This window comes from Numenius arquata, chromosome 16, assembly GCF_964106895.1.
Source record: "Numenius arquata chromosome 16, bNumArq3.hap1.1, whole genome shotgun sequence".
NCBI lineage: Eukaryota > Metazoa > Chordata > Aves > Charadriiformes > Scolopacidae > Numenius > Numenius arquata.
The window spans coordinates 405,223-475,691 of record NC_133591.1 but is presented as its reverse complement, the minus strand read 5'-3'; the positions used below and the strand labels follow the sequence as shown (position 1 = coordinate 475,691).

The following is a 70,469-nucleotide window of genomic DNA, read 5'->3' as shown; positions in this document are numbered from 1 at the left end:
AGCACACACAGGGTATTAGTGTGGCGGAGGGGGCCAGACCTGCGCCCTGGCTGCACAACCAATTGGAGCGGAAAGTGAAATCAGATGGTTTAAGTTTTCAGAGGGATTTTTTTCTTTTTTTTTTTTTTTTTTCTTCAGGGGGACTTTTTGAGTCATTGCATTGAGCGCTCCGTCGGCGTTAAGGTGGCTCCTGGGTGGTTCGGGGCAGGGAGGTGCCCTCGGGACGTGCCCCCCGGGCCCTGGACACTGGGGCTTGTGGCCCTGGGGAGAACTGGCCCCCCTGCCCTGCAGGCGAGGGGCCGAGAGGGTTGTGGGCACTGGGGTCTCTAATGAGGGGAGCGTGACCCCTGCCCCGGGGAAAGAGGTATTTGGGGGACCCCGAGATCAGCCCCAGGCGTGCTCCTTCCCCAGCCAAGGCAACTGCTGGACCTTTCTCTTGTCCCACTGCACATGCGGGATCAGCACTTCCAAGGTGATAGGATTTAGCCCTATTTTGCTCCTGAATTTAGTACCACATGTCTTCTTTTTTTTTTTTTTTTCCATCAGACAGCAGAGCACTGGTAAACACCATGCAGAAAAGCCGTATTGTGGGGTTACAAAGTCTGGGCTGTTTAAGGAGCTCTGTCATTCCTTTTAATGGAGCTCACTGACGCAGATCTGGCTTCTGCCAGCCGAGGAAATGTTGCTACTGAGAAAAGGGCTATTGAAACCCACAAACTAAATATTATAAGCAAGAATCAAATGGCAGGACGTTCTGAAGTGTAATCCCTCCTGATTTTGGGAGAAGGGGAAGGTATTGATAAGTGGCAGTGGGTGACAGAACCCCCAGGCTCGGTGGGTGAAAGGTGCTTGGGGAGGTGGTGTTTTCGAAGAGGATTATCAACCCTTCCTCTCTGGAGTCTCTCACACCTGGACAGGTTGACTCTTGCATGGAAGTAAGAATCCCCTTTTTCTCTGTACGGATTTGTACAAACTTGCTAGCTAGACTTAAGGAGCCAGGACTGGAATGCTAAGAATTTTCTCTCTCTCTTTAAAAAAAAAAAAAAAAAAAGAGAGAGAGAGAATTAAGGAATTAAGAAGGCAACACTTCCCAGTTTTAAAACAATGATAAAATTATTAAATAGGATGGAAAACTCTAAATCAACTCTCAGCCTACAGCTGTTTCCAAAGTGTTTGCTCTGACCTTTGGTAATAGTGTCAATTCCGCTGCAGAAAATATATTGTAGACTATATAATGTATTTAATTGCAAGATGGCTTTTAAATGGTCTCGTTTCCTCAGGCTAGCGAAATGGCTGTGGCCAGGGAAACAAGGCTGAACTGGAGCGTCATTGCCTTGCTGTGTTTCGTGGGCTTGCAACTGAGAGGAAAATTTAAAAAACCCGCTTGCCCAAAGTGGCGTCTTTAACCACAAGAGAAACAAACAAACAAACAAACAAACAGCCGGCAACAAAGGGCAGGGGAAACGGGAAACAGCTCCCCAGAGTAACCCAGGGGAGACAAGGTCTGATCTTGCAAGGAGCAGAGGCCCCCGAGCTCCAGAGCCAGCTCACGACTTTATTTATCCCAGAGCTTCATCCTGAGGGCACTTCAGTCTATTTGTCTACGACCATCAGAAAAGGGGGGCTTAAATGTACAGCAACGACTCAATACAGTAAGATATTCCCCCCCCACGCTGCCAGAAAAAAAAAAAAAAGGCAGGCTGCCATTATTGAGCAACATATAGTGTTATTTCCATACTAGCCTGGGTGACATTTCCATTGAGTTTCTATAACTGCGATTAAAGGCGCGAGAGGTTTCTAAACATATCTAGAGATGCTGAGCCTCCTGGTGTATAAATAGCCTGCATTTCGTAATCTCGTGTTTAAACGTTTATTTTAAAATAACCCCCATATACATTCCAGAGAGTCTCCCTGCTATAGGACACAGCGTGACCCAGGCTTTGCATTTGTTTGCAAACTGGGGGAATGTTACTGGAGATTGATTTAGTCTTTGTTTTTCTTGTCTTGTAAAAAAAAAAAAAAAAATAAAACCAAGAGGAAGGTGTAGGGAGTCCTGCACCAGTACACCACTTGGGGATAAGGACGTTTTTGAGACACATCTAGGCTCTCAGCAACTTAATTGCCTTTGCTCGGAATGTAACTTGTGGCTGACGTTTCTAATTACATCCCTCACCCTCTCCTGCCAGTTGTAGCTTCTGCAACTACTGAAATTCTTCAGTTGTGTGGAAATTGTCAAATCTTCCCCGCCCCCCCCCGCCATTGATGCATTAGTAGCATCACAGCCACTGGAGAAGTTAAATTGTGTGTATTAAGTGTAAGTCTTGTTTGAGATAACATCGAGGCTGAAGAGTGGAAAAGACATGGTAAACAATAAACAAACTAGAGACTGGACGGGAATAGATGGAAAGGTAAGGCCTCGCCCAGTTGCGTCTCTTTTATGTTCTCAGTCCAACTGGATCCTAGCTCGCAGGGGCTGTTGAGAAACAGAGTGGCAGGATTAAACCTGAGGTTTTGCCCAGGTAACGAGAATACAGAAGTTTGATAAAACTCATTCTGAGCCGTTTACAGCAATCTCTGTGACCATAGCCTTTTAATTAATGTGAGCAGAGGTTAATACAAATAAATAACGTGGAAGAAAGATCCCTGTTTGCTTCCAACAAGCATCACAAAGGATGGGGAGAGGGAGGAGTTGGGGGAGATTGGAGATTTTGTTTATCAGTCCATTAGAAAAACAAACAATTAATGCAGCTTCCCCTATTCCCTTTGGCACGTCCTTGGTTTTTCGGCTGCTTTGGGCAAGTCAGGCAACATCAAAGGGGACGCAGGGCTGCCTCACACCAGCGTGCCAAAGGCCAGGGATCTCTAATGGCAAAGACCTGATCAATGTGGCATGCGTAAATTAGCCAGGAATCCATGAATTAGGGGATTGTCTCTCCATCACACCCCTATTTAATCCACTGGAAAGCAGGCTGAGGAAAGAGAAGCTTAAAGTGTCAAAATCATGACCTGGTTTGGGATGGCCTGGGAATGAAGTTTCCTTCCTCTTGCGCTGGACTCGACTCTGTTGAGTGTTTCTACGTGACAGATGCACTGGGGCAGGTTCCCCGGGAGCCGGAGTGCAGAGGAAGAGTTGGCAGAGCAGCCCTGAAGCTGGAGGGGTCTCGGCCCCTCCCCAGGAATCGTTTCTGTGGCTGTTGGTGTGTTCAACACCAAGCCAGCCCCAGCTGAAGATGGTGCCCTCCAGCCTGGGACAGAAAGGATGCTGGGGAGGGGGGGAAGAGGAGAAGAAAAGCCAAACAAAACAAGCTAGGGCAAAACACGTGCGTGTCTCCAAACAGCTTAATCTGTGTGCATGAACGTGGAGTCAGTGCTGGAGAGCCAGCCCTGCAGATCCTGTTTCGCTTTCTGATTTTTGGTGTGTACTTAATCCTGTGATTTCCAACAAAGGGAGGGATATTTTAAAACACTGGGCTCTCCAAGTAGGACAGGCCTAGAAAGGAAGTTCTCTGAGGGCTTGATGCCTGTTACTGAGAGGTTCAAAATACAACTATCGAATAAATAGCACTTCCCAGCCTCTAACAGCTAGGCAGCTAATTGACTGAGGTTATTATTAATAAAGTAGCGAAATTTACACAGAAGAAGGTGAGAACTGGGGACAGAGGTATAGAAACCCAGATAAAACCCACACTGGAGGTCAGTCTGTCCTGGGAGGAAGGGGTAGCGCCCATGCACAGGGTCTGTGGGGTCCGAGGTTTGCTCCATTCCTGCACCCCCACCCTCCCGGGAGCACAGGGTGCTGCGATCCATAGGGCAGTGCACTCCTTTCTAACTTTGTACCCCTTCCCCGTTTGCAGGCGTGGAACGAAGCTCCCTCCAGTCACCTGCCGCAAGACACATTATCCAGCCTCCTAACCTTAAGGATGAGACCCTATCAATATTGCCTCTGCTTTTGTGATCAGGGTAGTAGTGCAATATTGCTTATAGGGTCTTTTCTTTTGAGGGTTATTCTTCACGGAGAGAAGAGAGCCACAGCAGGAAAAAATAATCCTATATGCCCATCGAGTTAAGGGAAAAGTTGTGAAATGCCAAGCGTTGTTAGATAGGCAAGTAATTGTGCAGAGATGTTATTTGTGACAAATAATCGTGCTATTGTGGTGACTCAGGTTGTGAGTAATGGGCATATTTTTGATGCTATCACACAGGATTCAAAACGGCCTCCTGTTTAAACCGCACAAGCAGTGATTGAAACCGGAGAAACCCATCATGGCTCGATTTTAAAATAGTATGAGTCCCGAGACGAGACGTTTGAAGGGTGCCTATTTTACATAACGATGTAAACACCCACCCAGGGATGGGAGGAGATACATAGCCATACTTGCCGTTCCTGTGACTGATCCCAGCCCGAAAAGCAGTGCGGTGCGAAGCAGAGCACAGCACAAAGAGGCCGAGGCTCTAATCCCAGTCACCCCCAAACAAAGCTCACGCCTCTGCCCAGCGATGCGGCCGCCAGCCACAGCGCGGGGTCGGCGGCCGGGCCCTGCCTCCGGCCCTACCGGGAGCCTTCACGGAGGTACGTGGGAACGGAGCGGGGATGGGGCGCTGGGTCTGCCCCCCGCTTTGTGCGGGATCAGCTGGGGGCTGACGGCAGCCGGGACGGCCGGGTGGGTGGCCCTGCCTTCCGTTTCAGGTGGTCCCCGCGGTCCCTTTCGGGACCTCAGGGGCCCAGGGAAAGGGACGGTGGGAGGGGACTGGGGGCCGGATCGGGGCGCGGCGGAGCAGCCGCTGCCGCGGGGGTTTCCGAGCGGTCCCCGGGCGGCGCGGAGCGGAGCGGGGCCGCCTCTCCCCGCCGCGGCCGGTCCGCGGAGGGCCCGGAGCCCTACGGCGGGGCCGTGCCCGCCGCCTGCCCGTTGTACGGTTGACCCTGCCGCTGCCCTCGGTTTAACCCCCTCCCCCCCCAGCATCATTCCGGGGGGAGGCGGCCGGCTCGGGGACAAAGCCAGGAGCCCCCTCCCCGCCCCGGGCTCTCCCTCCGTGCCCCCAGCCCGGCGGCCGGGGCGGCGCTGGGACCACCGGGCGGGCTGCCCCTCTTTCCCTGTTGCACTACTGTCACGGTCGCAGCGAGCAGTGCAATAATGAAAGGGCGTCAGTGCGCCGGGGAGCGGCGAGAGCCGGGGACGGCGTGTCCCGCCACCCCCCGGGGGCCACCTTACCGAGGTGGGGGGGGCCCTGGTTGTGCAACTTTCTTTGTGTAACACGCGGAGGGTGCGCGCAGGGCAGCGCAAGGTGAGCGGCTCCGCTCACCGCCCGCCCCGGGACCGCCGCGCCCCCCCGCCCCGGGCCGCCCCCCCGATGTACCCGGCCCACACCGAAGAAATAAAGTGACTCCCCACGGGCCCTGTCGCTGCCTTTTCTTCCCGGTGGGATTTCTTGCAGGTCAGCAGCCCCTCCCGCAGAGAAAAAGCCCCTCGCTGGGTTTTTTGGCAGTGGGGAAATCACCCCTTCGGTCTCTGTGGGGAGAGGTGGAAAACGCAAATAGGAAAACGAGCCAAACGAGCATCCTCCTCTTCCTCTGCCGAGCCCGAAAAATGGGCCAGAGCCATGCCCCGGTGCTGGGCTCAGCAAGGAGGGAGCACGGGCAGGGAAGGCAGGATGCAGGGCGGGAGGGGAAGGGTTTGCAATCATGGAGATGAGAAGAGCGCTCCGCATCTGGGAGCTGTGCTGGAAGGCCAGGAAACAGCCCTTTGATTATTAGTGGCCATGCTGAAATGGATACTTCTGTAAAAGAGGGCTGGGGAGGGGTATTTCCTTTAGCAAAGGACCTTTCCACCCTGGCCTTTTGAACCTGCGCTTCTCCCTGGCACTGTTTCTGCTTCATCATGACTTTTTGCAGAGGAAGGTGAGTACAGAAAGCAGGGTGGCTGTAGGAGAGGGGTGCAATCTCATCCTGATGAAAAGGCTTTTACAGCCTATGCTTCATTTCCTATTTCTTTTGGATTCTCTCTTTTTTCTGCCTCTCGTGTGCACAAGCAGATCTAGAAGCTGAATCCTTCCTTGCAGTCTCTCTCCCAGGGAAGAGTCACCCCCTCCCCAGCTTCACCCTCAGACTTTGCGTGCACAAAATGGCTGCAGCAGCCTGTGGGTGGGCATGGAGAGCTCAGGAAGCGGCTTTTCTTTTTCCCCACCCTGCCTGCCCAGGAAGCCCTTCTGCTTTTATTTTCCGTGGCATTTTGCTCTTGCATAGCTCTGTGCAAATCCAAGGGGGTCTCCTGTGTGTAAGCTATGCATGGAATGGGAGCTGGGGAGGGAAGTGGCCAGTTTGCATGAGAAGGGGACCTGTCGGGCCCCAGTGTTTATTTTTTTGCTGACCTTCTGGGGATATGGTCAGTGAGAGCTGTGACAGCTGCTGGAAGCGGCAGGGGCTTTGAAGATTGTGAAGGTTGTGACCTGGAGGCCCCCTTCCTCTCTCTGTCCCAGGAGCTGCTGAGTCAATCAGGGAAAAGGGGAGGTGAAATGGGGGCTGCTCTTTAGCCATTTTTCAATCGGTGAATGAAACAGGAAAGGACAAATGCAAGAAGAAAAAAAGAGCGATTACTTCCACTTTGGTGCATTACTGAGAAGGGGGAATCTCTCTTTGGCAAAAGATTATAACAATAATGGGAAAACACTGTGCTCCTAAGATCCAGCACCTTGAATAAAGGATTTAACTGGGCAAGGAGCCGATGGCAGATCAATAACAGTAAATTAGGGGGAAAGCCTAGAAACTCCTCTTGGTTCAAAAGCAAGAGGAAATCCACCTCTCATTTCAACCTGATACCAGCTGTAGATACAGCAGCAGGAACACATCCCCAGTTGGCCCACTAGCTCCCACCATCTCCTTGACCCTACACTGACACACCTTCATCTTTGCTGAGCTCAGCTGAACCCCGTTGCTGAGGCTGCAGAGGTCACCAAGAGCGGCTGCACCACACATGCCAAAATAAAGGGACAAAGTACGTTGCGCAGGGCTGTATCCCCCATGTGTGTGCCCTTCCAAATGGCACGAGCTCCCTTGGCAATCAACACCCCGGGCAGCCCACAAGAGGGCTCTCACTCGGCCCCAGAGCCCTCTCTAAGCCCACTGACTGGGGTTTAAGTCTTTTTCACTTTCTAGATAACATGATCCTATGGATCTTTCCTTTTAAAATAGTAATCAGAACAGCAAACACAGCGCCCGGCTTGGGTTGACCAATACACAACAGAGGCAAAGAAGGCAAACAGCAGGCTTTTCAGTTAGTTTACACAGGGGGCACTTAAATACTGTATTGGTTACATAATACCCTTTGGGGGTTGGGGTTTTACACGTTCTTCTACTAAATATATCTGTGAGATTTGTTTTAAAGTGATCAACATAAATCCAGCCACAGCTTTGAGGGGAAAACTCCAACGATTAGGCCTAATACCACTAGGTAGCTCACAGCGTATTTACTGAATCCCAAGGCACAATAGCATTTTTTCCCTCGAGCTGCTGGTCAGCACTGCGCTGGCTGCACCACAGCCGAGGGTGGACACTGCTTCTGGCAGGGCTGTCACAGACAGCCACTTCCCCGCAGGAAGCACAAGCTGCTGCTTTTTAGGACCATATCCTGCCACTGCTCCACATCCAGTCCTGGGGATTCATCCCAGCACAGACTGAAGACAGGATATGTTCTGGCAATTATGACAAACATAAATGCTAAGAAAAAGGGTGAGGCATATACAAAAAACCAGCAACCCCAAACCCTCTAGTCCTAACTGGGATTGATTAGGGAAAAAAGTATTCACTGTTAACTCCTCCCAAGAACCCCATTCACATGAGATACCTGAAAGTATATATTCCCTTCCTCACAAGCCCTCCAGTAAGCATCCTGTTCCCATCCAGAGGGAGTAGCAGGTGGCCAAACTGCTTCACTGGAGGCTTGACAATGGCATTATCCACCCAGCTTTTCAGCTGAAGCCTGGCTCAATCTGTACACAACTTCTGAGACTTCAGCTAAACCCTTCCCGGGAATGACAAGCTTCCCCAGGCAAGGCCTGGATCTGGCAGCCCCACATCCTTCCTAAGGATCCGTCCCTCTGCTCAGAAGTGAACAGATGGGAAGAAGAGTCTAAAAGCATCAGGGCTTTAAAACCGTGCTCTGCTCTTTAGTGTGTTGTCACCAGGAGCTCCGCATGCAGAGAACTCTGCCATAAGGAGCTAGCAGAACAGCGGGTGGGTGGCTAATTGAGAAGGGAAGTTCCTTGGGGCAAACCAAAACAGTCTTTGTGGCACGGCACAGAACTGGGTACACTGCCTGGGCTCAGCATCAAACACCAACTCGGGGAAAATCCTGCTTACTCACTCACCTGGGAGGTGGGTGAGCCCTTGTCTTGTAAACCTCCCCAGGTCTTGCAAACCTCCTTAGACACACACAATAATCAGGTGACAACGATAAGCTGAAGCTCACAGTGCAAACTCGAATGTATAATTTTGCATGGGTGTAATAAGTCAAATATTTTAAAGAGTCACCCTGCTACTACTACATCAAATGGCAGACCCCCGCCTCCCTCGGACACTGATGTGCTGAGGAGCAACACCTTTGCCAGGAGCTGCTACAACGACATGAGCAGTTTGCCCAATTAAAATCAATAGGGACTTAGATTGTGTACAAAAGCCACCATCACACAGAGCTAGAAGACGAACTGGTTTGTTCCTCCACCATGAATCCCCATCATATTTCAGAACAAGCTTAGGGTGTCAGCAATCCAGTTTTACACAGCACCAGCAGAAAATTGTTGCTTGGTTTTCCTTTTACAGTGGTTACACCTTTGACACACCTCTAAATTATTTTGAAAAATTCAAACAAAAGGGAGGCTGTGCTGCAAAAGAAGCAGAAAATGAAAGACTTCCCGATCTGAGGGAAAAGGGGATCACTCAACAGCCCTGGAGAAGTACAGAGGCCACCTTCACATGTAAGCTGTTACAGACACCAAGGACCAGCAAAGCTAAGGATTTCTTACTGCCCATCCCCAAACACCAGGTTAGGGTGTTTATAACAGCATTTGGAGCAAGTCAGAGGGTAATTCTGGAGTTCCCCTGTTGAATCTCTGGCCAAATTCTCTGATCAGAATCGATCCCTTCTTCCCCTCCTTTCCTTTTTCAAACACAGACATCCCTACCGAAAGGTGAATATTTACAAGAAAAAAACCAACCAACCAAACCAACAACCCCACAACAAACAAACCAATAACCCTACCAAAAAACATCTCTCTCTCTCTCACACACACACACACAAAAAAAAAAAAAAGGCAGGAAAGAATTTAAATAGGGGAGGGGGGAATCAGGATAATATTTAAGTCGGGAAAAGTGAAGCCGAACCGTTTGCCACCTGCACCCTGTGTAAGGCAGCCAGCGGGGTAAGGGCTCTTCTTTAAAGCCTGGACCAGCTGAACAGCTCTTGGCGCTAAGGCAGGAGACCCCTCCGCAGGTGGGTTAAAGCCACCGGCTTGCCTCCCCCTGCTCCCCCCCTCCGGCACAAGAAATCAGGCGGTGCCTCCCCGGAGGATGCTCTCCCGGAGCCCCGCTCTGCTCCCGGTGCCCCGACGGCACGGGCAGCTCCGAGCCGCGTCGCCAAGAAAGGGTTTCATCTCCAGGGCTCATCCTCGGTGCTCGGCGAGGGCCGCCGCACCGCAACCGGCCGAGCCCGACGGCTGCTGCCGAGTGAGACCGACCCCCGCCAGCGGATCGCACGGGGATTTCGGGGGGGGGTCTCCGGCTCGTGGCTCTGAAAGGGCCCCGCTGACAGCGCCCCCGCCGCCGTGTCCGAGCCCAGGAGCGTCCCTCGCCGGGCCAGGGGGATGCAGAGGGCGGGCCCCCTCCGTCGGGGAACGTGTGCTCCAAACCACCGCCTTCCCTCCGTGAGAGGCTGGCGCAAAAAATCACGTCCGCCAGCCCTGGCAGAGACGGAGACGGGGGGCTCAGGGCGGTGCAATGGGGGTATCGACTAAAGCCGCTTCTCCACCTAAACGTCTCGAAATATTTTTATTAACTTGGGGGCACACAATAAAAGAGATTGGGAGGGTGGGGTGGTGAGGGAAGAGACAGGCAGCGGGAGGGACTGTTCAGTAAGTGTCGCTCGAGCTATTCACACGCACATTTCCCATTATTTCTGCCTAAAATAGCCCTGAAATCCAAGCACATCCTTCGCTGGCTCTTCTCTATTGAACTATAAACCGCCGATACACACAGATACCCCGAGAGACCAGCCTGGAGGGAGCCCGCTGCTGCCCCGTCCGGGCACCCCGGGGGGCTCGGGGCCACGCCGCCGCCGCGCCGGGTTTCCCCGCGCTTCCCGCAAAGAAGCGAGCGCCGCGCGTCTCCCACCCGCAGCCGGTCGGTCCTGGGTGCGGGAAGGCGGAAAGCACCGGGCGGAGAACGGCTGCGAGGAGCGGAGAACCCCTGTCACCCCGCAGCGCCGAGCGGCGGCCAGCGCAGCCCCAGCGAGGCGCCGGCTCCCGGCAGCGCACCCGGCCTCCCCCCGGTCCCCTCCTGCGCCCGGGCCCCCGGAGCCCCCTGGGCAGCCCGGCAGGGCCACGCAGAAGCTGCTCCCCTCGAGGGACAGGGTGGCCGTCGCCATTTTAACCTGCTCGGAGCCAGGCCCACAGGAGAGAGGCAGCGGGTGATCGCCCGCCGCGGCGCGGGGCTGCGGGGGAAGGACAGCGGGGAGGACAGGGGCTCCTCCGGGCAGCCCAGGGCATGTCACCCGGGCTTCCTGCCGGCTTCCCGGACGCCAGCCCCGGCGCTCCCAGACAAGGCAAAGAAAGCCTGTCATTTTCTCTTCCAGGTGGGACGAAGAGGTACCGACACGTTGTTCGGGATCACTCAGCTCTGCAGCAAGTCATCGGTCCCAGCACCTTAAGCAGAGTCTCCTACCAAAAGATCCCTCGACTTCAGCTAGCACTTTATTAGGATGGATTTTTTTTTTTTCTAGGTTAAGCATTAAGCCATTCTTTCAATATGAACCATAGTGTCTCCGAGTGAACAACAGAAAATAATTTTCCTTGGGTTTCCTAAGGCACCAGATATAAGAAAACATGATCTACTGTCAAGGCGGTTTTCTGGCAAGAACGATCTAGACTGGGCAACTTCCCTGTGGAGAAAGGCGCAGAAGGCAGCCTGGAAAGAGGGGAGCCGTTCTGCATTCTTAGTTTCCCGTTAAAAGCACCTTTCATTGTAGCGTCCCCGCGGCACCAGCCTTCCCAGCGCCGCCCGGGCAGCATCCCTCCCCGGCGGGGCCGGCGCCGTGACAGGCAGCCGGGGAAGCTCCGCCGCCCGTACTCCGCCGCGGGGTCCCGGCCGGGGGCTGTCCCGGCGGGCGGGGGGCCGAGGATGCCTCGGCACCCTCCTGCGGCCAGCTCTCATGGCACGTCCCCGCCGGGCGCGCGCCCTGCCCCACGCAGCCCCCGCCCGCCCCCCGGTCCCGCCCGCCTCGGAAACCCTCCTTCTCCGCCACCGACACCTTGTCCTGGTGTTTTCTGCATCCGGGATCCCCCTCCCCACTGTCCCATCCCCGCAGAACACGGGCCGCCATCCCTCAGCGCTGCGGGGAAACACGGCCCAGGCGAGGCTCGCTCCCTGGCGCTGGGAGGGAACAATAAACGCTGCGTTATGAGATTTCCAGTCTCGGGAGGGTTCTCAAGGCTTTTCTCCACTACCCACCACGGCTCTCCCGGAGGGGGGTGTCCCTTTCACTCCGGCTGCCGCTTCCAAAGTCACAATTACCTCTTCCTTTTTGGGTAGGGAGGAAATTGTGCTCTCCCAGCTGACAATTCATACCCTAAGCAGCAAATGCATCTGTTCTGGCCGGTCTGGTCACACTCCCACCCCCCCTTGCCGAGCAGCATCCCTCCTGCCCCCCAGCGCCCAGCTTCAGCCCCAAGAAAGCAGCCCTCCTACGGGGCGACACCCCCAGAGCCGGGACCGGGGGGCTCCGAGACTTCTAAGCAAGGTTTCAGTTAATCACCCACACGAAACAGCCTCGCATCTCATGAGGGAAAACAGCGGCCATACAGGGGGACAGACAAAGATTTTAACATTTTAAGCTCTTTTGCCCCGGAGACTGGTCTCTAAAGCTCGGCGGAGACCCGCCTCACGCCGTCTGCCTGTACGGCTGAGGAAACGCAGCGTTTTGCCGCGCGGCTTTATAGAAAATCGCCTCCAGCTGGACAGTAATCGCCCCCACACCCGCACCCAGCGACGGCAGAGGGAATGCATTCAAAAGTATAATATTTGCAAGAGCGACAGCAGATGGTGCTCCCCTGGGTGCAATTCCAGGAGAAGCCTCGCGCTCTGCACTCACCCATGTCTGCTTTAGCCGCTCGGGTTTAATGCTACAACAGCCTTTTTTTTGGCGGAGCCACAATCACAGGCGACAAGCCCAGTATAGGATGTTCCTGGCACGAATCATGAGCCACCCGTTTTGAAGAAGCGGGGAGGACACAAGTGAAGTAGACGGTGATTAAACAAGTTCCTATACAATTATCACGCCACACTCCGTGTGCCCATCGAGGCCAGTTACCGAGCTAGATCAGTTTGTGGCAGGATGGGAACTGCTGGAGGTGCACTAAGGCGTGTTCCCTCACAGTGTCAGCAGCCGGACAGGGCTGAACACTCTCTCACAAGCCCTACAGCCACACAGTTAGTGCCTCCAGACGTCCTAGATGCGGGAGAAGCGCTCAGGGGGTCCGGGAGCGCCCCTCGGCTCCCTCTCCCGGGCAGGTATTGACGCGCTGCTGTGATTTCTCGGCACCAGGAGGCACCGCTCTCCTGTGATTCCGCAGCCCAACGCTTCTGCTTGTAGCCTTTCGCGCTCTTGAGCTACCGGACTTTAAACTCGCCCCCTGGTTAATGGGAGTCGGATAGGGATCCCCGCTCTCGGCTCAAGGCTGTGGGGCTGAACCTCGGGGTTCACCCTGCGGCAAAGCATCGCCGCGCCCCGCCGGGCAGGAGCTCTGCCGGGGGTGCCGTGTCCCCGGGGCTCCTGCCGGGACCCGGTGGCAGGCTGGCGTCGGCGCCGGCAGACGTGGCTCAGGGCTGCGCACACGAGGTGGGACCCCCCGCGCTCCCCTGCAGCCGGCGAGGCTGAATGCAGAGACGACGAGCCTGCCCGGCGGAGCAGGCAGGAAGCCGGGGAAGAGGAGAGGGACGAGGGGAAGGGGCAGCGTGCGGCTACGGGAGAGCCGGTTTGGAGGAAGCCTCCTGCCATCACCCGAGCATCGCCGTGGGCAGAGGCTGGCACGCAAATACCGGTACCCGGGACGGTAGAAGGCTCGTATTCAAGATCATCTTTCCGCTAGAGATGAAGGAATATCGGCAGGCGGCCGATGCCGAGAAACCAAAGTCGCACTCCCAGGAGGATCTGCAGAAAAATCTACGTCCGTTTGGCAAATGAACGAAGCCCTCGGCAATAGCTGCGCCGGCGGGGAGGGGAGCTGGGCCCGCCGGACCGCGGTGCCACCGACGGCGGCCGGCGGGGGTGACCCCCGCAGGAGGGCGGGGAGAAGCCGCCGGGCGCAGCCTCCCAGCGGCTCGCAAACCGGTGCGGTCTCGGGAAGAGATGGCAGCTCGGCTTCCACCCCAACGCCAAGGGACGGCACGGGATCCGCTCCAGGGGGAGCGCCGAGGAGAGCGGGATCGTGGCACCGGGGACACGGCGCGTTCGTGTAAGTGTTACCGCTGACGGGCGACGTGTCTTACAGGGGAGAGAAACGGATCGTTTCATTTTAGCTTTTGCTTTCGAGATCTCGCAAAATGCAACGGGATTGCTGTAGGTGACGGGAGGAGAAAAGAGCTCCCTTTAACGATCCTTTTGTGCCTTTCCTCCCCCCACCGAGCGGAAACCGGTATTTAATTTTACGATACAGGTAATTGCCTTAACCGTCTACTGTAAGCAAATAGACTTCAGCCTTGGCCGCACTTTATCGATCCTATAGGAAGATAGTAAACAGAAACGCCTGAAGCATCGCTTTATAGCCCACGCTAATGTTTTAATCTCCCCTTCCATAACTGAGCAGTACACGACTTGGCGGGGCGCATTTAAGGCGAGACACGGCCGCGCAGGAGGGCTTACAGCAGCCCACCCCCTCCGCGGGTGTCATTTGCTACCCCCGAAGAGCATAAATTCGCAGGCGATCAGAGCCGCGCTGCCGGAGGCGCCCGACGCCCGGGGAGCCGGCGGAGCAGCCCCGCTGGCTGGCGGCGGCACCACCGACCCCGGCCCCGGCTCGCCGCGCCCCGGCGCCGCTTGGGGCTCCAAGACGGAGATCCCGTCCCTTTTTCCTCCGAGCGGCCCCGCTCGCATCTCCCCGCCGGAGTTTCTCCACCTGCGGGGCCGGCCCCCGGGCAGGACCGGGCAGTCACCCGCACCCCCCGGAGGTAAGAGCTCTCTGGGGGCACCCGCAACCCCAGGGAGCCGCGGGAGGGCGCCTGCAGTGCCCGGGAGGTAGGGATGGGTCCGAGAAGGCATCAGCAGAACAACATCGGGTACCGAGTTCGTTTTATGTTTAGCTGTGGTTTGAGTCCCACCAAGATTCACCCCAGATACTCCCCCTTTCAGCACAGCACACACCTCCACTACTGATCGGTACTCGCAGAAAGTGAAGCTTAAGGGAAGAGACGCACGACCAGCACGAAGATCAAGCCAAGAGCCTTAGATCCGAGTCCAAGCTCGACAGTCCTCCAGACGTGCAAAGCCAGCACCTGCACGTTATTTTTATAGTTAAAAAAGCATATAGGACCTAATCAGGCAGCTTTATAGCTTGCACAGACACTGATTAGTTTGTAATGTGTTTCACGAGGGTTTAATACCCTTGAGATGTCACACAGCTGCTAACCCTACCGACACAGGGCACCGCTTCCCCAAAGAACCAAAGACACCTGAACCCCTCACAAAACAGCAGCTTGAATCAGTATCAGAGCTGTCATAGGAGGATTCACTGTGAACTTCATGCTAATTTAGAATTACTACAATACCAAATATAGTAAGAGGTTTTTATAATCAATTTAATTTGCTGCAATTTAAAGAGAAAGAACTGCTGAACTGTGAGACTGCTGAAGTCTATGTTCAAGGTGCTCACAACACTCCCTCCTTGTCTCATACACACCCAAAGTAATTCAGTTCTGTCTGCAGAGGAACTGGCTGACCACCTCTCAATCAATTCCCCTACGCTGCTGAAATTACAGCATGTTTGGTTAAGGAAACAGATTGCACAGAGTGAAAATAAGTTATCAGGTGTAAATACTCAAGGTCCTGCTAAAGTATTTATAAAGATGGGAGCACTGAGATGCTTAGAGTGTCAGTGGGAGGAGGGGAGAAAGCATAAAATATTTATTCCTCTATGTATTTAAAATAACCGTAGGGCCCTAGAATTTATTACTGCTTGTGACTTGCATACATAATAAACGCTCCGTACCCTGAGGTAAGTTTGAATCGCCTCCTGTCTCCAGTGCAACTCCGGGATGGTAAGGTTGAACATTTTGTTCCTCCTTGATGAAGCAAACCATCCCCCGTGCTTCCCACCGCACAGAACACAGCCAAGGAGACCATCTTCTTTTTGTTTTTATTTTTTTAAAAATATGCTAATTTAACTTAATAAGAACAGGTATACCCAATTAGTATTCCCAAACATGAATCAATGTTTTAATTTCATTTATCTTTACCCTTGCCATTCAGAATGGCGAATCAACGAGCGGTGTGTTCTTTCTAGCACTTCCAAGGAACTAAACCCGGCTCTCATCTGCACTGACCGAGAAGACAAATTGTGCAGCCAGTGTTCATATCCTGAGCAGTTACACAGAGCTTTAAAAAGCTTCAGGAAATAGAGAGTACAAGTGCTTGCATACACACACACTTGCCTCCCAAATGAACATGTCTAAGGAATTCTTTGTCATTTTACGTTGGACTAGATATATACACGTGTAAAATGCCATATTTCACAGATTTTTCTAAGTCTAAAGTAGGTAGATTGTCTTTAGCAATTACTCCCACTGAGAACAACTATAAATAAGGATCCCTCTCAGATCTTTTCCCAAAGCCTTTCTAGTTTACTAAAGGAAGAGGAACAACATGGGTGCACATTTTCAGAGTTTTGTAATAGTAGTGAGCAAGAAATTGGAAAGCACCTGTCAGCGATGTGAAGGAATTCTTTTCTGCTAGGATCAGAAGCCAAGATCATTTTCACTTAACCCTGAAGTGTACAGAGAATTTTGACAAGGGGTATTATAAAATTTAGTTTATCACCTTAAAGAGAAAGAAAGCAGCAAAACAGTGTTGCTAACTCTCATATCTACACCTCTATTTCGTGTTTTACCCAGGAGTCCCAACATCTTTAGGCAGACAATAAGAGTCATACAGAAAACAAACAACAAAACCCAACAATATAAAAACTGGGATTCTCCAAGTCTCTAGTCCTCAGCTGGAGGGAGAGGACCGAAAAGTCGAACTGCAAACAGCCAAAGTAAATAAAAACACCTGAATCAGATTCTGAAGATTACAAGTCTTGTAAGCCTAATAGTTCTATAGAGAGGAAAGCACATGAGCACTTACACACGCAATCATTTTTCACAGCTATAAGCTTTTGCACTTCCTACATTAACTTACAACTTTTGGAGCCTGCATTTAGCACACTATGAGTACTAGCAGTTATTTTAGTATTGAGACCTTTCCAAAGCAAGATGTTCTTCAACTGGCCTTATTTAAAAGTCCTACAGCACAACTTTTATAGTGATGAGAACTGGGAAAAAATACCTATTGTGACACATGTGCAGGTGAAATATTAAGGCCAAGTGACTTCTACACTTCGGTCAGAACTGAAAGTGAAGGAAACTTAGTTCACAGGAAAATCGTTGAATACATCTTTAAATAAGGCATTCATGGATACATGTGTGTGGGGAAGCTTGGCTCTTTGGGAACAGAAGGTACAAGCGTTTCCAAAACCGAGAAAGTAAGTAATAAGAACTAAAAGCCAGTTCTTTCCCAGCCTCATCAAACCAATTTGGCTCAAATCCAGAACACAAAGAGGAAGGTCCAGTGAGATCCCACTCGAGTATAAGTAAGACGGACAAATACCTTTGCTAGGGACAGAACCATCCAGAGCTAGACAGCGGGTAGGGATAGTAGCTGGCACACGGACTGGGATAAGCCCCCCCGCTCTGCCCCTCCTCATCCCGCTCGGCGTTCCGCAGGAGCACCAACACCAGCCCCAGGCAGGTTAGCCATAAAGCACTGAGCTCCCAGGGACACACAGCTCAGTGCCAGACCTCTTTCTTCCTCCTGCCAAACGCTACCACTCTTTGTGTTTACTCACACACCAACTCCACAGGAAAATACCTCCTTTTCAATATGGGAAAAGTCAGCTTGTTTATGCAGAAGGTTTGGTTTTAAATAGCTATCCTTTATAGCTACAATTTCAATAGCAATTAAGTCAGGAGTATCAGTCAACTTGGAACATTCATCACAGAAGAGTTTACTTCTAATACAAATCAGCAAAAGCCCATCCACTCCCTGTCCAAAATGCTTGTCATCGTTAAATAACCAACATGTAACCACAAGACTCATAGAAAAACAGCCTTACCTTTTTCTTCAAAGAAAAATAATGAAGTATAGCAAACTGCTACAGGTGCTCCGTGTTCCAGAGGGTATGGAGGAATCTTCACCAGCAGCAAACCCCTAACTAAAACCCACTGCCGCCCGCTCCAGCCGCACAAGGGACTGGGGCGGGTACCAGTAGGTGCATTTATAAACCTCAACTGCCATTGCCTCTCGCACCTTCTCCACACAACACTCCCACACCGCAGCACGGGACCAGAGCTGTAAAAGCAGTAAATCAGCTTCCTGCTCCTTTAACTGATTGACTAATTAATACCATAATCAGTAAACTATTTACACATGGAGACCACAACACCTGCATTTGCTGACTTTTCACTCTCATTTTGTGAGCTTTTCTGTTTAAAACAAATAGGAAATGTATGGTACCTTGAATTTTAATCAGTATTCCCAGTAACACCGTGTAACAAGCACATTCAAGGATTAGTTCTTTTTTTTCCTTTTCACAGATAAAGAGGACCACAGAAATTTGTAACTTATTCAATGAAGGTTTCTTGCTAGCTTTGTTTCTTGCTAGCACACCATTTGGTCAAAAATCCAGGACCAAACCACTCTCAAAAGATTCTTTTTCCTCTTTTTTCTGGATTCACACACAAAATCCCCACATGGGTGTATGCTCCACTATTTATTCATCTAGACTCTTATACTGACCTTGCAGAGTGACATGCAAGTACAACATAAGTCAAATTCAACTGTTCCTTCACACCACATAGAATTTTATAAAATGCTATTAATTAAACAAACAGTTGCTTCCTGCACCAGTTCACAGAGCAGTCTCACCATTTGATAAACAGCAGTGTCACCATTACCAGAAAACCTGAACTTCTTGGAGAAAGTGAATAAATTAAAACTTTGTCTTCTTACTCCAACATACACAATATTTTCAACTCTTCCAATACAGTACATAACAAAACTCATGAAAGACATTGGAAGCAATTTTCAAATGACCACATTTTTTTTTTTCTGGAAGGCTGAATAGCTGAAAAGACACCATATTTGAGAACAACTTTTCCCTTTCTAGACTTACTCCATCTCCTCATTAATAACATTCTCTCACTAAGAAGTAGAAATCAGTTTCCAAATATTTAATTATAATTGGAAAAAAATGACAAAATGCACATTTTTATTGTACTTGGGATTGCAGAAGTGTATTAATTCAGTTTTTCCATTTCCTTTGAATTTCAGAAAAAGTAACAAACAAAACAAATGACAACGGAAACTAACAGACATATGAACTAGTTTCATCAATTAAGCTTGAAAATTCAGAAAGTATTTCGCCAGATAAATTTCAATGGCTGAACCTGGGAGCTGCCATTCCCCAGAGAAGTGCTGCATTCCTAGAATGAACTAATGCCCTTTGGTAACACAGAGAGTCAGTCGCTTAGGCAAGGCGGGGCTTAGAAGAGACCAAGGATTAGCATCTCCGAACATTGGAGTAAGCTGAAGCATTTTGGATCCTCTGTCAATTCAGAGCTCATCGTGTTTTGCAGGGTCCACACTGGGTTTGATGAAGACTCCTTCCATTGCTTTCCAATAGTTGTGATGGTTAGCAGTAGGCATGCCATGGACTTCCCGCTGGCCTCTAATGGGGTGGCCATACTGTTCCCCCGTTATTGAAAGGAACACCTCTGTTCCCACGTGCTTGAAGCGCACCGCATCCTCCCGCTCCCAGTAAGTCCCACTGCATTGCACAATCCATATATCGAGGTCATCTCCTTCGCCATCATCACCAAAGGCACTTACTTCCTGTTAGAGACACAAACTTCCTCAAGTGAAAATGTAAGCAAACAGCTCCAGGACACAGAAAAACAGCACCCACAGAGTCAGCAGAGTTTAAAGGCAAGGACGGAGAGGAAAGAAAAAGTGTTGCTGCATCACCTTGAACAAGTTACCAAACCCAGCAGCAGGAACTTTCTACCACTACAATCCGAACACAAAGTGCCATCAAACTCTGATGTGTGACCTCAGCAAAAAGTGCCAACAACCCCCAAACACATTCCAAGTGAAAGAGGACTTGAGCACAGAGATCAAGCAACCCTTCTGAGAAAAAATGCAAAACATACAATACTAATGCTGATGAAAATCCTCCTCACTCAAAAAAAGTTTGCAACTGCAGACGTTTAGTTTTGTAGTGCCACCATCTTCAGAGTTACCATTGCAACAGGATTTTCATGTGTTTTTATCACAATGTCCCAACAATTTAGCTTATGAAGTAATCACATTCCTTTTGTACTTAATTATACCAAGCTTACAATTGGGTCAACCACTATTCTGGGTTACACTTTTTCTTCACACAGATAGCTGAACAGCTCTTTAAAAAAAAGGAAGACCATTAAAGCAAATGAATTCCTGCTAAAACAAAAGTTAGAAATTAGATTTCAACATACACCAAAAAGAAATTCCAAGTATTTGCAGAAACCAGACAGGCTGACTGCCAACTGCTTAGGACTAAATACAACCTTTAATTCTTAAAAATCTGAGAACCAGAAGTGATGAACAACTTGAACATAGAACAGCAATAGTTTGTACCTAACGACCTAAAATTTTAGGGTCATGTTAATTCAAGTTTACATAGTCCAAAAAGCGTGAAAGACAACATAATAACTGAAAATCCAACTTCTGTTGAGAATATGAAATAAAAATGTGTGTTTGTAACTACACCATATTTCAATAATGCCCTAAGTCCCAGTCCTGTCAGTCTCTGGGAAGTCACGCAAACTTCCCTGTCGCTTACATACCATGCAGGCACAGAGCAAACCCAAAGACACACAGTGACAGCTGCTGAACATTTTTACATTAAGGAAAATGTTATAAGAATTGTCTAAACTGACAAATGAGAACTGGTGGGAGGTTTTAGAGTCAATTTGTTCTTTAAATAATTCTCTGAAATGCTATTTTTCCATCACTTCTTTTGTTTTAATAACCACATGATGTAGATTCCCTACACAAAACTGCATCTGACTTTACTGATGGTAAAAGACAAACCTTTTTCACAGAGTCAGGTCTTCCAACTCTGAATGTAATGACCTATCTACACAGCCTGAAGGAAGACTAAAATGACTACTAATGAAAAACTTCCAACGAGTTTGCATTATTTAAGTGCGCATTTCAATCTTGGAGAAGCTTTTGTCCAAGGACAAGACTGGGACCTAATTCGGCCCCACCTTCAGCCCTGGTGAGGCCTCACCTCGAGTGCTGTGTTCAGTTCTGGGCCCCTCACTACAGGAAGGACATTGAGCTGCTGGAGCGTGTCCAGAGGAGAGCCACCAAGCTGGTGAGGGGTCTGGAGAACAAGTCATATGAGGAGAGGCTGAGGGAACTGGGCATGTTTAGTTTGGAGAAGAGGAGGCTGAGGGGAGACCTCATTGCCCTCTACAACTCCCTGAAAGGAGGGTGTAGAGAGGTGGGTGTTGGCCTCTTCTCCCAAGGGAATAACGACAGAACCAGAGGAAACGGTCTGAAGTTGGGGCAGGGGAGGTTTAGATTAGATATCAGGAAGAATTACTTTACTGAGAGAGTGGTCAGGCACTGGAACAGCCTGCCCAGGGAGGTGGTGGAGTCGCCATCCCTGGAGGTATTTAAGAAACGTGTAGACGTGGCACTTCAGGGCATGCTCTAGTGCCCGAGACTGTTGGGTTGTGTCTGTTTGTGGGTGGGGTGGTGTGTGGTTGTGGGTGTTTGTTTTGGTGTTTGGTGTTCTGGGATTTTTTTGGAGGGTTTTTTTGGTTGTTTTTGGTGTGGTTGTTTGTTTGTTTGGTTGGTTTTTTTTGGTTGTTTGGTTTTTTTGTTGGTTGGACTCAATGATCTCAAAGGTCCCATCCAACCAAAAATATTCTGTGATTCTGTGATTCTGTAATTACAGTTAGAAATTACACTCTTCTAGATATGTACAAAATGATAAATAAATATGTTTGTGAGAGCAGATTCATTTTTCCTGTGGAAGGAGGACAGATAAATAAGAAAAGTGAACTAAAACAGGGATAATGGGAAGATGACTGAGGCTAGTAGACTGGATCACCAAGAACTTGGATATAGGAATGCCTGGTGACTAGCTGCCTTGCTCTAGAGCATCTCCACAATGTTGAGGGAGGTGCCCAGTCTCCAACACCTTGAAAGTGCTAAACATTTCAGAATAATCTTCCCAGTAGCAATGGTGTGGGATAAAAATATATGCAGATTTGTTAAAACTACTGTAAAATACCAATACTAGTACACATTACATTTTACCACTGCCAAGAACTTAAACACATTATTCCAAGATGCAGAAAAGCATATACTTGAACTCTAGAAATGCACAGACATACTGTTTCTGGCAGCTGGTATCCAAGCCTGATTCTTCCATACCATGAAAAACTGGGGAGAATATTGTCAAGAGCATGCACTACTTATACAAAAGCCTAAGATTTTACAGAACTCACTTGGTTATTGGAGAGTGGTGATGGGAAGTGATGAGTGTGCAGGTTCTTCCCCGTGTTAACATGGGTCAGCCGTATAGCCTGCCCACATTTCACCGGTGCACCGCGCTGGCAACTGCCATCGCTCTTCCCGCGGATCCGCCAGTAGCTGTTAGCATCATCTGAAGCTTCAACTCCTGTCACCGACTGTTGCCCACTTCCTGTTGGGATAGAATTAAATGGCAGGAGACTTAACCCACTTCCCCAGTTCAAGAAGTCCTGAAAGAACTAAAGAAATTTGCTTTAACATTCTCATGCCTTCAAGTTTAAGAGACGTTTAACTCTCATGGTCCGTCTACTGACTGCACCAGGAACGCAGGGACCCAATAATCTTTCAGATGGAAGAAGTTAAACACAGCGCGCGTTAGCAGACGCATCTGTCAAAAGTTCACGGTGAACGCACGAGAAGAAAATCCGATCCATAAGGGATACTACTCACACCCTCCTGCCTTTCTCAAAACTACCACCAAGCGCTTTGTGTCCGCAGAGGAACCGGCTCCCCCGCTGCCGGGACCGGCGCTGAAGCGCTGCCGAGGCCCTGGTGCGGAGCAGGGCTCGCCTCAGGGACGGGGACAAGGCGTCCCTGTCACATCCCCCTCCGGGACCCGCCGAGCGCCGCCGGGACGCCCTCCGGCTCCCCAGGCTCCGCATCCTCCTCCCCCTGCCCGGCCTCCGGTGCCCCACAGCCTCACCCCTGCCGCTGCTCCCTCTGCACCAGCGACACGAACCTCATCAACCCCTCATCTCCTCCTCCTCCTCACCGCCCGTCCCTCCGCCACTTCCCTGCCTCCCTCACCGCCCGTGCCCCCAGCGCTTCCCAGCTCCCGCCATTTTCCAGCCCCCTCAGGGCTGCCCGGCCCCTCAGCGCGGCACCCGCCGCCCGGCCCTGCTCACCGGAGCCGTACTTGACCTCGTGCGAGTGAAGCCGCACGTTGTGGCGGGTGTTGAGCAGCTTCAGCACCGACCCGCAGGTAACAGCGCCCGGCGCCGGCTCCCGGCCGCGGCACAGCCCGCGCAGCAGCGCCAGGAGCAGGAGCGGGAGGAGGCGGCAGCCGGCCCGCATGGCGCCGCAGCCCGGCCGCCACCGCCGCCCGCAGCTCAGCGCTTCCGCACCGCCTCCGCGCGCCCAGCCAATCGGCCCGCGCCAGCGCCGCGCTCGGCCAATCCCCGCCCGCCCCCTGCCCGGCCTCGCTCCCGCATTGGGCCACGGCTTAGTGACCTCACCGCCGGGAGCCCTCCAGCAGGAGGAGCTCATTGGGCCGAGGGGAAAAAGCGACCAATCAGAGCGAGCGGCGTGGCGCCCCCCCCCGGGGAAGGAGGCGGAGCGCGACGCTCCCACCTCAGCGGCGCCGCGCGCCAGGCCCGGCCGTGTCAGCCGGGCAGCGCCCACCGGGGCCCTTCGCCCGATCCCGCAGTGCGGTCACGGCCGGGCGCTGACAACGGTGTCCCCGAACGCCGCCGGGGAGCGCTGACAGACAGGGATCCCCTGGAGGCCGTTCCTGCCGAGGGCCGGTTCCTGCCGGAGGAGAGCGGGCAGGTCTGTCCCACAGCTCCCGTCTCTCGTGTAGTCCGGGCGGTAACAAGAACAGCAGCCGGGGCAACCCGACCGGCTGCTGCGCGCCCCGGGGGAAAACGTGCTGCGGTAGGAGGGGCCGGTACCCGCCAGCAGCGCCCGGGGCGGACAGTCCCCCCAGCGGGAAGGGTCAGGCAGGAACCGGCTCCCGGGTGGCCAGCCCAGGCCCGGCGGCGGTCCCGACACAGCCGCGGGGGCTGGAATTGGCGCACGCAGGTCCATCGGCCACTGCTGCCCCGGGCACGGGCCCGTCCGCGCCTCCCCGCCGTGCTGGCTCTTACAGCTGAGTAAATATGCCACCGCTTGGGGGATTTACAGACTAATGTAACGTAATGTCGAAAAACAAGGGAAATTCACGGTAGCCTTGCATGAGATACCAGTGGTCCAGTCATTTCTGGATTACATTGGAGCTCCTGACTAGGGCACAAACACTGAACAAAGAACTACCAATGGCTGCTGTAACATTAAACTGCAGTGATTGCATCTTTGCTTTTGGACCTGGAAGTTCACCACCTGTGAGTCAGTCTCTGGTGAAGTTCTTGTAACAAAAAGAGATTATTAAGCTCCATTCTGTATAAAAGACAGCTGCATATATTAACTGTGTCCAGCTTTGAATCCTCAACACAGGAGAGGACATGGACCTGTTGGAGCGGGGCCAGAGGAGGCCACAGAGACGCTGGGAGGGCTGGAGCCCCTCTGCTGTGAGGACAGGCTGAGAGAGCTGGGGTTGTTCAGCCTGGAGAAGAGAAGGCTCCAGGGAGACCTCACAGCAGCCTTCCAATATCTGAAGGGAGCCTACAGGAGAGCCGGAGAGGGACTCTTTGTCAGGAAGCGTAGTGACAGGACAAGGGGTAATGGTCTTAAATTGGAAGAGGGGATATTTAGATTAGATATTAGGAGGAAATTCTTTACTGTGAGGGTGGTGAAGCACTGGAACAGGTTGCCCGGGGAAGCTGTGGATGTCCCGTCCCTGGAAGTGTTTAAGGCCAGGCTGGATGGGGCTTTGAGCAACCTGCTCTAGTGGAGGTGTCCCTGCCCAGGGCAGGGGGGTTGAAACTTGATGATCTTTGAGGTCCCTTCCAACTCTAACCATTCTATAATTCTATGAACATACACACTGTCCTTTGTTGCACAGTTTTGCAGAAGGAAGGATTCCCACCCACCCCCAAAAGCCACAACCAACTCTCCTTTATCAATAGGAACCAACAGTGGACAAAGGACCCGGGAACTCCTGCAGAGGCCATTAGCCCTTGTCTCTGAAACTGCCCCTTGGATTGACCTATACATCATGCCACAGCCTGGTGTGAGCCTCATGGGACGCTCCCAGGAGTAATTAACAGAGCAAAAGCTTTTGGCTTCCTTAGCAGCGAGGGCACAGGTAGAAGGGCACTGCCCTGGGACCCACGTCTTTGTAGCAACAGTGTTGTGAGTGTGCAACAGCCCGGGGTGGCAGCACTGCGCTGTCACAGGGCAATTTCCAGAGCACATCAGTGTTGCTGGCCAGTGGAACATCATAGGGTGCTCAGCTGACTGTCTCTTCCACCAGCCCTGGATCCACGAGGCTCTTTCCTGCCCATGTGATACCAACCGACTGAATGCTCGGTTTTCTCTATGCCGGCTTTGGCCCATTTTATACGGCTGTACCTACAGCTCAGAAAAGTCTCCAACTTAAACATCAGCCCTGGGCTGAAACAAGCCCGAGTACTAAACCTCACATGTACACACAGATTGTGTGGTTTTCTGAGGGCTAAAAACTCACTTCCTAGTGCTGGAAGTATATATGTTTTTTCACAGAAAAGCAAAAGATCACCCATTGATAGTCAAATGCCGTATTTCTAGGTCATCCTAAGAAGCCTTGCCCTTCTAAGACAGCAGCTTGCGTTTGCTGCTGCTGTAACAGGGCAAACCCAGATGTCTGTGGTTGCCATTTTAGCCGTGGAAAATCAATCATACGGGGCTTTAGCTGGCACCTGTCTGTCTTTCTGGGAGGTCACTCAGTCTCCCTGCATTTACTGCCGTTTACATGGTGCTCCCTACAATGCTTTTCAGTCCGACTTTAGAAATATAATTGGGTTAGAACGGCTGCCAACAAAGAACCCCATCAACGCCAAACACCCGTGGCAATTAACAGCCACCTCATTGCTGCAGGGCCCACCGTTGTTCCCAGCAGACTGCTGTAGGCTACAGGTAAACTTGCCAGGGAAATGATGTGACGGAGCACACTGGCAATGGAAACATCAGCTTTTTTGATAGGGATCTCATCACGATTCCTGTTTATGCACACGAACAGAATAACTCAACAATGCTGTAAAGGGGAGAATGTAAAACGTAACTAGAATGCCTTCTGCCTTCAGTCACTTAACCCAACAGTCCTTTTGCACACACTATTTTCAAGGATTTGGGAAATGCCCACCATCTCCACGCAGGTGCACCTGCAGGCATAGCCCAGCCCTCCCCAAGACAGGTTTTGGTACATTTGGCAGTGCCAAACACTTTTAGCAGACAGGAATGAGAGATGTGTGGCAAAAGAAAATTTCAGAGGCTGTATGCTGGCCCAAAGCAACATATTATATTATTCTTTTCATATTGGCCTTTGTTAAACATGCTTTAGTAGCTTTCTGTTTGCTCTATGTGCCAAAAGCAATGACTGACAACTGAGGTAGCACAGCAGGCAACTCCTGGGCTTGATCTACACCCAAAAAAGCACTGGTGGACAGCCCTTGATTTATGGAGAACACTGCATTAGCATTGCCTGTGTTCTCAGACTCACTAACCTTAGGCGAAATATATAGGGTGCAGTTCTGAAAATATTAGTACCTGATACAAAAACAGGCCCACATGAGCTCTTCCATTGACTTTTCTCTGCATCTGGTCCTTTCTCTGGTATCAGCGAGGATGAACTGTACTGAGATCAAGGAGTAACAGCAGTGAATCAGGCCTGTAAACACTCTGTGGTTCTTTCTGTCTCCTTTCACGCCGTGCTGATGAACTGACAGTCATAAACCTCTCTTCAGATGGAGCACTGGTGTCCGTCAGCAGGCCTTACAGCAGAGCTCTTTGGCCCCCACGCGTCATACAAACAGCACTAGTAACAACAGTAACATGCCGTCACCAGGGAGAAATCGGAATGACAAAAAAGATGGCTTGCCAAAAATGTATAGAATTTCAGTTTCTTATCATTTAGCCCACGTTGTTTAAGGACTAGAGACCTCAAACCAACTATTCAGATTTTTGCATTCAGTAGATATAACCATAATGTAAGAATAAGCAGAGTAAGTAAATAAGCAGAAGACATATGACAAAAAAAAAGTATTAGCATATATATATTTAAATGGCAGAATTTTTCATTTGGGGGAGAAGAGTTGATGTATTTTTTACTGCTGTCTTTTGTTTCTAGTCTTTGAGGAAGGAAGGACTTCCCTGAAAGTTCTGTAGAGCCCTGGGATGTGCCGGTGACACTGCCAGCATCGCTCAGCCACTCTCCTGACCGATGCCAACCCTTGGGAAGATGGACTCTCCCCTCAGAGCTCCACAAGAATTATCCTCCATTGCCATTCAATCAGCTGGCATTTTCCAGGTGCTCTCACTGATGCTGGGAGACGACAACAATCGCTGTAAGTGATCTACCAGGTTAATTTACAAGCGCAGTAATGCTGTTGAGGAGTTCCCAATGTTCTCTTTGGGAACACTAGCTCCTTTGCAGAAGGAACTCCCTGCTGGGTCCAGGAGCCGCCTCTGGGGCGACCCTCCCTCGCCGTCACACCCCTCGGCGGGGCGGCCCCACAGCCGGAGGAGTGCTCAGCGGCGGGGCGGGAGGGCATAGGGGACGTGCTGCTCCTGAGGCCTCTCCGTATCGTCACTGCCGGCTGCACCGGGAGGGACCCCCGCCCTCAGCACAAAATGGCGCCGCCCGCCACTACCCAGAGAATACCGCGCCAGCGCGCGCAACGGCCGCCCCCGCCGCGCGGCACGCCGGGAGTTGTGGTGCGGGCGGGCGCGTGCGTCACGGCGGGAGTTGTGCGGGCGGGCGAGAAGCGCGGAGCGGGCAGGGCGGGGATACCGCCCGGCGAGCCGTGCCCCACGGCGGGGCTGCACCCTCACCCGGTGCCCTCGGAGCACTGGCCTGCACCCTCATCCCTGTCTTGGCCCCAGGCAGCACAGAAGTATCGTGAAAGATCGAGGAAACCCGCTTTTCTGTCTCACCGAACGCTGATCCTGTGCGTGAGCGTCAGGAAATCCGGCACCTGCAGGATTTCAGCTTCCTCCTAGTTGCGTTTCCTCACTTCCATTCAGGTTCACCCAGCTCAGATGCTGAAAACTGCGGCTAATGAACACACAGCCCAACAGCACTCCTGCATGTCGGCTATCTCCGACCTCTGCAAAAGCCCTCCCCTCCCCTCCCCTCCCCATGCTGGGCCTCCCCGCGGTGCCCTCCTGCCCTGGCCAGCCGGTTTGTACCGGGGCTAGGGACCACTTTGGGTCCTTTGCGGGTCTCTGCGGCCTGGGAGCCACACACTGCACTGGCTCGTTGCAGAACCTCCATCTCTGCGGCAGAGGAGGTTGGCATTGGCCAAGGTGTCCCACTGCCACTGAGAGGAGGCTGAGTTGGGCACCAAGAGCATGAACACAAATGTCATGTTTCCTCTGAAAACCGGCCTCAGTAGAGAGATGAAAAGACTTTAATTTAAGCGTTTCTACAGGAGCCCCTGAACTTCCAAGATTTTGTAAATATTTGAGGCTGGGGAAGAGAAGAAAATGTTAACTTTCATTTAAAAAATAGATTTTACTTTGTCTCATTCAAACGTCTTTTACAATTCACACTTTCAACAAAATTTCATGCAAGGAAAAGAGAAACCAAGTCCTACTGTGCTATCATTGTAATCCTAAATGAACTAACTCACTGCGGCCAAGGGAACAAGAAAAAGAAAATACTTTTTTAATGTCAATATGTCAACAGATGGCTTCTTGGAAGCATTAATTGTTAGGAAATGCTTTTGTGAAACACAGGAAACCTCTAAATCCCCTACTGAATAACTCAAAGTTCAGGGAAAGAAATTCAAGCTCAAAAACAGTGAAGCTCTTGAGGTTGGAGAGAGCTCCCACTGGCTCCTGCGGCTCGGATACGGCAGGGCTTTGCTTTGTTTCAGTTAGGCTGGAAGATGCAGCCTGTGCTTAATAGATGTCCTGGCATATGCAGCTCCACCAGAAACGCTGGCCAATATTTTCATTCATTCATTCATTGAGGAGGAGAGACCAGCCAGAAGAAGCCTGCCCTGCCCTTCAGCCGCAGGCTGAATCGCTGAGGGACTTTCCTCCGGACGGTGCCGGGACTGGCTGCACCGGCTGTTTTGGCCGCCAGCTGGGGTGTGCAGGGAGCAAGCATCGAGCTGGGATCCAAGGGGATGTGGCACAGGGGCAAGATTCTCCTGCTGGGGAGTTTTTGCTTCCAGTCACAGGAAGGAGAGTTGGATAAACAGGAATGAAGTCAGAAAAGAAAAGCCTCCAGGAACTGCATTCAGTATTTAAGAAGGATGTTGCTGTTAATAGCATTAAATACATACTAAGGTTAAGAAGGCTGAGAAGCCAAGCTTTGTCTAAGATCCTTATGCAGCGCCTCTCACCTGCGCAGGGACAAGCAGCACTGACAGTACTAGGAAGAGGCAGGAAACCCCAGGGTTTGCATTGGCAAAGGCAGGAGGGACTTGGATTTGATTCATGACATTACTTCAGAGTTGTGCTGACTTCATCTGTTACAGGAATAGCCCCCACCAGTAAGTGAAGCCGTGGGGGAACGTGGGCAGGCTTGAGGCTCATCTCCCAGGGGGGAAACAAGTAGCAGTTGCACAAATACCTGCTCTGAAACGCCACGGACACGTCACCCTAGCTCTTCCTGAACTATCACTCTCTCCCTGCCCCAAACATCAGTTTGTTGTTTCTCCTGCAACAGCAGGAGGGGGTGAATATTTTGGGATAACATTACAGACCAAGAAGGGGTGAATTCTACTTTGATAGAACTTCATCTTCTCCTTCCACAGGTAAAAAATGCAGGCTGGTAACACCTCCCACTCAGCATGTTTAGCCTCCTCAGCGCTTTCACTTTCGTTCTGGTAGATCAAGAGTAGCTTTCCTGCAGTTAAGAAAAAGCTCTTCAAGGCCAGGACAAACAGGATTTTCCATGCAGCCTGGTGGAGAACTGGCGTACACCCCCCCGGGAGCGACAGCACCTGGAGCTCTCTCCCTTCTCCCTGCCCTTCCCCAGCGCCGCACCGGGAGCTGTGGGGAGGTCAGGGCGGGCCGTACCCCGCAGCGCCGCTCCCCCCGGGCTCACGCTGCCGGCACACCGAGGTGCGGGGAACACCCGCCGGTGGCTCCCGTGGGGCTCCCGGGCCGAGGGGTCGGCGTTGGCGGCGTGTCGGGATGAGCGGCTCTGCTCTGGAGCAGCCAAAGGACACGTACCGCTTCCCCCCCCCCGCCGTTACCGACGCGGCTCTCACCGGGGGCGCCCGCAGCAGAGGAGCCCCGTCCCTGCGCTGCTCAGCGCGGGGGGGGGCACCGGGGCCGGCGGAGTCCCCGCCGCCGCCGAGCGAGCCCGGCCGCGCCGGAGCCCCGCCGCCGCCAGGGGCCGCCCCGGTGCCCGCGGCTGCGGAGGCGCCGGGCGCTGCAGCGGGCCCGGGCCCTGCGGCGGGGCCGCCCGCGGTGAGCTCGGGCCGGGGCTGCACCGGGGAGGGGGATGCGCGGCGCGGGCAGAGCTCCGTCGCCGCGGCCAGCATCCCCCCGGGGCGGCGGCGGCCCCGGCAGCGGGGAGGAGCGGAGGTACGCACCGCCGGGGGCTCCGGCGGAGGCCGCTCCGCTCTCGTTCTCCCCGGGGACGCGGGGCCGGCCCTCCCCAGGGCGCTGGATGGGGCCGGGAATCGGTGACGGCGGGGCTGCCTCGGGCGCTTCGCACCGGTGCCGTTTCACCGGGCACCGCGGGCGAGGGCGTGGAGCCGGGGATGGAATTTGAGCCCTGGCGCACCCTCAGCCGGTTGAACCGGCCCGAGCCCCGACCTGCTGCCCGCTCCCGGCTACCGCCGCACCGCGCCCGGGCAGGCTCTGCTCCCCGGGGCGGGGGGGGGGGCGCCGGGGACCCCCCGGGGAAGGGCCGGTTCGGCGGGAGCGGGGCGGCCCCACGCCATCGGCTGCTGTGCGGGACCGCGAGGGCGAGCAGGAGCCGGTCGGGCTGAGTCACGGCGGGGTTCCCCCTGCCGAGCCCGGCTTTTCCTGTTGGCCTGCGATCCGCTGATCCTCCCGGTTTTTCTCTCCTTCGCTTCTTTGCTAGGGATGACCGCTGAGGATGCTCCAGGTGAAGCTCATAGTAACTGGAGATGACTTTGGCTATTGTCCCCGGAGAAACCAAGGCATCGTGGACTGTTTCCTGGCCGGTGCGGTGTCCAACGTGTCCCTTCTAGTCAACGGAAGTGCTGCAGCAGATGCAGCCCAGCTGGCAAGGAGGTAAGCTACTTTCTTTAGCTCCTTTGGGGACAGCCTCCACAGGCTCTCCACGGAAAGCCAAACCTGTAAAATTTAGTATTTTGTAGCCCCAGTATAAACACTGTATCGTAGCCCAGGCTGGTCTAAGAAAAATGGATTCCAGGCATACTTACTAAGACTCTTCATGGCACAGCCAGTGACCTGCCAGCCCCTGTCATGGCTCTTTCTCTGGTATCAGCCACTGCCCTGCACCTTTTTTTCCCTTGGGACAGAAAGCTGCTTACACAATTTGACTAACAGAGTTTGGGATTGTTGGACTTTCCCACGCTTCTAAAAGATGGACCATCAAAATAGAAGTCCGCACTGTATACCCAGACCGAGCTGTTGCCCCCAAAACTAATAGAGCATAAAAGCACAAATCTTTCAATCTCATTTAATTTAGTGCGTTTCAGCCAGGCTGGACACAGGGTGAGCCAGGTTCACTGCAGAATCGGGGAAAGGTGGGATTCTGCAAGGGCTAAGTTATAAATCTGGGCAGTGGAAAAATTCTCCACCCCAGAAACCTTTTAAAAAAGCACCTCAATATTTCTAGGAATTCTAGGGTTGATAAATCCATTTGTAAAATCCATATACATAAAGAGAGGGACAACATCTTTTACGTGCCTTGTACCTGCCACCTTTACCCCTTGCTTTTGTGCTGGAACTTTTGGGAGGTTGCTGGCACAGTTGGCTCTGTAACAAATCAAATGCTGCGTGTCGTTCTCATGGACTAGCCTAGCAAATCCTTTAACAGGAAGCATTACTTGTATTTAGAAGGTAAAACCCGGCTAATGCTTCAGCTGCAGCGTGGGCAGGCACTTGGAAGGGGAGCATGTCCTGGGAGAGCAGCAGGGCTGAGAAACGGTTGAGGAAAGCAGAGAAGGAAAGGAGCTGTACTGGTGCTAGAAGAACCGAGACCTTATGCTTCACATACAGCTGCTGCAGGGGACACTTTCATGAAAGTCACACTGTCCTTGTTCTCCTTGAGCATCTCTCCCTGCTTTGGCTGTGATTTTAGGGGTCCCTGGAGATTGCTTGCAGCCTGCGGCTTGTTCGGTGTTGGGTGGTGCAGGAGAGCCAGGGTGCAGTGTGTGTGGTAAACTGCTCCTCTCTTGAGGTTAGAGATTGCACACAAACCCTGCAGGAGGAACCACCTCCGGGGTGTTAGGGGGAGAGGCAGCAGGACACAGCACTGCCGAGATGCCCAGGGTCCTGTCAGCAAATGTAACAAATGAAATGTAAAACAAGAAAATAAAGCCAGCACTTCTCCCAGACACGGAGGCACCGTGAAGCCCTTTAAGCCCCAACGCTCTGGTAACACTGTCAGCTATTTTAGCCGTGCTCTTTAGCAGGCTTTTAAATATAGAATCCACCTGGCCTCATTTCCATAGCCAGAAAGTAGGCCGTGTAATCAGAGGTTTAAAAGCATCTTTGAATCCAGGTCACGACACTGTGGTGACAGCTGATGGGGTCTGAGAAGCCGGGTTGGAGGGCAAGTGACAGCAGAAGCTGCAACCTGCTGCTACAGTTTCATTCTTTTGGGTGGTAGTTTTTAATTGTAAGTGTGAATGAAAGGGATTTAAATCTATTTCTGAGAATATAAGCAGGGCGACATTGGGAACATCTGGCGGCACTGAAGGTCAAGAGCCCAGGTTCTGCAGTTCCTCATTTGTGTCACTGCAGCTGTATCCAGCACTACCCACGCGGGGGGAAGCGTTTGCAGGTTTGGGGAAAAGGGTGGTCATGTTCCAATGTGAGCCCTGCTTCGGGTGCTGCGAGTGCATGCACACTTCATTGGCACCCGTGCTTGTAAAAAACCCTCTTGTGTCACCCCCAAGATATCTGTTCCTCTATTGCAAAGATTCAAGCAAAGTCTCTGTAGACACAGATGTCTTAATAGGTCAGACTTACTAGAAATGTCCTCTTCATCATCGTGGTGCAAAAACGGGGAAGTACAGCTGTTGTTGATGCCCTGCCCCTGCCATTCCTTCTCTCCTGCTGTCTCCCGTCCCACTTGTGTTTTATGGGATGAAAGTCTGCCCTGGTTTTTCTCCCCATGTTTGTCTTCCCCCACTGACACCCAGTGAAGCAAGTACTATATATATATCTTTATATGTTTTTACACACACGCACGTATCTGCTTAACCCCACAGCGGGCCCTTTGGCTGCGACCAGGGCTGTGAGCAGGGGACTGATCTGTCACCAGCTGAGAGAGGAGGCCTGAAGCAGCAGCTTCTTCTTTCCTGCGGTGCATTCCTGTTGTGGGACTTGGTCTTTTGCACGTGAGGTGCTGGGACCGTCAGTGCTGGGCTGTTTCTGTGGCTTCTGGAGATTTTCTGGGTGTTTCTTGATTACCTGTCCACGACATGGCCTCTCGTCACTGCAGGTCTTGAGCTCCTTCCTCACCGTGTTCTCAGTTAACTGGACAGAGGCAGAGCTAATTAGTAACAGGACAACTTTTCTTGCAGGATAGTCCTTCTTAAGCACCTCATGCTGCCCTGCAATGTTCAGGCTTGGCAGCCTTCAGAAAGGAACACAGTTCCTCTGGAATTTCATTCATCTCTTCATTTTCCCAATAATTCTGTAGGCTTCTGGGAATGCCATCTGCTGCCCTGCATTTCAATTAGAAGTCTTGGCAGAAACGTGGTGGTTGTCAGCAGATCTTTCTACCAGCTCTAACACAAACTAATTACGAAACAGCTGAACCCAGCAGTAAATAATCTACTTCCCTTGATATCTGGGTTCTGCATCTTGGGCCTTTCTCACTCACTGTCACAACTGGGCTAAAAGAGGGGACCCACTCACTCCAGGCAAAAGAGAAGTTTGAGCAGAGGCCTGAGTCTCCACCAAAGGGCAGACCTGTTGATGGCAGCTGTTGGAGCGGTACGTAACGGAGCAGCGGGTGGGAGGACAGGCTGTCATTGAGGGGGGGTTCAGTAACTCAGTATTTTTCTCTTTATGGGGTGATTGCGACTTCCTGGTTATCCATATCATAGAATCTGGATTTTCTACTCATCAAGCCCCACCTTGACATCAGCCAGTCTTCCTGGTGATTATTCCAGAGACTGGAAGGGTGGTTTTATTAACTGAAATGAATAGGTCCCTTCATTTTTCCTTAGAAATACAGAGACCTAGTATTGTTTGCCCCCGTATTTTTCACCCCTTTTGTCAACCGGCTCAGTTGTGACTGAGTATTAGGACCCTTTCCCAGATGATCATATCCAAATGCTTGATGAAGAGTGACATATTTTAGAACACAACCTCAGTCTTCCTGGCTTTTTGCTGTTTGAATGCTGAACATCAGCTACACAAAGCTGGAGCCTCTACAACATCTGGGTATATTTAACAGAAGAATCTAACAAAACCACATTTAATTGCTGTCTGTGTTTTCACTTCCTTTCCCATCATCACTAATTGCAAAATGTGTGTGTAAATTGTGACTTAATTCTGACCCACCCAGTCAACATCTGACTAATCCAGAAGTCTCTCGCGCTTTCTCATCACCCTTTTATCTGACTGTTAATCACAGCAGAGGGTTCCGCTGCTGAACTGTGCTTGGATTCGGGGTGGAGCTCAATCTGAGGCCTTAAAATGAGAATCCTAGATCATATTAACTTTACTGGCAGCAGCACATCTTGCTGATGTAAGGTCATGGACACAGGAGCTTCAGCTGATACAAAGATGTAATTAAAAAGAAAGTACCGTCCCTAAGCTATGTCACAGTTCCAGTTCTTATCACTGCAGAGGCTTTGGAGTGTTTCTTCCAGCAGAAATAAGTCCTTGGCAGTAATGGAGCAAGACAAGATGCTCTGTGACAGTTAGAACTCACCAGTTTGCTAAAGGGTGAAAGCCGGGAGCGGGGGGAGGATATGCAGATGCCAACAGGGAGAAACCAAGAAGTGTGTTTTTTTCACCCAAAGCACAGCCCTGCTTTGTCCGGATGGTTTCTGAAGCAGCATGTCCAGATAGAGATATTTACACGAGGCTTTTAATTGCGTCACACTTGGGCTGAAACCTGATGCACGGCAATTTTCCGGATAAGGATACAAACAGGATGCTGAAGGTGGGATCTGTTTGCCCATCAAGGAAAAGGGCAAGTGCCGTGCTTGTGCCGGGGCAGGCAGCCTGCAGCAGGACCATCGGGGCTGGCTCAGGGAGTCACTAATTCCCACAGCCACTGCTCCCAGGAGTGCGGGGACCGCACACAGTCCATCCCAGGGCATCTCACCCTCCGAGCTCTGAAACGGTCAAAGCTGGTGGGCGCTTCAGGGGGCGGCTCAGTCAGTAACAGCCTGCAGGGAGCCCGAGCTGCTCGGGCGTGAACAGGGAGTGCAACTGCACGAGAGCCCGTTGCTTCAGCAGAGACCTGTGTGTCGCAAAACAAGCAGCTACTTGAAAGGGAAGCAGTTCAGCTGGTTGTATTTCCTCTATTTGATAACTGGGCTGGGCACGTTGACTTTTTCTCCCCACCCCACCGCGGGATGCTGAGCAAAGAACCACGGGTTCAGCAGTGGAAGTGGCTCGATAACCTTAGTGGCCACAGAAGCTACTGGCCTGAACCTCAACAAGCTCACAGACAGCCCGGGCTAATGCTCCTTCTGCTGTAAGAGCCCACACACGTAGACACTTTGGCTTTATCAGGAGTGAATTGAATCCTGCTTCATGTCTGTGCATTCTCCAGGACAGCGGCTTTGGGACAACAGTGGGACAGACTTGTAAACACCTCGACATGGGCCTCAGGTTGCAGAAGGGTCATTGCTGCTTAAAACAACCCCCAAAACTGAGTTTAGAGAGACCGGGCGGATTCCTTAGCACCATTTTGGGTTGGCAATGGTAGCTGTTACAGCGGTGCTTTGATTGCCAAAACTAAACTGTTGCTTGAAGCTCAGTGCCAGCCTTGTCCTCTGATGCTGGGCGGAGAAGGAGCAGTTAGACGTACCCAGCAAGGCTCACCCTGTCCCCTCGACACGGGCCTGGGTCCAAGGCTGAGCCCCCACCAGCTGCGCTGTTCCCAGTGGGGCATCACGTGCCATATGAGCTGCTTGAGCCACCCGTCTCTGCCTCAGTATTTCAGCCAGTTAAACAGCAGATGCTGAACAGTCTTTGAAATTATGTGAGCAACTATAAAGTACGTTTGTGTGGCAGAAGCAATCATCTGCCCTCTGAAAAAAAAAAGAGGACCTTCCAGGATATTCCTGTAACTTGACTTTTCTCCCTGCCTTTTTTACAACACAGCATGCCTTGGGTTGCTCTTTGGTTGCAGGAGCTACGTTTCAGTGATGAGAGACACTCGGGAGCAGGCGTTAGTCCAGTGTGTGTGTCATCAGTGGGGAAAAGCCTGTTGGTTGAGTCTTAGAGCCCCAGCCTCTGGTCAGGACAGAGTGTGGCTGGAGCCCTGTCTCCCAAGGCACAGCCCAGCTAATTACTATGATGCTTTAAGTTTTGCTCATGTTTTAATCTCCTTGCACTTAGGACTTGAGGTGCTCATGCAGCGTCAGGGCTGTTGGGAACAAACACCAGGCAGCAGGACGTTTGGCGCTGAACAGGAGCATCATCTGGCTCCTACATCCCATTTGGGTGCAGGAAACTGCCAGCAGCAGGACCCTGCCGTGCTGCTGCCCTGCGCTCCCCCCGTGTCTCTCCAGCTTTCCCAGCACGCCTGATGCTGCGCGTCTCCCACAGATGAGCGTTTCTGAGCAAGTTTCTCACATGCTGCATTTTGAGTTTTGGTTTCAGTCCCTGTGTCCCACAGCTGTTAAACACTAAGGGTTCCTCCTGAGATGCCTCAGCATGGGCTGTCTGTCACACCAGCCAGGACTAACCCTACGAGAAAACTATTAAGATACTCAGCTGGTGTTGGCCAAAGCTCTGGGGGATGCTCTAATGTTACAGTCCGAGTCTCCCCTTTCAGTGAGAACAAGGGCAGCTCTCTCTGCACTTCCACATTCCGGGCATTCCCAGCTCCGGGGCTGGCTTCAGCGCAGGCGGGGCAGTGGCTCCGAGGTTCCGCGGTGGGAGTTTGGCTCCTCCGTGTCCCACAGCTGTTGGAGGGACGCGCCTGTTCCTGAAACAGCCCCCCCTTGCAGCCTTTGAGGCGCCCGCTGTTGGAGGGGGTTCGTCCGATGCTCCTGGGAGGCGCCGGAGGGGCTCAGCTGTTCATCTTTCCCTCCCACAACACGTGGGGAGGAGAGCGCTCCACAAAAAAGGTCTTCATCTGCTGATTCATGGTAACACATGGATCCTTCTTCCTGCAGACAGCAGTGCTGTGGTACAAATAATGCTGTCAGAGCTTCCCAGGGACATGGTAAAGAACTGGAAGTAAATTTCTAAAAAAAACCAAACCAAAACCCAAAAACAAATGACAGCCCCCCCGCGCCGTGCCTTTGGGCTCGAGCAGGTCACAGGCTGGAGGGGACGCCCCCCTGCCGGGCCATCCGCTGCCCGCTCAGGGCACCCGCTCCCAACGCAGCATCCTCCCGTTCTTTCAGCAGCAAGGCGTTAGTGCACGTGCCGTGTGCTCAGGTCCCTCGTGTGAAAACCAGATGAACGTTTATTTATCATCAATTATACAAGTAGGCCCCGCTGCATCGAGTCCGAGACACCTCTCGCCTGCTCCTTCCGCAGGAGTCAGGGTGAAAACAGAGTTGGGGGAGTCCCAGACAGGCCCTCGTCAGCCTGTGCAGGGTTATACCTGGAGATACTCTGCTCTGGTTTCTGTTGTTCTTCTTTGCTTTCTAGAGGAGCAGGGACACGAAGATGTGCTCCAGTGAGCTCACCACCACTTTTCAGACGAGCTGAGACCTTTCACGGCAGTCTCCCGCTTTGGCCACAGTAAGGGAGGCAGAGGTGCAAAGCTGACAGATACTTCATTCCTGTTACAGATACAACATCCCAATCGGCCTCCACGCCAACCTCTCCGAGGGCTCTCCTGTATGTGAGGTGCTCAAGACAAACTCTTCTCTGCTCAACCAAGATGGATTCTTCCATGGGAAAATGGGGTTCAGAACAGCTCTATCAAAAGGTCTCCTGAATATGTCAGAGGTAGGAGAGAGCCATGTACAGCCATGCAGGTTGCTTTCCCCGTCCAGATCAGCCTGCATACAATAGCTGAAGGCCCTCCCCAGGTGTAAGCTTAGAGCTGAACCTCCCCTGTGTCTCCTGGGTGGCTGGAGAGGGCTCTCTGTGTCCTGTCCCTAATTCTGCCAAAGGCTCCGCAGCTTTTGAGAGCTCATTATTCCTTGCTCCAGTGCCTGCATACATTAATGTCCAGTAACTACTTGTCTGAAGGGGCAGAAGAGGCACCGGAACAGGTATTTATGAAGAACCTAGAGATCAGTAAAGGCAAAATGCCAGAAGTGCTAAGTAGGCTTTTCATCACCTCGGGAGAGGCTTTTGTTCTCTAGAGAGATGCTGGTTTTGCCCCATGAACAAGGGTGGATGTGTTTGGGCAATCAAAACTCTCTATGGGATACAAGCACCCATTTCCCCATTCATTTTAAAGGGGAATGGGTATTCAAATAACCTACATATTTTAGAAAACCCCAGCATCAGCACCATCCCCGTAACCAGCAGCATAACGAGACTCGTCCCTGGGGAAGGTTCTGGGTAGCGCCACGTGTCTGTTTATCCATCACAGCAGCTTGTGCCTCCCAGGGAGGTCCCCAGCAACAGCCAGAGGGGTCTCCAGCAGCCCCTCCCGCTCCCCAGGTCTCAGCCTCTGACAGGTCCTGCTCTGACCCCTCTCTGCTCTGCAGGTGAAGCAGGAGCTAAAGGCCCAGGTGGAGCTGTTCCGTGAGCTGACAGGTCACCTACCTCCGCACATGGACGGGCACCAGCATGTTCACGTCCTCCCAGGTAAGAAGAGTCCTCATCCTCCCAGTACTGAGCAGTGAGAGCCAGAGTCAGCTCTGAGGAGACTCCCCTGGCCGTGGCTTCCTCTGGGGCAATAAACCTCACCGTAAGACTCTTGCTGTGTGATTGCAGTTTGACTGGTCCCACCTGGGCCCAAAGTGGCTGCGTGAGGAGCTGGGTCATTACCAGCACAAACAGCCCAGGCTGCACCTTTTCCTCCAAGGGCTGGTAATTCCCCTCAGCACCCCAATTCCACGCTCCTGCCTGCACTGGAGGAGGCAGACCAGGGCCAGCCGCAGACTGGCCAGTTTAAGCTGGAACGATGGAGTCTGGGAAAGCTGGCAGCTCTTTCAGGTGCTAGAACTCCATCCTGCCAGTTGTTTCCACACCAGCCTCTGTCAGCAGAAGAGCAGCCAAATGGAATTGCATCTTCTTAAACCTGGAAAGTCCTCTCTGTGCTCACAGCTCCCAGGGGAGAGGAGGAGCTGGTTTTCTGATTCCTGGCTGAAGCGTCTGTCTCTGCTTACAGAGGTCAGGCACGTATTCGCAGAGGTGTTAGAGGAATACGGGATCCAGTACACACGTGTCCCAATAGAGCCAGGCCTTCATAACTGTGGCTGGATCCCACCATCCCTGATGGACTTTTATCTGGGGGTTGAAGAGGATTCGTTTAACACAGTGGATGTGTTTACAAGGCACGGAATCAGGTAAGTCGGGCATTACTCATCCTTTTTTGGTAAGGCTTTGAGATCTTAGCAGTTCCTTACAGCATCTTTTCAGAATGGAGCCCCACCTCTCTCTTCCCACTTTGGGGCTTGCCAGAAAGTTCAGGAGGATAAAAGTGGTGGGGGCACAAGGGCTGCTTTAAACAGTGTCCTGTTTCAATATGGAAAGAAAAAGCATTACTGCCTTGTAGTTCTGGTTTTACTTTTGTTTATAGTTAAAAGTTTTAAAATCCCCCTCCCCTTTTCTATGTTAAGTTTTAGGTAAATTTTGATTCCTGATCCACTGGACGCAACACTCTTTTATAACCCCCTCGTTGGCACTAACGTCGGTGTTTCCTCCTCTGGCTACAGGTGGCCAGACATTTACATAGGTCTCAGTACCATGGGCAAGAACATGTCTGTCGGCAACATCTGCAGCGCCGTCGACGCTGCCATCGAGGAGTTTGCGTCCAAGGCGCCACAGAGCAGGACGGTAACGATTGAGCTGATGGTGCACCCCGGGTACCCCAGCGTCCCCCCCGCCGGCGGCTGTGGGGAAGGACCGGACGATTTCTCACAGTCCTGGGAGCGCCTCCACGAGCTGCAGACACTGATGAAGCCGGAGCTGCAGAGCCATTACAAAACCCGCAACATTCAGCTCTGTTCATTCAAAGATCTTTAAGTAAACAAGCGTGTACTACACACACCCCCACCCCCCACTTCAGTCATACTCTCAAGACAGGCAGTTGCCAACCCAGGAGCATGCTACTGCCCCAGGGGTTCTGAACATTTCTCTTTTTGGACTTAACTGCAAAAAAAAAGAGCCATTGCTGGGGAGCAAGTGCTGCTCTGGAGCAACCGCTCTGCGTAGGGTGCCCACGGGAGGCCTGGCAACCCTCACCAGTTCCTCTTCTTACAGCACTGGGTCACGGTCCCTTCCCTTTCCTCTGTCGGTGCCCGCTCACGATGGCGAGGGCAGAGGGGCACGACAGTTGAAGCCTTTCTCCAGCCAGAGCAGCCGGGTTAAGCAGGGGTGTCTGCAGCCACATTCCATGCCATAGTCCATGTCCAGCTCCGGTAATTACAGCTCTTCCCATTTACGTTGCCTCTTGGCATAAAGCCATGGTAGGAGAGTAACATCGGCCTCAGCCCTTTCAGAGAAGCTTTTTTTTATTTTTCTTCTGGATGACTTTGAAGGAGCAGCAACTGTTGACCCATCTGCTATTTCCGTAACTGCTGCCTACGAGCTCAGCAGCAACGGCTCCCGCGCGGCCCAGCGACGCCTGGGAGGGCTGCGGAGCAACCTGGGCAAGTCTTCAACTGGGGAAGGTCCTTCCATTTGTCCATTTGTCTTCCTGCCATCAAAGCATCCCAACTTCAACAACCCCGCTAACACCGATACGTTTAACTGTGCTCCTGACAGCAGCCCTGTCGCTCACGTACAATGTTCACAAGGAAGAAGTATTTCAGATTGTTTATGCTCATTTTCTGCGCAAAAGTGATCTACTTAATGTAATCATTTCTGGTTAACCATTTTTTTAATATTACAAATTTAAATATGATCGTCATTCAATGAAAAATAAACTCAGGTGTTTTTCTACTGCACTGCCTCAGAAGGCTCTTGTTTTCAGTTCTATCTGGAGAGCAAACCCATCCCACTCACCTGCGGCAGCCCAAAAGGGTGTCCGGCTTTAACGGGAACCACTCACCTCCCCTCTAAACATCCGGGGAAGGTTTTGTTCTGGACAAATACGAAAAACATCAAAGATGCTTTAGAAGGTATTTTCCCAGGTTCCTTCCTAAATCACTGTCACAGAATTAACCGGGTAAATGCCGAGTTTGACCGTGAGCCCCCATCCCCGGCGCCCGCAGCCGAGAGCAGCCGTTCCCTTCGGGGTGACGATTCCTGGGGCCCGTCCCGGGACGTTGGGCAGCGGAGCCCCTGCCGAGACAACGGGAGTAAGACCCCCCGAGGTTGGAGCTGCCGAGTGCGGCCACTCTGCGAGTGCCACCTAGTGACGGGTGGCTCTTCGGTCACTGCGGGGATAAGCCCCGCACCAGCGGTGGTTATTCAGTTCCAGCACTCAGCTGTTCGCATACCGGGACCGTGTTTTGATGGGTATTTTTTAACCTTATTGTTAACACTTCAATTGTTCCACATCCCACCCGACAGATTTGCTCAGGATCCTCAGGACGTTACGTGCTGTTTGTGAGCAGAACGCTGCCAACACGACAGGCCTACCCGAGATAGTTCTGAATTGCCAACAACAACAAAGTAATTTTGGAAATTCCATATTTTTAAACAAACAGCATTAAAGCCCAAATTTTCTTTTAAATTCAAGGGAGCTTTAAACAGAGAAATAAAGAACTACTGAAAGACTTCTAAATAAGGAACCTTCCAATTGCATAAAACATGTGGAGATAAGGAAGGAAGTTTCTCAGTGGTTCTATCAAAGCTTTAAAGATGAGTTCAATGAAGACATTCAGACACTACCTACAAAGATCACTGCAGCAGGATACTTGGAAAAGAAAAAAAAGGCTAACCCCCAAATCCCTCTGAAAATAAGACCAAAACCATGCCACAACGCCTTTGAGAGCAATTTTTATTAGGGTAGCAGAATGGAATTGCAGAAAGCCTATACCAGTACTCCTGGGTGTAGTTTCAGCAGTATGTTGTTTTTATTTTGGATATTAAACTGCAGGTTTAGAATTCCGCATGGCTTAGGGAACCCGAGAGAACAAGAGCTGGATTTCCTGAGTTAACATCGGACTTCGAACTTTGAGTTTTTTCCTTCTCCTCAGCCACGCAGCACAGCACTGGATCTCTACCTGTTCTCAGAGGGCGCCCACAGACATAAGCCCTCGCTGAGGTTACACGTCCCATAGTTTAGGAATTGAGCTATGAAGAACACACAGGGAGAACTGAGAGCGATATCTGTCTTCTAGGAGACCTTTGCAGCTGGAATCGGAATAGCTGGTGCGGCGCCGCCGGAGCCTGCGTGAATCGACCGGAGTTCCTTGAATGGCACAGCCCTTGGGTTCCCTTCCCGCAGCATCCCATTCACCGCCGCAGTCTCTGCCCCAAGAGCTCAAACCAGACAGCGTGCCGGCGACTAGCAATGAGGGCAGCAAACAGTGCTACAGCTCTGTTCTAAATAAAAAGAGAACTTAGAGAATGGCAAGTTTCCATGCCAACAGACATGATCAAAAGGTACAGTGACTCCTGTGATGCAGAAGTTACACACGCTTCAGTTTGACAGATAATTTGGCATTATTTTATTATGAATCTGAGTGAGTGTGAAAGAAACAAAATCAGTACCAACTTTCTGCAAATGAAGACACAAAGATGTGAAAATTTGGTAATAGACAGTGCTCTCACAAGCCTGAAAACACTCAGGAAATGCAAGTTTCCGTAAATAAGGTGAATGTGTTTTAACTTTATTTACCTGCCAAAGAATCTGTCTAAGAACACTTAAACATAAAATTTCTTAGCTCCCTAACTTATAAAAAAAATTTACTTTCAACAGAGGTGAGGTACTGGGCTGTCATTGTTTACACTAAATCAGAACTGAAAGCTGGAGGAGAGGGATGAAGGAAGGAAGTGCAAACACACAAGACATTAAACCCCAGAGAGCCCTATGCTTGACACACTAGTTGGGGAAGGTTGCAAAGGCTGTACTGAAACTGAATTTAGGAGCGGAGACAACACCCAGGTGCGAGGGATTTCCTAACTCAGCGTCCTGCACACCAAAATGATATGTGCTCGCAAGAAACTGGGTTTCTGGAGATGGAAGTGTTTGCTCAGGGCTGTGCCCCAGCGGGGGCCGGGGGGCAGTTTGACTGTGTGGCAGTTTGCTGGAGATCAGCTCTGGAGCAGGGAGAAGGCAGGGGGAAGGCAAGCGACAGCAGAGGGTGCTCAGTTCTGCACAGAGGAGACTCCCCTCAGGGGGCTCGGGGTGCCCTGGAGCTCGGCCTGGTTCAGTTAGAACAATGCTTGAAGTCTTCATTAAACCTTCTAACCTGTGTGGTTTTAGAACTCTGTTTCAGGCCATTGCTTACTCCTCTTAGACCATTTTCAGTACAGGCTGTACAGCAACGGGGCAGGGAAGGGGCACGAGGGCCATCCCATAGAACATGGATGTTTCGTACGCGTTCCGATGGAAAAATGCTCTAAGATGACAAGCAGTGCTGTCAGATTGAGGACTAGGATTCAAGATTAGCATTTCCAAAATACCGATTTTTAACTTAAAAAAAACTGTTTATCGCTTTGGTACCTCTTGGTCCCCAATTTCTGAGAGGCTCCTAAGCTGGTTGCAATGTTGTTCTGTGCACGTTCCCCAGCTGCTCTGCGCAGGGATTAAGGACAGAAGCAAGGGAGGTTTGGAATCACATTCCACTACTCATTGGCTACAGAATTTTTTCCCAAAGTTTTCCAGAAGCAGGACATAAGCCATATTTTAATTCAATGACGCAGACAAAAACTTGGGTTTCCCCGTTTAATAAACATTTTGTGGTAACATCAGCCAGATTTACATAAGACCTGGACATTATTTCTGATTGTTTTTTGTGGGGTTTGTTTGTTTGTTGTTTATTATGTTACAAACTGAAGTTAAGGGGAACTTGCAACAAGTCCCACAGAGCACAGTGCAACATTTAAAAAGAAAAGTAAACAAAACTGCCAAACACTCAATCATTTTCTGCCAGAGCTGGGCTATTTTTTCTAAGACATCAGTTTGGGGAGGCGGATAAAATTCCATGAAGAATTAAATGATCTTAAGATAGTGGGAACTGCAAGGAAAAAATAAGAAATGACAGCCACAACCTTTTCAATTTAAGGGCAGAATATAAGTCTAAGATATTTTTGATAATTTCTGACAAGAAAAAGAAAACAGCATACTTTAAAGTATATTGAAGCAGTGATTTTTAAACAAAGAAAGCAGAACTAGAACATCTTAAATTTTAATCCTTTCTTTACCGGTTACCTAGCCCACTTTTGATTAAGAAAACTGTAGAAAGTTAGTAACAGCCACAAGTTAACACCGAAAGGTGGCACTTGTCAATTTTCCATAGAGTCCTGCTTTACGGGGTGTCTCAAATGCACTGCTCCGATCTTCTGTCATACGGTGCTGACATCAATTGTGTCAGATTTTAGTCCACTGGTCGCTTTTCACCATATTTCTTTGTAAACTCTTCAGCGTTCTTACAGAATTTTTTACGGTCCTTAGAGTATTCTTCAGCTAGGTCAGCCCGAAGGGGGTGCTCGGGCTGTGGATCATTCACCAGTGCTATGAGGGACTGGATTACTGTCAAAAGAAGTATAAATACCGTCAGAGACTAAGATGGTTAATTTTTAAAAAATCAAAGCGTAAGCAAAATTCCCCAGTAAGAAAAGAGCTTTAACTGCATTTAATACATCCCCATAAATCTAGTGTCTTTTCAAAAGCAGAGCGTGAATAAGCTATAGCAATATGCCAAGATTTAGTTCAATGACCGTGAATGAACACCAGAAAATCGTATTTGTAAACAAAATCAACTTGAATAGAGACCAAAATACACTACAAATTATCTCCCATGTAACTGGCATCCTGTCTGAAACACTCCCCTATGGCTAAGAAAGAAACCCAGTTTCACAGAGAGTTCCTCCAACAGGGACTGGCTGAAGGTGGGATTTCCACCACGAAACGTTTTCTCCCAGCACCTGTCTCAGTGCTGCAGTTGTAACTGGGACTGCTTCTGGAGACCAACTGGCTTCAGCTTAATTTTTCTGTGACTGTTACTTCCCCTGCAAACAGCAGACAATTCTTCCATTTACCCTCGGCTGCCCAAGACACCCACTATCAGAGAGACACCTGGCAAACAAACGGGTAAGAACTGCGAGACGCTTTTCACCCCGCTGCTCACAGCCATTTCAACCTTCCCTGATTGCTTCCAAACAAAATGTCATTCTTAAAATAACTGAACTACACTCGACATTTATGCAGGGATCCTCCCATACTACAATGACATTTACTGCTCATTCTCCTCATACACGTTCTCACCACCACTTAAAGCCAGACAGGTCACAACAAGCAGGAGTTCTCACCTCCACCCCCTAAAAGGTGTGTGGTAACTCGGCCGGTCTAGAGACAGCGGGCACACAGAGAAGGCATCCGGCTGTAGGACAATACTGGTAATATCCCGTTTGAGGTAAGTTTGGGCACCCAGAACAATCCAAAGCAGCACTGCAGGAGTGTTTAACGCAGGTGTAACAGAACTGAACACCACGCACTGCAGGCTGGAGCCAGCTGCTCCTCCTGCCCTCAAGAGCTGCCGACCCCACAGTTCCCAGCAGCGGGGGCTCCACAACCCAGCTGCTGTTCCGCAGAGAGGCAGAGCCGAGCCTGGGCTCTAACCCAAAGCAAACCACTCCGGCAGTTGCGCTGGGTTCGCCCTGGTTTTGCAATGGAAGTTCTCACAACGCTTCTCCCTCCATCAGATGCCAGAATACCAGAGCGGCTGCTTTCAGAGCATCAGTCTCCACCCGTACCCGACAAGGATGAGGAACACACCTCAACACAACCACTCAACATCCAGAGAAGCACGCCTGGCACTACACTGCTGAACAGGAACGTTTCTTACCACAAATTGAGTTGAGTTTAAACTGCAATAAACTACTTAAGGAATGTAGAATTGATATTAGCCTACTTAACATGAACTCATCAGTCCTGGACTTGTGACAACTGTCATAATTCTTAATGACTACTTATCAAACCAGCATCAATACTGCACACGACAATCCCCTTTCACTCAGTAAAACACCCTCAAACACTACAGAGAAAGTGTTACCATGTTATTAAGGTTATTTAAGACACAAGCCAGAAAAAACTGGGATTGTCGTAACAGGAGTTGCCTCAATACCCACAGCACCTTAAAACTACACTGTCACAGCAGTTTGTTTTAGCATTAAGCGTAAGTTAATAAAACATACAGCAGTAAGATGCACCTTTAGTACATGAAAGGTGGGTTAATGATTTATGATGAACCTAATCTCTCTGCTTTCCTGACACCTGACTGATCAAACCCGATCACTTCGATGCTGTACTAATAATGCTGCCTTATTTCCTCGAGAAAGGCCCAAAGAGACTGAAGTTCCCTTTTCAGTGCAGGAGAGCTCTGGAGGAAAAGGAACACACACTTAAACAGGGCTGTAATAGCATTGTTGCAGGTTCATAGAGCGATGTAGTAACAACAGACGTTAACACTAAAACGATTTCTTGAAGAAAGAGTCGGAAAACAAATCAAAGACCACAAAACAGCAGAAATTGAAACATCTGCAAAATTTTGTTACCCAGGCTTTGTTCCAAATTCTGATTTTAGCATAATTTTTATTCACTCTCTCAAATAGAAAGGGAATCGCCACTTCCCAGCAAGACACTACTTCCTGCACATAACGATTGCTGTAACAGTTCCAACTAATGCCAACTCGCGTCCCAGGCCAGGCCGAGACACATCGTTCCTTCCCGTCACCAGACAAGGCTCACAGGGCTAAGGCAACTGCCAAGGTGTTAACAGAAACTTCTACGCGTTGCTTCCACCTCATCTCTCCCCAGGATCTCTGTCCTGTATAACCTGGGGTAAAACGTAAGAACTTCACTGACCTATTTGAGTTTAACAGGTTCTTTTTGCTGCCACCTCTGCTTTCCCCAACATTCAACTACTCAATATTTTCAGAAACACCTACAGGAATTTTCCTATTTTGTCTCCGGGGCAAGATCATGCCAACTCCAAGTAGTTTTATTAGCACACAGAAGTACACAGAAAAAAGAAATCTTAAGTACAGCATTGTTTACTGTGAGGAACACTGTTCAAGTGAGAACAACCTTAAAGAGGAGTCTGGAAGAATGAAATACTTTCTCCTACAGAGCAAGACACTTCAGCGTCACTGAAGCAACTGCACTGGACTCAACTGCTACTCATTTGAATCAATATTATTAAAAAATACATAGTTTTTACAAGGACACTCGCTCTTTCTATATGTACAATAAGTGCTTAATATGAAACTAACCATTACCTGCCAGAAAACATTAAATTCTCACTCCAACAACTAATGGAAACAACAACTGAAAAAACCTGCTCAGATCACACTCTCAGTCTGCCACAGAACCTGATGAAAATATTTTCCTTAAAATATTTAAATTTTTATCCAAAGACACTCTAAACAGTAAGCCTCACAGCAGTGACGTTCCAAGAAATGGGAGTTAATTCGTCTTACGATTTCAGGTTTTGTTTATGACTCCCCAGACACTTCAAACTGTATGTTCAAATCACTGAACCAATGGCAGAGATTACAAAATACACAAAGCCTTGATTGAGGTTTTAGACCCTTTCTTTCAAACATCCAGGAATGTACCCAACACCTCCGGATTATAAAGTCACTGTTTAAAAAGAAACACAAAATAACTCCCACACAAACTACCACCAGAATTTTTAAGTATGCCGAGGACACTGCCTTAAATAAACTCTTCAGTCATGAAGAGCCGTGTGGTTTCCCGGAGGTGGAAATGCCACCCGCCACTGTCATTACCTTACGTTCCAGTAACAAAACGAGATGCCAAAGGAGTTGCACATTCTGCTCACAACATGTGATTCATGACACAAACCTTACGACAACGAATATACCGTAAGAGCAGTGACCAGCTGACAAGCTGGAATGCTATTGGCTTTACATTTAAACACAATACCAAGTATCTTGACACCCAGTTCCTTCTCCACATGGAGTCCTACCTTGGTCAGTTTTGGTTGCTGGCTTCCAGTTTTCAGCACTAATTACTGGCAGACAAACCTGACCCTTTTCATCGATGTTAGGGTGATAGATCTTTGTTTTAAATGTAATCTTAGGAGGTTTGAATGGATATTCTGCTGGGAAGTTGATTTCGATTCTGAAGGCTCCTTTATCATATGGAGGATTGTCCTGCAACAAGAAGGCAGAATGTCAAGAATTTGGCATACTCTAACAGATGCAATTAAGAAAAAGCATGCTCCAGACTTCGATCTACCAAATGACCTCTTTTAAAGGCACTTTCTTCTAGCACATACTGTCATATCTATCCATCAGGAAACATCAAAACCTATTTGGTAAGAGAGAAACAATACAACATTTGCATTCACCCTGGAAAAAACAGATTTGTTTTGAAGCCAGCTGACACTTCTACTGGTAAGAAAGCATCCAATCCCATTTACTCCAAAAGGTCCTACCTAATAAGTAGTTTTATTCTCAACCTTGTATTTCAAAAACCATTGTAAACCCTTTCTGAGATACAAACATGGAGCTTGACAAGGAAAATTGGTTCCTCTAAACCTAGACATTTTACGTGCCTCACAACATGGCGGTGTGAGCAGCAAAGCAATTTCATTTGTCAGATTTCCCTATATGTTCTGAGAACATTTTTGTGCTGACTACACAAAAATCTGCTGAGCATTCATTGGTACTAAAAATAGATATTCACTGTGTCTGCTGATGAGAACGTTCTGAATCTGTATGCAGTTTTAGCACCCACTCTTATCAGATCATTTTTGAAGGAGCACGATGAGAGGACTGTGAAGTAAGCAAAGCAGTTCTTCATGCTGAAACAGAAAAAACAATGCCCAGAATCTCATGTAGAAAACCTGATAGACTATTGATACTGCTTCAAATACTAACTGCAGAAGAAAGGCAGGAAAAAAAAAAAAAAGCTTTAAATCTAGCAATGGCTAAGAAAATACCATTCTGCACTGAAAACAGTAACTATGGCATGAAGCCTTTCCAAACACACTGGGCACAAGAATCAAAAGGACGAGAGTTTCCAGTTGGTGTAAAGTATAATCACACACATTCTCCATTAGCAACCAGGCCATTCCCTGCAAACAAACCCACTCCAGAAGTTAAAAAAAGTTTCCCAATATTTGGGGGTAGGAAGCATTCTATTAAAATATTATTCAACAGCAAACATTTCAGTTTCATCCAAATGGAGAATTCTGGTCGTGTGTTCCTAAGAAATACAGCACAATTTCTGCAGTCAAGGGAAAAGGTAACTAGAGTGCATTTAAAATCACTTTTTATCCAAGCAATCCTAAAAGCTTTGGAAGTTTAACAAATAACTTGTGGTGGTGGTGACAACGTAAGCAATTACTGCCCTCTCCCCCCACAGCGCCATCACACACTGTAATTCGTGAGGATGAACTGATACAGGAACTGCCTTAAAAATGTCCGTTTCCTGCTTGGCTCTGTCAGAACAGTTCTTCACTATGGTTCAGTGTATTGGCGAGTTAAAGAAATATGTAAAGGGTTGCTCGTGTTTTAAATAGACAAAATGCAGAATATTCAACCAATTAATTTCCAATTATGTTATATATTTTTTTGACATTGATAAGAGAGAAGCAGAATTATAAATACTTAAACACAAGCGACAAATATGGCTCTCATCCACCCGGAGTATTTTCGCACTGCAAGTTTGTCCATAGCAAGCAATTTTGATTAAGTGAAATGAAATTCACAGTGCACCAACAGTACCTCTTACAAGAACAAGGAGCCTGGGGTAGATAGTCTCATTTGATGTTGGTACCAAACAAATACTGTGCCTTTTCAACACACAGTACATAAACTAACTTATTCTACAATTTCTAACAAGAAAAAAGAAGCCGACAAGCTGTCTTCAATTTGCTCCTCAACTGAGCAAATACCCTTAAAAACTAACAATTGTTCCAAAGAACAAGATATGTTACATACAACAAAAACTTTTAAAGTAGTACCTTTCACAGTAATTCTGTACGAACACTGCTAAAAACATTAATCTTTGTATCTTTCACACCTCCGTAACACACCTAGTTACAGAGTTTAATAATCAGTACCTGGTAAATCCTACTAAAGGATGATTAATATGGCTCTAAACCCTAAGCAAGGACATTTTCTAAGATGGAAATGACATATAAAACTTCAAAAGCAAAAAGTCAACAAAAAAATTAAACTTGCAACCAGCTTGTATCTTACATTTTTAAGCCATCATCTCCAGCATTGTCACAGCTAAAAACATTACACTAAGACTACAGCGTTTTCTAGAGAGTATCCTCAATAAATCATATATACATATCTCCTCAGTAATTATACTACTTTGAACACGTACAACACAACACTTAATTAATTACCATAGGAAGTATAAATTCATGACAAAATTCCCTCTTAACTAGCCTTAAATTCACTACTGGTATATTTCCCTTGTAACAGGGCATATTGTAACCCAAAAGGCAGGTGTGAAGCACAGCTCAGTGCATCATTGTTTAAACACTTGTGATGTTGTGAACCTTTGCAAAAAAAACACTAAGCTCATACTCTGTTGAGCAGAAACTGTTAAAAATAGATGCTGTACAGGACATATCACTAATTTTAACAGGAATAAAGAAGTATTTTGGTGTTTTGCTTTACTAGGCATATTTACCAACCTGATACTGCTTCAAAGCATTATCAAAGCAGTAAACTGTCACACATGAACCATGACTGTTAGCCTGGCTGATACGCTGCAGGGGTATTGTTTCTCAGCTCTGTCAAATTTTAATGTCAAATCCTGCTTGCTTTATTTGCAAGAGCAGCCTCAACCACTCAGAAGAATTACTTGCAGGTATATCAGTAAACGGAGTAAACTAAATGTATTCCGCAGTATTTAAACTGCTGATGCCCAGCCACGATCTCAGCCTGTGGGATGTGACCTGGGAACAGGCCCCCAGTACCAAAGCAGAGGCGATGCTGAAGAGATGTTTCAAAGTTGTATAATAAAAGGACAGATTTACACTGGTTGGGGGACCTTCTAGGTGGCACCCAAGGACAAGCAGAACCGATGCCCCAGTGCCACAGCCTCTGTTGCTGCACTTAAAAGTAGCTCATGTAACGCGGGGAGGATGGGCCAGGGCAGTGGAAAATAAAGGAGGTGAAAATCCAAGTGACTTCAAGGAATTCAACGTACTCAATTTCCTGCTTTCCCCTTCGTAACAAATCCATCTGTTTGACTAGTACAGTGGTTATCTGCTTCTATTAAACATTCTCTTAAAAGATTGTAGTGCTTTTAAAAATTGAAGGTTGGGGGTTTTTGAGGCATTAATTAATGCCAAAACTTTCTTTTAAAGAGCTCACTTTTGAAAATCCTTTTCCTTGCAATAATCAATTTTATCCTAGAAATAAATCTAGTCTATTACAAAAAATAAAATAAATCTTTTAAGGAGTAAACAAGGTATTTCGTACCTCTTTTTTTTTTTCCTATGATGATGTAGATTTTGTACCTTAAGCTTAATTTAATAAACTACAAACTTGATTTGCTTCCCCTTTCCAACACCTCTCCCAAGTAACCCTGTGCCACGGCTGTGCCCACAGCCCCTGCCAGCCGCAGGCACGCATTGGACCAGGCCTGCAGCCACGAAGCTTCCAGGCAGGTATTGACCACAAGAGTCTACAGCAGCACTCAATTACCTATGGATTTTTCTTCAGAAGAGTTATAAGAAACACCTGCAAACATTAGCAGACTTCGATGAAACGAAACATAAAAGACACTCAAATAAAACGAGACAGGAAGATTACACAAGATGCCTGAAGGCAGGCAAGAACTAAATCCAGGACCACACTTCATTGCCCAGGGTATGTCTAAGATGCTGCAGTATAATCTATATTAACTCATGAAACAACTAGCTTCTGCACAAACTCACAACTCCGAAAGTCAGGTTTTATTATTATAAAAAAGTTTCTTGTCAGGGTGCAAAAACTATCTAACGGTCACCAGCTGCACTGCTAAACTGTGGGTTTAAGAGACACAAACGATCCTCATTTTATTTTAAAGCTCATTAGAATAAGGAGTAGTCTATACTCACAGGAACAATAAGCCCTTGCCAGGTCAATAAATTAGCTTCATCAACCTGGATATTACGGAAGTTTTTCATTCCACATTTGCGGATTTCTTCAAGCTCCTGAAAAGCAAGCAAAGTGAAAGTTAATAGCAGTATTAAGGAAGATGCTCATTTTTATTTTTCAAAAGATTTAGAGGTCAACATGGGTTTCTTTAACAGTAAAGAAGCTTGAGGTTTTAGCGGTGGCAACCCACACAAGGTATTAAAAAAAAAAACCACAACGTTTTTTTATGTCAGGAAAATATAAAAATGCCTTGTTATTAACACCATTATAGACACAATGAAGTATTAAAAAAGTGCATTAGAAATGTTTCTACATCTCAAATGCAGATCAGTGCCTTACTGACTCCTCTGTGCTGCACAGAAATAAAAAGCATCTTAGAATCTGTCTGAAGGAAAATAGTGATTTGGAAGAATTATTCCGTAACAGTTTTAAACACAGATAAACTCACCGAATAGGTTAATTATTTCAACTGAAGACCAACAAATTCCCGCATGACCAACTTAAATTGATATTTTTCTAAATTAGCATCAAAGCCAAACTTGCCTTATTTAGACCAATAACTTGAAGATATAGCTTTATGTCAGTTTTATACCTCAAAGTTAACAGTATATATTGACACTGCTCTTTATAGCTGTATCACTCTTGAACGTGGTATCTTTCCGCATCAGTCAACCACCATTCAAACCATTTTTGATCTGTTAGTGATCCAGGTAACACCGAAACAGGTATTTAAGTATTTTTATATTTAAAATTATGTATGAACCCTAGTGTAGCAATTGTTTCTTGAAGTGTTCAGTAAGACCTAAACCGAAATACCTCAAACTTCCACTTTCCCTGCCCCCCCCCACTATTATAGCCCTTCGCTGTTGAATTCAGCAGTTTTATCTTTAAAGAGAATTTAACTGAATTCAAATTCAAAAGTGATCCACAATGAAATATAAAACTTTTGCAGTGCTTTCAGAACCGAAGCATACCCCCGCGTGCCTACATAGGTTATGGAAAATGCTGCTTATCCAGCAACTGCCAGCACCGCTCTTCACTGGGTGCTAGCATATTTGCAAAACTAGACTGTATATTATTATGATAAAAACACCAACTAGGTGAGCATACCCAGAATATGGAAGTTTAACCTTGGAGTCTTGGATACTGAATTGATGCCCAACACAATCTTCATGACACTAAACCCAACTATTTAGACTAGAGCTGTGGATTAATCCCCAAATTCCACTGCTGCTAGATTTATGCAATATCCCAGACAGTTTGGGGATTTTTTCTTTTTAAAAAAGGGTAAGAGGATTATCCTATTTCATTAAAGCAGGAAAACATATAAAAACCACACAAAAATAACCCCATGAAGCACATTTATACAGAGCAAACCAAAATATTCAAAAGAAAATAACCTTTATTATCACAGCTATAAGAGATGCTTTACAATTGCTAAAGCTGCAAATCCGTGCATTGCCTTAGAGCCGGCTGTCATTGCCCGGAGCAGCACCCAGGAACCTGGCACACACAGGACCCTTCCCCAGCCTGGGGACAGCACTGCACTCAAAGAGCATCCCAACAGCTCACTCTTGACATGTCCAGAGCCCTGTGGTCCCAGCACACCCCTGCTCCACAGGGTGTGGGGATAAACCCCGTCCCACACCAGACAGAGCGCACCCAACAGCAGGGGCAAAATAAGCCAGTTAACCAGTAGGCATTAAGCATGAGGAAACCTGCATTACAAGTGCCTTCACTCTAGAACGGAAAGGAAAATGAATCTGGATAATTTTTTAGTTACCATATTAACAACATACCTACATACCTACAACATACCTCCCCCCTCCCGTAACGTCCCAGGGGGAGCACAGCTCCCATGGGGAAGCTGCTATCACAGGTTCCAATGATAGCACTTCTGCTGCTGGCCCAGAGAACAAGGCCCCAGACACAGAAAAGGGGGGACTATGACTCCGTAATTCAGGTATGTTGTTAAGCTAATAAAACAAATTCGAAAAGCATGGCTTCACATTACTGGAAAATTAAACACCTCCATTTCATAATTGCATTCAGGTTAAAAAACTGGATGCCGAATTAAGAAATGCAAGAATCCAGTACAGAGATCATTACAAAATTGTAGAACTCTATGAAAGCAAAGAAAAGTTTAAAACAAATATGAAAATTGCTCCCCGTTTTCCCTCAAATCCACCACGTCAGAGAGGGTATTTAGCAGCCCAGAAGACACTAAAGAACTAGCAGAAAATGACGCAGGACATCTCCCTCTTTAAACTGGGACGCGAAGCCTTTGCAGGAGTTCACCAAACTCAGCAGTGGATCAGGACCATGTTCCGTGCCCTCTCTGCCGCCTGGGGTCCTGCCTCAGCAACTGACAACAGAGAAGGGGACAGATGGGCATAAACCAGGCAATTACTTCCCTCGCACACAGGCAGGGCTGCAAAGGTCAGGGAGAACCAAGCCTACCTTAGCAGAGGACCTGTCAGAACTACACGCTTCAGAGAGATTCCAGTTTCTAAGAGAAATTACTTCTCTTATACTAGTACTAGAAGTGCTTAAGATTTCATATGCCACTCCAAATTAATCAATTCCATGTTAGATGTATTTACAAATAGCTTTTTTCCCATACTACTATCCCCACAAATACAATGTAATACTATACTTGCAAGTCAGGCTTTTAGGCATTTTGTGTCTAGCGCCTCAGAAGCGGTCAGAGATTCAGCATTCACAATTTAAGGGTGGGGGGGGATTGTTTTGTTTTTTTCCTGGCACCTGCCAAAACCCATAATAAAGATTAACCACCTCAGAGTTACAGAGGCAGACAACTACAGTATAAATGTACTGTTAAAACAGTGAATGAGCTACTAAGTACTTTCAAACAGCACAGATTAAAAGTCAATTCTGCATTTAACACGGGCTTGAGCAACTCCAAAGGGACAAAAATTACTTTCTGGGGTAAAAGGATACAGTCCAGATATTTATTTCAAAATAATACTTAAGAGTCTAGGCAGACAGTAAATAGATTAATTCATTTTCTTGTCCTCCACCCCTTAATTTTGTCAAGTAAGATAATTAAAGGAGCACAGTAGGAGTGTAACTAAAGGTTAGGAGAGTGCAGTAAGAATTTCTGTCAGTCCTCATTCCCCACTCTGTCACCAACCCTGCACGTGACCTTGCGGCATTGGTTCCCCCATTTGTAAAACAGAAACGTCTTATTTCACGGGGCTGTCTTGAGACACGATGTGTGTACTCTGGATATGTTCAGAGAAAGTGTTGTACATAGCACATGAAATGGCGAAAACACTGTTTCAGAGGTGGTATCTGATCTCCAAGTATTATGACTCCCTTCAGCATTAAAGTACATACTACCTCACATAATCATTAAGGATTTAAAATTTTGATTTTCAATATTGTATAATCATTTGTGCTGTTCAAAGCAAAAAATAAATGTTTGAAATGAAAAAGTAAAGTACCATCAGCTTAAAATGTAGTTAAGTCTTTTAAAAACCCTGCAGCTGTTTTGTCGATCCATTTTTCAAGTTTTGGGACTTCTCTAGAAAAAACAAGCCAGATAGGAAAATGCAGTGAAGGCAAACACCCGTAAGAGTGCAATCCAAGAATACGGGAATAAGTGTAAGGGCTCCTGCTACCTTCAGTAAATTCTGCATCAAGCCCAAAATGCTATTAAACGCACAAAGAAAACCAAAAGTCTACTGAAAGAACTCTAAACCATGATTCTCTGCCATTTACAATTTACATTGACCTGTTTATAAACACATTCTCTAATAGAAGCTTGACAAAGTTAAACAGGCTCCAAGACGCTGATAAGGAACTGGACCAGTTTTACTTTCTGAATCTCATAGAGTACAGAAAAATGTTAGAGCACCTTAAAATAAAATATAATTTTTAAAAAAATTATAAAAAAAAAAACCCAACCAAAACCTACCAAAAGAAAAATAAATTCTTACCGTTAAAGAACTATTATTAAGTTTCCTCTGCAACATTACAACCCTATATACTCACATGTCTGATTTACTGAGTAATTCTACTTTTTGGTAAAGTACTTTCGTTTGATTAAAAATCCTTTTGTCAATTCTCAGTTTCAAAAAGGGAAAATGAATCAGTATTTTCACTTCTGCATAAGGAAATCATACACTCTGCAAAACCACATTTCCCTTGTTACTGAGAACCGGCATTTGGACCAATTTAGAATTGCTTTTCAAATATCAAAGGTGTTTAAAACCCCTTTATTTGGAAGGGCTGTGGTGCTCACAAGAGCACACTGGAGATTGCAGGCCGTCTGCAGCGGGTACCTGGGTGCGGCCGTGTGTTTGAATTTTATCATGGAGTTCAACAGTTGCATAAACGTTTGACTATGCAATTATGGAAGGAGAGGAAAAACAATAAGATTAAAATAATCGCATATGTACATCATTTCTTATGTGAAGTGTTATTTACTCTTTAGCTCTATTTTCAATTTTTAATACTAACGATACTTTTGAACATCTGAAAACCAGGAAACAAGAGCGCAGCTCTTACAGCCACCTCAGCCTGTCTGTACCACAGATGGGACCACGCAGGGGCCAGGAGGGCCTTGCTAACACCCAAAACTGTTGCATCTCGGGTGCACCTCAGCCCCACGTCACTGCCCCACAAGCACAGACCCTGACTGCCCAGCACGGACACAACCTTCCCTCAGTAACTACCCCCTCTCTCCCCAGCACCAAGCTACAAAGCGCACATGGAAAACAGCTTCTTTTACAGTAGTGGGCGGCAACTGGGAAAAGATTTCATTGAGATCTTTGGCATGTCTCTTGGAGATCTGTGCTCCCAGTCATACATGTTTGGAGACAAACTGCTTTGCATGAGCAAGGGTCAGGAAGCAAAGTAGCTCCCTTAGAAGAGAAGCCTTAGATCCTTTCCTAAATACAGTTGCTCCATATTTGCCTGTTTTTACCCTGAGAGATCATCCACAAGAACATATTCTTGACAAAGGCCGCGTTACTCCCACCTCTCACATTCCATAAGTAGTCAAGATTTGACAACTGTGGCTCTCCGAAGAGATGTAATGGTGGCTCAGAGATCAAAACTCCACCTCAGATGCCGCTGGAGTATTATTCATCACCTATGCTTACTTCACATTTTGTCTAACCTAGGTGTGCTCCTGGAAAGGGCATGCCTCCACTGATTTTTTGTAAGTCAGTAGGGAAAACTCCAGTTAGACTACTCGATGGTAGAAAGCTCTGCAAAAATAGGCTGTAAATAAGGTCTTTGGCCTAGAAAACGTTGTTTACTCAAACAGAGCCTGAGATCACAAGACAATCTTATTCTTGTTATAACTTGACTTCATGTTTGAAGTTGAACTGTACAAGTACAATGGCAAAATTTGTGATAATTCCTTCACAAGGAGGCTTGCAAATTGAAGATACAAACGGCTTCCACAATCTGAAAAGGACATCCATTTCCACCTGGAAGGTGGAAACTACACTCATAGTCCCAGTTTTCTACAGGCAAACTGTGTTATTATGAACTTACTACATCCAGTCTCTCTGAGCCACTGTGACTAATATGAATAACTATGATGTATGACACGAGATCAGAAAAAAATGCAGTACTTCAAAATGTTGGCAAGACCTTAAGGAAACAAGAATTGCTTTATTTTACGTGACCTATAAAAGGTTCAAAGTTTATTCTCACTTACCAAAGACAAACTCGATATTTAGCTCAAAGAAAACACAGCTAATGTTTATCCTAAATTATTTTAAACATAACTGACACACTGAAAAACTCCATTTCCTTTAGTTATAATCACCCATCATTCTACGACCCCAAGAAAGACACACCACAGACTCTTCTATATCGCAAAACTTCAACAGTGAAAGATTTTTTAATGCAGATCTGCGAGCGTGGAACTTAATGATATTAGGTTGACACACATGCAAGTTCAGACCTTCAAAACATCACACTGCAGCATCCAGATTACATCATCTGTAGGGAGCTCTGCTTTGCTCCTACCGGGATGAATGGCAAAACCCAAAGCCACTTGGGCCAACTTGACTCTGCAAAAGGCACAGAGGCAGCTGCGGATTTAATAGCCTTTAGGAGCTGTGTGATACAGCATCTCGCAGCTCTTGGGCTGGAGGAAACACGCAGACAATGCGCACAACCCACCACCAGCAGGCAATAAAAATGAAAGCAAAATTGTAAGAGGGAAGTTATCAAACTCCTTCCTTCCTACACCACTCCCTCTCAAAGGCAACTGCCACACCGTTTCTAGAAAAGGAGGAGGTCACACTGTCAAAAAACATTTTTACAGCACTTCAGTGAAAGATTAAAGTACTAATGGTGTAGATGTATAGTGGAACTGGGGGGGAGCTGACAAGCAAGAGGCACTGCAGCTATTAAAACAATTTTGCTTGCCTTTCAGTTATGTTCTATTTTAAATTTAAAAAGAAAAAAATAATTGGAAATGTATTTTTTTTCCTACCAGAGTACTAGTGATGTGCTTTTGAACAACTAATGGATTTTTACAGAACAGGCAGAAAAGCTGCCTTACAAAAAGATTAAATTTAAATTGTTGTTTACTATCAGAAACTAAGAGGAACCTTATTTGAGAGACAGACATATTGATTATGACACTAAAGCTGTGACAAAACATAACATCTATCAAAAATAGAATAAAAAAAATTAATGCCATCTCATCAGGATCCTTAAGGACAATTAAAGGTTTACGCCTACTGATTTTATATATGTGAATGACTCTGCACCGAATATATTTACCATTTAATTTTTAATCGCTCCATAGCGAATTTAAAAGAACAAAACTAGCCTTATGAAAGCACTGCTGAGCTACTGGTTTCTTCAGAAATGAACGAGTGATAATGGTTAATTACGGATCTGCACAATTAAGGAAATGCAACTTCAAAACTTGCCATCTACACGTCCTAGTGAAATCGCAGCCCTATCAGGGGTCCACGTCCTTGAAGACAGCTGCAAATCTGATATTAAAAGACTAAGCTTAACAGAATCGCTCACATATCTGTGAAACCCTAGAGCATGGTTCCATTGCACCCCACAAGAGCACATTTTGTGACACGGCTACAGCATCATCTGACAGTTACGGGGTCCTTCCCCTGCACTTCACAGGATGCGCCTGTAAAGTTCATTGTTTATGTTACAGGCACTCTGCATGCAAATACCGTAGGGTATTGCCAGAGCATTTTACAGGTGACTGAATTTTACACCACTAAGAGTGCATGTCCTAGACAAACTGTACTGCATACAGTTTGTAATCTTAATGGGCAATTATATACAACGCATAAAATGAACTTACATGCTTTGGGGGCAATGGTCATAATTTCCTTTCTAAGAAGTACCTTACTCCTCAAGCAAAACGATGAGAAACACAATCCCAAGCAGTATTTGACAATAAAGTGTACATGCCGGGTTTACGTCCACAAACACCATCCACGCTCAAACAAACAGAGCGAAGACAAAAACATCACCCCGACTGCGGCGAACGGGGAAACTCCTGGACCCAGGTCCATATTTCAGCGCCATAAACGTCTTACTCATACGCGGAAGAGGTTCCTCTCCGAGACAACGAAACCGAGAGAGGTTCGCCCCGGACGCCCGGGGCCGGCTCCTCACCGGGGGGCGCGGACCCCACAGGGCGGAGGACCCTTCCCGACCCCCGCGGCCGGGCCTTGGCCCCGTGGCTGCGGCACCGCCGGCGGCCGGGCGGCCCCTCACAGCGCCCCGGGGCCTACCTCGGCCCCGGGCGGGGGCCCAGGCGTCCCGGCAGCGGCGCTTCCTCCCCCCTGGCCCTTCCTCTTTGCTTAGTCACCGCGGGAGCCCCCCGAGGGAGGGGGACGGCGGGGCACGGGGCGGCCCACGGCGACAGCCGAGCGCCCCCACCCAGCCCCAGGCGGCGGACGGGGGCCGCGGGGGGCCGCCGGGGCCGCGGACGGCGGCGGGGGAGGCAGCGAGGCCCCTCACGGCCGCGGCCTAGATGCCGGCTGCTCCCGTTCCGGTCGCTCCAGCCCAGGGAGCTACCGAGAGGAGGGGAAGAGGCCGCTCCGCCGGGCCGCGGCCAGGAAGGCGACCCCCCGCCCCAAGAGGGACCCGAGACGGAAGGGGGGTGCTCGCGGCCGCCCGCCCGCCGGCCCTTCCCGTCGCGGCGCTGCCTGTTACCTTCATCAGCCTCCTGCTGGCCGCCATCTTGGCTCTGCTGCTGCCGCCCCACAATGCATGGCGGCGGCGGGCAGGGCGCTAAAGCCCTGCGCTTCCTGGGGCGGTGGGTGGGGGCGGGCCGCGGAGAGGAGCCGAGGGGAGCGGCTCGGCTCGGCTCGGCTCGGCTCGGCTCGGCTCGGCTCGCGGTGCCGGCCCGGAGCGACAAACAGCGCCCGGGGCCGACCGCTGCCGGGGTGCCGCTTGCTGAAGGCCGGGGTCCGCCTTCCTCCAGCACTCGGCAGTGCCTTTGTCCGAGCGTGTTCTTTAGTCGTCGATCAGTTTTAAATGACGTCGATCAGGTTTAAAATGCTGTTGTGGCTTATTTTACTGTGCATCACCCCACATTCGGTACCATCTTCCCTGTGAGGAAAGAGGCAACAACCTGCAGTTAGGGTTTTATCACACAGGCCCACATTGCATTCAGAGCCCTTCACAACCTTTATTTCTTCATTTCCCAAAACTCCCCGGACGGGGATCACGCTCCTGAGAGGTGCCCTTGGTCCCCATGAACAGGGCCCGTAGCGGGCCCCGGCCTCCTGCCTGCCATGGCCAGAGAGCAGAGCTGTGGGAGCGGAGACGATGTCGCTATCAGCATTAATCAAGACTGTAATTGGCCATGTGCTTTTTAGCTCTTCAAAGGAGCTCTATGGGTAGCTGCTCCCGCTCTGATCCGCCCCAGATGGCCTCTAGCAGTCGTGGTCGGCCGTTGCGGTGTCAAACCACAGGCCGCAGGGCCATTTCAGGTGCCCAAGACATAGGGCTAGCAACCATGGCATGGGACACGGATCACTGCACTGTACGACATCTAAAATACCACCAGAGATCTGTATCCTGGCTCCTGACCCAAGCGCTCGTTGAACCCGTGTGCTCAGGAACAGCTCCCGGATCCGCTCTGCCGACACAGGGCCTTGTTCCCCCTTCTCCCTCCCTGGCGTCGGTCGATGTCCTCACTCCACCCAACACATCTTCTGTGGAAACGCGGCTGCTGTCACCTGGAAAAGTTCTAAGCTCCAAACTAAGCTTTGCAGACTCAGACAGCCTGAAAGAGGAAATGCAGTTATTACAGGAGGCTTTCAAAAAGTCGTGAAAACGCAACAAAAGTTGTTAATTATGAAGCACAGGGTTCTAATATGCTATCTTAAAATTATTCCCTGAACAACTATTTGATAATCAATATTTTGCATTAATACTGCGCTTATTGCTCCAAAACTCAATTAACGTTTGTTAATGAAGTAAGCTATACAGCACGAACAGGAACCAACTTAATATTCACCTACTTCATATGGGTATTTTTAAGTAGTTTGTAAATATTTATATTACGGTCTTCAAAGATGTTTAACATTACTATAACTTTATTCTATTAAATATCTAAAGGTTACTGCACCCCTTTCACCCAGGGAGAGCAGAGGCAGAGGAGGCAGCGGAGGTGCAAGGTGTGTGCTCGCTAGGGGGCTGGAGACGTGACACACGTGCCAGGCAGGTACGCCTCGTGGGAGAACAGGCGCTGCACAGACTCTGAGGACTCGCCATGTGCTGCTGGAATGGGATGCCAGTGGTGAAGATTTAAAAATGCTGACATCTGATAAAAGGGCTAGTTCAGATTATATGCTTCTGAAATGTAGAAATACCTAAATCTGATACCATGGTAACTTGGAAGAACAGTTCTTATAACTTATTTCCAGATGTCTACAAATATGAAAAACAAGCTGCTTCAGACATTAGCTTGATTTCTTTATTTGCCAAAACGCTATTCATATCTTCACCTCCTCTTTATTTGACTGCATAATTTTCCAAGATCACCATGTCTTTGAGTATTATCTAACCATTTTTTCCCTCAAAATACAGTTATTCAGGCCCTTGCCTATATGTAGCACATAGCTGCCACACACGAGAGACAATACTGCAAGCACCACAGAGAATTCTGAATTTACTATCTGTAATTTTAATCCATTAATTTATAGCTTGTAAGAGAGTGTCAGAAGTATCTGGGATAATTATAAGATAATCCGCATTTCCTTTGACAAGAAAAAATACCACCCACACTATAACTAACAATAGCCCAGCCAGTTCTTGAGAAATCGTTGTCTAGTGTAGCTGTCCTCACAAATTGCCACTTGATGTTGAAATCCTTTATTACAGCAGGGTGTTTGAGAAGTTTACACAGAAGCAGGCACATTTCACTACCTGCCACCAGTATCCTGGGTCCTTTCAGTGCTGTCTCAGGCGGGATCCAGAGCAGATCCTGCAATGCAGATCATGTTGTGAGCAAGGACTGTGCAATACTCCTGGCTGGATCTTGCCCGGATGCCGGTTGCCAGCAGGCATGACACGCTGTCGCACAGTCTTGAAGAAGCAGCAGGAATTTCCTTTCAGACAGTTTCATCAATTACACCTCTTACTTTTCTGTTAGCAACAAGACACAGGGCATTAGTTATACCGAGTTTTGCAGATGGTTCTGCATTTTTTAACCTGTTTTTTGGTGTTTCCAGGTTGTATCCATTATTTTACTTGACAATTAAGAGTATCCAGAATACAGGTTTTAGTGCTTATCCTGCAATATCTTCAAGGGACTGGACACTACATTTATGCCTGGCCACTCCCAAAGATAACTTTCTACCAGATTTCCACTGTTTTAAGGAACATAACTATTCAACTTCAAAAAAGAAATTGTGTAAGTAGACTTTCTGAACAGGTGAGCCACAGCCCAGCACAGCCCTTGAAAACTTTAGAAAAAAAAGATCTCCTTGCTTATTTACTGTTATGAAATGGCCATCTGAAAGAAAACCAAGGGACTCATGAAAACCAAAGGAGAGGAGGAAAGAGTAAGCGGAATTCTGTTGCCGTATGAAACCTTGGGACCCCAACATCATGCTTACACGAGGGACAGGTCTATGGACCTCAGGAAGAATATGAGAGAATTAGGGAAGGTAAAGAAAAGGGCAGACACAGTGATCAGGAGGGTGGAACGCTGCCTTATTGAGAGAGACTAAAATGGCTGGGGCTCTTCCACCTGCAGAGGAGAAGGCTGAGAAATGATACGATTTTGTAAGCCTCAATGGTAAAGGAGACTAATCGAGCATTACTAACAGTACCTTTTTCACAGCAGGTAATTAATGTCTGGAACTCCCTACCACAGGCTGTAGTTAACGCAACAGTCAGCAGGTTCAAAAACAAACTAGTCAAACTGGGTAACAGGTCTACAAACAGATAAAATAGACAATAGGCATGGAATCATCATCTAACATCTCTGCTGATGCCTACTCTTAATTAGGGATGCTTGGGCGTATGAGATAACAGACTTCGCCTTGTTGCTGGTCCCTAAACAGAGCATCCTTTGCTGCCTGGGACAGCGAGGGCTGGATGGACCTCTGCACCGGTCCAACAGGGCACTCCTTACCTTCAGGATTCTGCTGGTTTGCAGAATTCAGACAGAATTCAGATTTTACATGGATTCTAATTCGTTCAAAACACATTAAAGGGATCTACCTGTGATCCACAAGGGCAAAGCTCATCTCCAGGAACAACTAAGACAAAAAATTATAAAAATAATTAATGCCTTACATCATTATATGCCTGCCTCTCCATTGGAACTGTTAAAGCTAAAATGGATAAAAAAAAAAAGACATGCTTAATTTATTTTTTGTTGACAATCTTCCATGCTATATTCCTGTAAAATTGCCATTTTCAAGTTTTTATATAGGTTTTTCTGTTCCTGCAGTTTCTTAGATCTCTAATAATACACATTTAAAATGAATTAATTAGGTATGATGTATCCAGTATAGAATTATAAAGTAATTTTCTTCCTCCTGCATTTTGAATGTCACGTGCTTTAATAAAGTGATTCTGTCCTATACAGAACCCTTTCTTCTTGAATGCAATATTTTGTAACTGTTTATGAAGAACTAAATACATTGAGTCCCCCTTGCCTCCCAGAAAAAAAAGAAAAAAGGGTGTTTTGTTGATTTCCTTTGTGCTAACAGTAAACACAACAGACTCCAGCTCAAGTTAGTGCTGCACAAGCAGATCCTCGAGCTTTCTTAGTGCTGCAGATATACCAGCTCATGGCTGATTTCTTTCATTCTTAACTTTGTGAATTGCTTCCCCTTCCCTCCGTGACCACATAACACCCAGCAGACTGTGTGGGGATTTGCTTATGTAGGGAAGTCACGCGTGTCACCGTGTTTTTAGCTGCCTTGTAAAGGAAGGGTGAGCCTATGCCCGGGTGCCGCCAGCGCTGCACAAACGGGCACAAAAGCAGAGAAAACACAGGGAATAGCCCAGCGGGCGAGAGCTCAGCCCAGACATGGGTCCAGCGTCCCCGCAGCGCCACGAAACAATTCGAAACACAGTCTCTCGTAACTGCATAACTGTGCCCACAGATTTTGGTAGAAAAGCATTTAAAAATAGCTTTAATGAAATAATTGCCAAAACACACTGTGTTTCAACAGCAACTGTTTAAGCGTGCTCTGGAAACGGATGTGCAGATGGCGAGGGGAACGTACGAAGGATCACAATAACTGTGCTGTGAACTTACGCTGCGAGTGCCTGAGTCTTCTATTGCTGCTGCATCAGCTTCTGTCAGCCTGAGCCAGAGTCCCACGGTGCTGGAAACTCTGAATATCACATTAAAAAAAGAGACTGCCGCTCACTGAAAAAGCCTGGGAGGCCATTGGTGCATCCCTCCCAGAGTAACCCAGGAGGCAGGACAGCTGATAACCAATGCGCGCCATTTCTTGGAAAACCATCTATTTGCATTGAAGGAGAGCTTCCTCTAACTGCTGGAGAATAGGGTTTGTATCTTTTGAGGCGTGGAGGAGGATGGTTTCTTTGATGGAGAGCTGACTGATGGCAGAGGAGGACAGGTCTCCTCTAATGTGACAGAAGTTTCAAAGGATAACACGATGACAACTGAGCCTCTAGAACCAAGCGATCTCCTGCAGAAGGTGGATCACAAAGTGAGATTTTGCAGCAGAAGCGTTAATATTGAAAAAAAAAAAAAGGGATGGTCTTGACAAAGGAATCTGTGTCATGGTGTTTGCTGATAGAGTAGGAGACACAGAGATTCCTCTTAGTCATGCAGCAGTGCCTTATCTGACAAATCTCACTCTAATCAAACAATTTGCAAGAAGTATTATTGTTGGCCAGGAGCCTCTGCTTGTGCTGTGTGGGAGGAGGTGCAGAACCGTAACATTTATGTAGATACCAAATGTATTTTATATAGTCAGAATGTGAGATGTAGCTCAGAGACTCAGGCAGTGATTGAAGACTTGGATTTAAAAAAAATTAAAAATAATCAGACCTACGGAATTCTAGTTTGAAGCATAATAGAAAAAGGAACCTCAGATAACAGGCTGAGAGAGCTGGGGTTGTTCAGCCTGGAGAAGAGAAGGCTCCGGGGAGACCTCACAGCAGCCTTCCAATATCTGAAGGGAGCCTACAGGAGAGCCGGAGAGGGACTCTTTGTCAGGAAGTGTAGTGACAGGACAAGGGGTAATGGTTTTAAACTGGAAGAGGGGAGATTTAGATTAGATATTAGGAGGAAATTCTTTACTGTGAGGGTGGTGAAGCACTGGAACAGGTTGCCTGGGGAAGTTGTGGATGCCCCATCCCTGGAAGTGTTTAAGGCCAGGCTGGATGGGGCTTTGAGCAACCTGTTCTAGTGGAGGTGTCCCTGCCCAAGGGAGGGGGGTTGGAACTCGATGATCTTTGAGGTTCCTTCCAATTCTAACCATTCTATGATTCTATAAGAGGTAGTGTACTATCCTAGTGGAAAGACTCCCAAATAGCTCCAAAATGTCTGAAACTTAGGAGCGTCATCCCTATTTCAGCAGAGGTCACCTGGATGCCAAGCAGCAGCTATTGGCACGCTGTGTACCTCCGTGACAGGGACTGCGACCTGGCACAGGCAGAGGTCTGCTGGCCAACCTCCCAAAGCTGGCAGCCCAGCAGTCAGCAAGAAGCAAAAGTGAGAGCGTGGCCTAAGGACATGAAATGGCATGTTCACCAGGAGAAGCAGGAGCAAAATTCAGCAACAAGGAGATTTGTTGTCCTGTCCACCCAACTACCTCACGCTCGACTGGGTGTGCAAGTGGAGCCTGGCCCATCGGTGGACGTTCTGCTCATCAGCTGGCAGTCAGGGACAGTCAGTGCTGGAGGACCTTGCAAAGGAATACAACTGCTGCGTACACCCGTGGACAAAGAGAGACAGAAGTGGCATCTCCAACACTGGAAGTGCCGGGTGTTTGTCTGAGAGTTAATATCATGGAAGACACTTCTTTCTTCAACCAATTGAGGAAAACTTCACATCACTGTTCTCAATAAATTTCATTTTATCTGGGTGAAACTTGGGAAATTATTTGTTGTCTTAAGATACAAATTTGTTTAGTTTTTGGATTTTGAAGACATGGATGTTGAAGATTGCTTTATTCTAATAAAGGCTTGCTTAAAAAAAAAAAAGCTATTTCTTGTAGTTTTTCAGCATTTGCTTTTAAAAACACTGTTTAGCAAAGGATAAATTTATAAAGCCTTACTAAAGTTATTTTGCCCTTGCATTGTATTAAGTTCCACAGTTAACTCCTAAATGGGTGTCTTGGATGGGAAGGGGGTTTTGCGGGCATAAGTCCAGTGTGGGTTCTGCTGATTTCTGTGGAGAAACCAACCGCACCTCCCAGAGGCTGGGACAGCTGTGGGCCAATTACATCGTGTAATTAGCATCGTCCAGGAACTGCTCTGACTTTTGTCCTGTTTTTGGCTAAAACCATGAGGTGGCAGCAGAGCCCACAAAACGAGACCTCAACTGGCAGCATTACCCGAGGGCTCTTTGCTCTAAATATCTCTTATGTCCTGAATGGCTCTTGTGGTGCCCTCAGTGTAGTTTAAAAAGACCTCTCATCAGAACACATGCTCTTCATCCAGGCGTTACATTACTTTTTGTATTTCTCACAGCTGCAATAATGAACAGTAAGGAGATCCCTATTTTACAAGTGATTTTTCTTTCTCTTTTAATTGATGCACATCATTATCTCTGTCTCCACTTTGGAAAACCTTGTTTAAAAGCAAGCCTCAGTTCTGAGCCAAACTGGACTTCTAGTGTTCATTCCTCAGACAAGTCTATTTAGGAATACTTCATCACGGAAATGTTACTGTATGTAAAAGATTTTTGTTTGTTTGTTTTGGGTTTTTTTTTGTTTGCTTATTTTGGGGCAGTTTGGGGTTTTTTTTAAATGCTTGCAACATTACAAAGAAATATCTAAACTTGAACATAATGGAAGGGACCGGGTTACGAGACTCCAGGCACTTAAAAGCAGAAGTGAATCTTTTTTTACAGCAAATAAACTCTAGAGAGATTTTTCCAATCCTTAAAATAGTTTGATACTTCCCCTGCTACTATAAAAGTATGTGTCATTCTGACTGAAAAAAAGGTTTAAATCTGACTGTCCTAATTGATCAAAAGGTGTGTAGAGGTTATCTTTTGCACAATAAACTTCACTGAAGGTAGCATGAACTTGAGCAATACAGAAAGGGTTGAGGAAACTATCAAAAGGCTGCTTCTCCAGTTGGACAGCTAGAAGTTTGGGAAGCAACAGCCATAGGAATAATCTAGTGGTCCAGAGCTGGGAAGGGTCCTGAGGATGGGCTTGGTGAAGTCAGGGGTGAAGAAAAGGGGGGGAGGGGAGGAGCAGCATCAGGGACAGCTTGGAGCTGTGTCATTTTTGGGAAGCCACAGGGATGGGTGGCAGGAGATGAGTGTTCAGCAGCACCCACTGGGAAGGAGGGAGGGCATCGTACCTCTGCCAAAAGCCCGGCTCAGCCATAGCCTTCTGGACCATCAGCATGGTTAGATCCATTGGTCAGATGCCAGCTCGTGGCAGATTCCCAGTAGCTATCTGGGCTCTGTTCTGTCGTGCATCAGCAGGAATCGGGCACATCCCGCCCCGTTAGACGGAGATCACACAGAGCCAGGCTAGAACACAAAGTTGTACAGTCATCAATATAACGCTGGATTTTCCTGTGGCGTCATAAATACCAGGCAGTGCAGTTGTCGTGCGTATCCACACGTGACCTGCAAAGTCGTGGAAAGATTAGGCAGATGAAGGCCAAAGATGATGTCATTTAGCAGTGGACTTCAAGGCTGTTGAAAGGATAACTGGCAGGTCTTACACCTCAGGAGGTGTTGCTTTTAATTGAAAACAACTGAAATTTCTTCAAAATGCACAAAGCTGTAATATCCAAAAGGACTCAAAATACTCCAAAAGCAGCTGCGTGTTCACAGGGAGATGGCATTAGATGACTGATTATTATTTTCATATCTAATTTCTATGTTTAAGTAGCCCATAAACCCCCAACTTCACATTAAAGGTGTATTTCATTCACACCCAGATTTTAATTGGAACTATTGAGGGGTAATAGCATGAACCAGAATGCATCAAATCAGCTTTGAAGGAAGGCATCATCTCTCAGGAGCCACACTTCCTGCACAAAACCAGAGAAATGGTCCAGACTCCCAAGCTGAGGCTTTGCCTATAGCTGTGCTGTGCTTGGATCCACCTCCCATTCCATGGTTCCAAAAGGATCTTTTCTAAAATAGGTGGAATAGCAGTGTTTCACATTCAGTTGTCGACTGTCCCTGCTGCATTCCCCAGTTCAGATACCCTTCAGAGAAGTGGTAGAGTATTGCTAGTGCAAGAGACGCCTATCAACTTCTGCTGTCACTTATTCTCATCGTTCACATAAATTCAATTATTAAAAATTTCAGAATACTCTATATTTTAAGTCACCTTCATTTCTGGCTCTTTATCACTAAGTGTTGTCAAAATTTTCCTTCAGCTCATACTAGTAACTCCATTCAGAAGGCTCCAACACAACAGGGTTTATAACTGATCTGTGAAACATCAGGGCCAAGAAGTTGTCCTGTTTTTTTTTACTAATGCTATTCATCCCAAGATAAGAGCATGTGAAGAAGGATCTTAATGCTTTGAATAATCAAATTACGAAGTAGGAAACCCATCTAATTTTAAAAACAAACTCATCACACATTACTGATGATCTCTGAAAGGGCTCCCAGGTGACAAAAAACACGGTAAAGATAAAAAAAAGATTTCCTAGCAGCATTTACATCACGTTTTGTATTGGAAAATAGCCCTCCAAATTCTAACAGAAATCAGCATTGCTTACCTTACCCTAGTAAAGAAAGACAAAGAGCCCAGGGAGAACAGAGCTTCTATGGTTTATGGCTTTTAAAAATTACCTGCCAAGTGTGTAATTTTAAAGTGATTGTCTTCCATTAGGGTTACAATAAACAGCATGGTGGAAAATTCAATCTGATTAGCTTTTCTAATGAGCTGCAGGAGGTTGTGGAGGCCAGAGCAGAAGAATCTTAAACATTTCATCACTGATTACAAACCTGCCTCTGAATTAATCAGATAATGAAGTGCATAGATTTAATGAACCTAATGCTGATCAACAAATTATCAGTGATCCTTGTAGATTTTTGGCAGCAGGCTAAACACCTTTTTTCTAAGATTTCCTAAAGCAGGAAGGTTACAAAAAGTATGGGCTCTATCTGTAGGGTTTTTCTGCAACAATCAG

At 48.3% G+C, this 70,469-nt stretch overlaps 3 protein-coding genes across 3 annotated transcripts; 1 reads left to right on the top strand and 2 right to left on the bottom strand.

Moving 5' to 3' along the window:
- Positions 1–18,264: 18,264 nt before the first annotated feature.
- On the bottom strand, positions 18,265–23,227 carry SDF2L1 (stromal cell derived factor 2 like 1). Its single transcript, XM_074159455.1, has 3 exons — positions 23,006–23,227; positions 22,076–22,272; positions 18,265–19,403 (listed from the first exon to the last, which is right to left on the bottom strand). Exons 1-3 carry the CDS (start codon positions 23,172–23,174, stop codon positions 19,125–19,127), a joined length of 645 nt encoding a protein of 214 aa, XP_074015556.1. The 5' UTR covers positions 23,175–23,227; the 3' UTR covers positions 18,265–19,124.
- A 7,589-nt stretch (positions 23,228–30,816) lies between these two features.
- On the top strand, positions 30,817–41,351 carry YDJC (YdjC chitooligosaccharide deacetylase homolog). Its single transcript, XM_074159893.1, has 5 exons — positions 30,817–31,175; positions 38,075–38,234; positions 38,948–39,047; positions 39,574–39,751; positions 40,121–41,351. Exons 1-5 carry the CDS (start codon positions 31,018–31,020, stop codon positions 40,428–40,430), a joined length of 906 nt encoding a protein of 301 aa, XP_074015994.1. The 5' UTR covers positions 30,817–31,017; the 3' UTR covers positions 40,431–41,351.
- Positions 41,352–42,326: 975 nt separating this feature from the next.
- Positions 42,327–60,895, bottom strand: UBE2L3 (ubiquitin conjugating enzyme E2 L3). The gene is made up of 4 exons (XM_074159894.1): positions 60,843–60,895; positions 52,616–52,711; positions 48,512–48,698; positions 42,327–45,051 (listed from the first exon to the last, which is right to left on the bottom strand). The coding sequence occupies exons 1-4, from the start codon at positions 60,867–60,869 to the stop codon at positions 44,897–44,899; spliced, it is 465 nt and encodes a 154-aa protein (XP_074015995.1). The 5' UTR covers positions 60,870–60,895; the 3' UTR covers positions 42,327–44,896.
- Positions 60,896–70,469: the final 9,574 nt, after the last annotated feature.

Excerpts from the sequence above, each read along its gene's own strand:
- SDF2L1 (XM_074159455.1), bottom strand. The coding sequence starts at position 23,174 with ATGCGGGCCGGCTGCCGCCTCCTCCCGCTCCTGCTCCTGGCGCTGCTG. Across the intron at positions 22,273-23,005 it reads CGAGGTCAAGTACGGCTCCG|GAAGTGGGCAACAGTCGGTG; the intron begins GTGAGCAGGGCC and ends CTATCCCAACAG. Across the intron at positions 19,404-22,075 it reads CACCACTCTCCAATAACCAA|GAAGTAAGTGCCTTTGGTGA; the intron begins GTGAGTTCTGTA and ends TGTCTCTAACAG.
- YDJC (XM_074159893.1), top strand. The coding sequence starts at position 31,018 with ATGCTCCAGGTGAAGCTCATAGTAACTGGAGATGACTTTGGCTATTGT. Across the intron at positions 39,048-39,573 it reads GCATGTTCACGTCCTCCCAG|AGGTCAGGCACGTATTCGCA; the intron begins GTAAGAAGAGTC and ends CTCTGCTTACAG. Across the intron at positions 39,752-40,120 it reads TTTACAAGGCACGGAATCAG|GTGGCCAGACATTTACATAG; the intron begins GTAAGTCGGGCA and ends CTCTGGCTACAG.
- UBE2L3 (XM_074159894.1), bottom strand. The coding sequence starts at position 60,869 with ATGGCGGCCAGCAGGAGGCTGATGAAG. Across the intron at positions 52,712-60,842 it reads CCAGCAGGAGGCTGATGAAG|GAGCTTGAAGAAATCCGCAA; the intron begins GTAACAGGCAGC and ends CTTGCTTTTCAG. Across the intron at positions 45,052-48,511 it reads AGCAACCAAAACTGACCAAG|TAATCCAGTCCCTCATAGCA; the intron begins GTAGGACTCCAT and ends TTCTTTTGACAG.